Source organism: Magnolia sinica, chromosome 2 (genome assembly GCF_029962835.1).
Source record: "Magnolia sinica isolate HGM2019 chromosome 2, MsV1, whole genome shotgun sequence".
Lineage (NCBI taxonomy): Eukaryota > Viridiplantae > Streptophyta > Magnoliopsida > Magnoliales > Magnoliaceae > Magnolia > Magnolia sinica.
The window spans coordinates 126,649,190-126,721,278 of NC_080574.1; the positions used below are offsets into that span (position 1 = coordinate 126,649,190).

At 39.9% G+C, this 72,089-nt stretch overlaps 3 protein-coding genes across 5 annotated transcripts in view; all 3 read left to right on the top strand.

Annotated features, from left to right (window-relative positions):
- Window positions 1-20,675: 20,675 nt before the first annotated feature.
- Window positions 20,676-31,284, top strand: LOC131237576 (uncharacterized). Of its 2 annotated transcripts, XR_009167318.1 has the most exons (3): window positions 20,677-20,851; window positions 22,501-22,737; window positions 31,039-31,284. XR_009167318.1 is itself a non-coding variant. In XM_058235415.1 (2 exons), exons 1-2 carry the CDS (start codon window positions 20,747-20,749, stop codon window positions 22,603-22,605), a joined length of 210 nt encoding a protein of 69 aa, XP_058091398.1. In that variant the 5' UTR covers window positions 20,676-20,746; the 3' UTR covers window positions 22,606-22,916. The 2 variants fall into 2 exon arrangements, 1 of the variants encoding a protein (XP_058091398.1); XM_058235415.1 differs by lacking the exon at window positions 31,039-31,284 and having other exon boundaries at window positions 20,676-20,851; window positions 22,501-22,916.
- Window positions 31,285-41,882: 10,598 nt separating this feature from the next.
- Window positions 41,883-59,769, top strand: LOC131237577 (RHOMBOID-like protein 9, chloroplastic). 2 transcript variants are annotated; one of them, XM_058235416.1, is made up of 7 exons: window positions 41,885-42,036; window positions 47,302-47,921; window positions 53,016-53,256; window positions 54,505-54,670; window positions 57,116-57,286; window positions 58,181-58,335; window positions 59,014-59,769. In XM_058235416.1, coding segments are annotated over exons 1-7 (1,581 nt in total). In that variant the 5' UTR covers window positions 41,885-42,034; the 3' UTR covers window positions 59,240-59,769. The 2 variants fall into 2 exon arrangements, with proteins under 2 accessions (XP_058091400.1, XP_058091399.1); XM_058235417.1 differs by lacking the exon at window positions 59,014-59,769 and having other exon boundaries at window positions 41,883-42,036; window positions 57,116-57,291; window positions 58,181-58,320.
- An 11,886-nt stretch (window positions 59,770-71,655) lies between these two features.
- The window catches only part of LOC131237578 (transcription factor HHO3), a 6,881-nt gene continuing 6,447 nt past the window's right edge, over window positions 71,656-72,089 (top strand). Inside the window, exon 1 of the mRNA XM_058235418.1 lies at window positions 71,656-72,089. This exon is cut by the window's right edge and continues 280 nt beyond it. Within this exon, the coding sequence (XP_058091401.1) occupies window positions 72,021-72,089 (69 nt within the window). The 5' untranslated portion in view covers window positions 71,656-72,020.

Genomic DNA, 72,089 nt, shown 5'->3' on the forward strand with positions numbered 1-72,089 from the left:
AGATATTCGGATCTAAGCAATCATTTGGTTCTCCAAATTCGATTATAAGAGAACACAATTGGATAAGTTGGACCTAAATTTTATAATCAATAGAATCCATGAAAATAAGGATAAGAAAAATTTTAAAATTTTTAAAAAATTGGATTATACAATTAAACCTATCCAACTTTAGTCGATGTTCGATTGATTGAAGTTAGTGTTCGTTTGATCAAAAGAGGTCAATTATTATCCAGCGACCAAATTTTAAAGCTTATAGCTTGGTTCGACTAATCGGACTTGAGGTTCGATTGATCGAGGGTATCCTTGAGCAATCTCATTCGATAAAGGATGACCAAATTAGTCCAACGAGCAATTTGATTTAATTTGATCATGCTCTATCGATCAAAGAGCATGGTTCAATTAATCAAATGTGGCTAAAAGTATCCTAAGACTTTAAAATTTAATTCAAAATTTTCATCGATCGAGGGTCCTCAAGCAGGCTCGATTAATTAATTGCATCGATCGATAGTACTTGTTGTTTTCTAAATTTTAAGTTTAGCATTTATGTTGTGTCATCTTACTTAGATCAAAGGTGGACCCCACTTATTGAAATGTTATGATTGAATTTGAGTATGATAAATAATCTTAATAGAGATTTGAAGTACAATTTTTATGAACCATTCGATTGATTGAATGATTCAACCCTATCTTGAATAAGTGGGTGAATCCCAACATGTATCATATCTATATGAATAAGATGGATGATTTATGGTCAAGATCGTTCTAATTGATATGGTTGTCATGTTATATTTTTTATGCTATTCTTGCTCTATGATGCATAATTTGAGAGATTTATTATATTTATCATGCAAACATGCTTATAACTGATAATATGAAAATCTACTGTTCTTCTCAGAAAGATGTATCTGTTGACTATACATGTTGTTGCATTGACATTGAGCATGCATTACATGCATTCATTGAGAGTGCATGCATACCTTATGTCTTGAGTTTTTGTGGGATCTTCATAGATGGTTGTGCCTAGTATATTCATTGCTAGAAGTAATATAAGTGGAAGCCTACTCACGAAGTAGATGAATATATTACCCATGCCTACGTAGATGGATGTTTATATGGCACAAGTTACTCATGTCTACCTAGGTGGATGTCTGATGGGTATGATTATGAGTTGACGGATATCTAATCTAAGTAAGCAGACGATCATCCCACTTGACATACATATAATGCTTATACCGCATACCCTTTTGTTTGTACTATCTTATATTGTACTATCTCATAACATTATAAATGACATCATTCATTAAGCACAATTGGATAGAGGTTCTCACTTTCTTATCCATCTTATTCCATTCATCTTGAGTCATAGGTTTCAATCGCCTTTTAAGGATAGTATCGTCCAATCCTTGTTGAGCTATGATACCGTTCATCCTAACTTTTCATAGTTCAAAAGAAAATTTACCAGGATATTTTTCTACATCAAACTTTGGGTTAGATGCCATTGACACATTGCTTTCAGATTCAATCTACTTCTTAACATTAGCTCTGATATTACTTTGTGAAGAACCTCAGAAGCACACAGAGATGAATCAAGCAAAGTACACACAATCGCACAACCAATTCCAAACACAAACAATCTGAATTTTACGTGAAAAAATCCTTTCAGTAAAAAAACCATGGCACAAAGTGGCACGTATATACTATGAAAATAGAAATTACAAGAGATAGAGTATTACCAATTCGAACAAGCCTCCAATCCACTTCACATGCCCTAACTGTCACGCCCCGAACTCGGACAACCGTCTCACAAAGTTCCCGATTGCCGATTCCGGTGCCGACAGCCTCCGTAGTACCTCATTCTCGGCTCCTAGCGCCTATATGCCAGATTATGATCCTGGGATCCTACAAGGAGGATTTGTAAGTGATTTTTTTAAGCATAACCACAAGTGTACCCAATTCATAATAGGAACATCATCATCACATATCCACTATAATAAATCATTGATTACAATGTTGAAAGGCAATACATGCATATAATAAAATCTCTACAAAGCTTGGTCGCACACTCCTGCTCCTACTCAGCTACGACTGTTCAAGCGTCGTCTGCACGCATCTATCATGCATAAGCTTATAGAAAGCTTAGAGGGTGGTGTAAGTGTGTGCACAAGATAAGTGTCAAGCACACAAATATCAGAGTAAGCAAAAATACTAGTAAGTCTGTAGAAATATGATCAACCCTATCCAGGATATGCAATGTAAAGAGAAAATGAGCCAATGCCATAAACTGAGAAAGTAACATAGAAGAACTATGCAATGTGGAAATATAGTAAGCCAAATATCAATCGCTAAGAATACATTAAGATATACAATACCTGACGATCCACGAATACCATCGACCTCATCTAGGTCATGTAGAAACATAATAAACCAATTGATGTGTGCTGAAGATGAGTCATACGAGAGTTATATGACGCAACACATGAATGCTATAGGTCATACCAAGGCTATGATGCGATGCAAGGCCTATATAACCAAATGTCATATGCAATATGCAATGGGATCATGTCAGTTCCTATATCAAGTCCACACATCAGTACACTTATTCTCTGAAAAATCATCGGGGTCAAATGCACTACATGCTGGCTGCCGCCTTCCAGGCCGCGCAGCCCAGCAAGTGTAAGAGACCTCACTACCCGCCTGTGGACAACCAATCACTAACAAGGCTCAACGGTAGCAGACCCATTTACAAGCTGATCAAACTCAGCCTAGCATACACCCCCTTCACCCGAGTGGGTAAGGCCACACCCCATCTCAACTGACTATGCTACAGTGGGAGTCGCAGCCTAACGGTATAAGGCACTCGGGCGCTCATGTTTTCCACTCGATTTTGACGTTGAGGCATCTCCTGGTACCATGGAGGTTTAAGGGGTTTCACCCAAGGACATCCTAAGTGCCCTAAATGCTCAATAACATTTTCGGTGTCCCAACTGGTCATCCACGACATGTCTGTGGAGGCCACGACCCTAATGTCGCTAGGGCGTATGGTGGTCATATCACAAAGTGTTGAGATATATACGTCATATCATCCAGTCGTGCAATAATCCGCCTAATGGAATGTGCTATGATCACTCCTCATAACACACATACATATAATGCATATGACTTGTAACAGGAAGCTATATATGATTATCAAACTTAACAATGATCAATCACATAATCACAATGGGCTCTCACATCACAATGGGCCTCATCTAGTCACAATGGGCCTCACACAACCACTTCGAGTCTCGTGCCATAGGCCTCATACTATCACAATGAGTCTCATACAACCACAATGGGCCTCGTAAAATCCTGACGGGCCTCATACAAATATAATGCTATGTTAACACATACCCAATGCATATACTAACATAGTCAAAATCAATGATCGACCTATATACTGCGGGGTCCATAGAAGGACAGGAAATCTAATTCATAACATGAGGATCGATCCTCAACGGTGGATATACCAAATCTGATACCACCGATCCTACCATCTATAGTGATGATGTACTGGCCTCATAACAAGGGTAGATCTAGATGGTCTACTCATGGGCCTAATGATGGGCTTTCAGGTTTGGGTACTTCTAGTAGCATTAGTGGGGACCCAAAGAATTGGGATAGCCCAATAAGGTGGGATGGATCATAGTAATAATAGTGGGGACCCATCCGTTTGGGCTAGCCCACAAAGGAGGGAATGAGAACAGGCCTAATCAAGGGGCCCTAGGGAGGATCACAAGATGGACATTTAACCACCATTGCTCTTACAATCTAGACATTTAACCATCATTGCTCCCAAGGCTTGGCCCATAGAATCTATTTCATGATGGGGGGCCCAAGGCTTATACTAACCAAAAGAATGATTGGGCAAACATAATTATAGTAGATTTACACATTACAATGGCCTCATCATATGGGCCTTTCATATATCGCATTGGGCCCCAACAAGAGTCATAAATACATCATATCAGGCCTCTCTCAAGGGCCATAAATATATCATGTTGGGCCTCATACAAGGGCCATAAGCATACCATGTTGGGCCTCGCTCAAGGGCCTCATATGCATCACATTTGGGCCACATCCCATGGGCTTCATACAAGGTTTTCATGAAACAGCCCATGGCCCACACAAAAGCTGAAAAAAATAAATGGGCATTATCCACAATATTCTACACACCATGTTGGGCTCCAAGTAATGGCCCAAGGCCTAAATACATCAAATGGGCTTCATGAGGGGTAGCCCATGGCCCAAAACATCATGGCCATGGAGAACATCCTGCTCATGCATTATGTTGGACTTCATGGGCAATTCACATGCCCTAATTAAATAGCCAAGGTGTAACCAACATCCACCAATGTATGCTTTACAATTCAGCCCAAAACTAAGCAAGTTGGATGGGCGGCAAGGATTTAGTCACATATATCATATTGGGTCCTTATGGGGCGGCCCATAAAACCCAACAAAATAGATGGGCAGCATGCGCAACACATACATCATAATAGGCCCTCATGGGGCAGCCCGTGGCCAGGGAACTGATAAACAATGTGCTTCCAATATACACATCAAGGTGGACCTCACAACTGTACAATGGACAACCAACCATATAACAAATGGAGGCCCTACACATCATTAGTGGCCTCACCAAAGGTGGCCGGCATGAATCTCAACATGGTACAAGCCAATTGGAATATGAAATCTAACTCATAATGGGGTCCACCCATACACAAACTGGTAAATGGATGGATAGCATGAGATGTCTACCATTCAAATCGCAAGGTTTAGCAACAGTCATTTTAAGACATACACAAGGTGAGCCTTACTAGGTAAAGATACAACCCACAAGCAAAAAGGTCCACTCAAGATTTTGGGCACACCACAACCTGAGGGTTCACGTACAAGATTTAGATACTCTATTAAGTTCTTTGGGAAGGTGGACCCCATATAAAATTTTTATTAAACAGATTTAAAACTACGTGGGGTCTGCTTATGATGAAGGAAAATCTTTATATTATAGTTTTATGTATGAGTACCAAAACCCGTGAGCCAGACCTCCTTGATCATGTATGCATAAGTTTCTGTGAAGGCCCAAACAATGGTGCTTGGGAGAGGTGCAGAAAATCTGTGCAGAAATGACTTTTAGCCATTTTTAGGCGTGTCCCACGATTAGGTGGGGCCGTCTTTTGGAATGCCATCAGGTGCCCTAGGTAACCTATGTTTGTACTTCAAAACCCAAAAGGTCCAGTCTGCTGGATGTACACATATGATATTTGGCACGAAACTTTCTGCACGAAACTTCCTTCACCACTGCCTTGCACCATTTTGAGATCCACTCTCCAATCAGGTGGGGTCTTCTTTGACCCAATCAAAATATTATCTCTCTGTTCAATGGTATATTTTGAAAGTTTCAAGTGGTGTTCAACTTGTATCTTGAATGTGGGTCTAGTACATATGCCCAAAGTTGGTCTAAAACTTAGAAAATGAGACGTGCATTTTAGAAGTGGATTTGTCTCATCTTTACGTCCAGATTTCAAACACTTGGGGTCCATTCTAGACGAAGTCATAAGGCATACTAATAATCCGACATGTAAAAGAAACATCCCCCATAGTGGGCCTTGACGGATTCGCATACACGATTTTTGGCATAAGGCCGAACATGACCAGCTGAAATTCCTGCACAGAAATTTCTAGACAATCGTCCTTGGCCCTACTTTTAAACACCAATTTTCCTAGTATTAGGATGGGCCATAAACTCCAGGTGGTAACCAGCACATATCTGAATGTGGGGCCTGGGACTTAAAATCAAGTCAATCCGTGGCTTGTGTGGGCCTCACCGTGCACAACAGTGGAGTGGTTTACCCTCCATTCAAGCATTCATAATCATTTGTTGGGCCCATCAAGCAGCGGTCCATAAATCTAGCCCATCAATTATGTGTCCCACTAGATTAAGGGGTCAGACCGAGTTTAAGATGCATCCAAATTTCAGGTGGGCACTAGCGAGTGCTCTTATGTGTGTTAACATGTCATCACATGATTTTAGATGGTGTGGGCCACCTGAGTGCCATGTACAGCTGTTTCTTGGGATATCCCAATAATTAAAGGGGACCCATCAAATGGACAGTGTGGATGCTCGATATACATCATGGTGGGCCTGTGGCTGGGACCCACGGTCCCTGCCCATTGTTACATGCAACAGGACGCTGGCAGCAGCAACGTCAACATTTTTTATTTTTTTCTGTACTTACGGTTTTTTTTCATAGGTGGGGCCCACATCAGGAGGATCCACTCTGCTGGTTGGGTCCTCCGGCTTGTGACGGGTCTAACAAGTCCATATTCAACATTTTTGGTATACAGAAACATCACAGCGGGCTTAAAAATTTATTGCTATTAAAATAATCTACTTGATGATGTGGCTCACCAGAGGTTTGGATTGGCTTCATCCTTCGGCTCAACACCTAAAATAGGCTGGGGAGTAGGATGGACAGTGTGGATACAGCACATACATTGTGGTGGGTCCCACTATCCATGTGTGGGCAACATGGGAAAAACACATACATCGTGAAGTGCCACACCTAGGCTCCTGACAAACAGCCTATATGTAAAACACATCCCTGACCTGGGTCCCACCGTCTACACGTGGACGGTGGACTGTATGGATGAAACGCATACATCAGTGGTGGGTCCACACGTGTGGCCCACCTTAGCTTTAGATAAGCTGATATTTATTTTCCCTACATGCAGTCTGGCAGCCCTTGCTGTTGGACATCCCCTGGCTGAACGGTCTGGATGAAACACACCATGGAGCGTCCCATGCTATCGAATGGTGGATACTACACATATAACAAGGTGGGGTCCACGTGAGTGGGCCACCCTGTTGGAAATCAAGGTGATATTTGTGGTTTCCCTCCAAACAGAGCCTGCCCAGAACAGATAGCAGGATGCTCTGTTGGGCAGGCAGCATCGATAAAATACATACACATGGTGGGTCCCACTTGTAGACGGTCCACCAAGAGGGTGGGACCTGTCCAGAAGTGCCATAAAAAGGATGAACAGAGTGGATTAAACATAAACATCACCATGGGCCTGCGGCTAACAGATTTTTGCTGCAGATCCCGTCCCAAATAGGGACCCACGTCCTAAAATGATCTCCTTAGATGGACGGTAGGGGGTAGAAAGCATACATCAAGGTGGGGGCCACACGTTAGTGGGCCATCCCACTCCACCAAAGGACCAAGATGATCTGTCCCTACATCCACCCCTACATATCCAACTGGTCATGTAGACTATAAAAAGGGAACAACATGCTGTCCAGATTGCTGGACAGTTGGGAAGTGACGCATGCATCATGATGTGGTCCACCTGGATGGGCCATGCACTCCAAATCAAGCTCAAATTCATGCGTTCTCCCTTGCATTTGAACCATGTGAAATAGGGCGGCAAGGTAGCCAACTGATGTCCAGAAAATGGGATAGTCAAGCCGTTCCACTTGCTGGATGGTTTGGACCAACTAAGCACACACATCAGGTGGGCCACATCTACATGGAAAGAGAGAGAGAGAGGGAGAGAGGGAGAGAGAGAAAGAAGCACCCACCTAACCTTCTTCTTCCTCCCTAGCCTTCCAATGCTCCTATGAGGCTCTTACAACGGTGGAGATCATGATCCAAAGGCTGGATTGAAGGGGATCTATAGTAGAATGTGGCTGAATTTTTAATGAGTTTCTCTCTCTAGCTTGGGACGTTCATGGTTTCTCTTGCTAGGGAAGATGAAATTGAAGAGAGAGGGAGAGAGATAAAAAAGAGAGATGTGTAATGATGGCTTTGTAAGAGCCTAAGGAAGAGAAGAAAGCATCCTTGTACTTATTACATGTAAGGCATGCTCATAGGGATGATGTCATCAACCTAGTCTAGATGGGCTAGGCTATAGGTAGTTCTCACGGGAAACGATGAACCTAGGTTGGGTTCTCCTAGGAAAATGTGCACGAGCACAAGGTGGGCCCCACATCATGATCAATGGTCCCAATGATGCATGACCTACAACTTTTGATTTACAACTCAGATTGATGCATGAGACGCGGCGTTAGAACCGCAGCGACGACGTGGTTGCAATGGCATGGGTCTCGGGTCAAGCAGACTCGAATTTACAGGATGCAACTCAGGGTCGCGCACAAATGCTATCTACGCGTCGTAGGTTACCGAAATTCGACCGGGAGAACCGTGGGGCCTTAAGAAACGAAATAGCCACTAGGTCACAGGCCTGACACTAGCTATACCCTTAAAACCCTTCGGAGTGAATTAGAAAACCCTAGAACTCTTCTACTACTCTCAAATCCTGATTACACCCGATATATAAAGTATGTCAATTGAAATGTGAAACAAATCTCTGTTCACACCCTAAGTATAGGGTTGTGATGTAGTAATAATCTCGGTAAGACTGAGGTCGAATTCACAGGGGCTGAACCTTGTACGTAATTTGAAAGTAACTCGAATTAGAACTTGGCGAAGATGAAATCTAAATTAGGAGCATTGTAAGGGAATAATGGTTAAATCTTAAACTAAAAACTATGAATTTAAAGGTGGTAAACTAGGGTTTCCAAGGATCCACTTGTAGAGATTAGGGAGATCTATGCTTGGTTCATGAACACAACCGGAATTAGTCCCATCTTTATCCAATTTGAGGATATAATATTAAAACTTAATCTAAACTTCGTTTAATCTAGTTTTCAAGAGATGAGAGGTATGAGAATTAGAATTGATTCCATCACAAAACCATGCCCATGAGACAAAGTAAACAACAGAATTTAGCCAAACCACAACCAATCTGAGAGATGTATGAATGTTAGGAAGGATTCCATCATCCAATCATGTCCAAGGGGCAATGCTAAACAACAGGGCTTCTTAACTTCATAATCAAATTAATGAAAAGAAAATACTCAAAGCTATCACAGATCTATTGTAATTTAAGTTACAACAAACCATTAAAAACTATAGCATTCCTTATAATCAAACTAGAATCAAAATTCGTTCATAAACATGAATCAAAGATATAGAAAACTACCCATTACGCTACAAGCTTCACCTCTTAGCCCTAGCTAAGAGGTTTATCCGATCATAGTCATGATTAGCCAAAATCCATTAAACAAAAGCATAAACACAAGCAAACCAGCCGGTCCTTCTCTCTCTCTCTTGTGCTCCACTCTACACCAAGATCCCCAAGATGCCCTCTCACGTCCTCCTTGCCTTCTCTTTTATATACGTTGAAAGGTTAGGTCGACTAGAGTGGAGAACCGACTCCACTTTCGCAGCTCTCTCTTGCGCGACGAAACACAAGAAACAACCTACGTTTGGATGAGATTTCGGGACGGTGATCCTTATAAATTTGTAATCTGACTTCATGGTGGGGTTCAAGATCGCCCTCTACATCTTCTGGACAGTCCAGATCACAGATCCGACCGTAATTACGATCACACAATGGCCCACCGTGGCTGGGCGTCCGGACGTGCGTAAGATCAATGCAGGAGCTGCGCTGATGTGTTTGGTGGGCCCCACATTGATATTTTTGATTAAATCCACCCCATCCATTGAATTCCTGGAGAAAAACCAGTTTGGAATGAGTGACTTTGGTCGAGTTTTGGTGCAGTCCACTGATTTTTTACTTCCGCCGTCCATCCTGCGTTTGAACAGTGATCTGCCTGTCTGTACGTGTATGGCGGTGATCTACCTGTCTGTACGCGTATGGGACCAAAAGGAAAGCTTGGTGAGGGTTTTAGCTACTCTACTGAGTGAATGGACAGTTCAGATCATCCATTTGGATGATGTATGGCCCCACTACCCAAAAACGGATAGCGTGCGTCAAGACGTTGTTGTGTCTTTGAGTTTTTAAGGAAACCGTCGGTCAACGGGCCCTGACCGACCTTGTATGTATCGGTGCACGGCGGGTGCATCTACGTTGTACTCATGCAATGCACAGGTGGGGTCCGTTTTGATGTTAATTAGAAATTCATTCCAACCATCCGTTTTATAACCCTGTTTAAGGGGTTTAAACCGAATTTGAAGCATATCCATATACCATGAGGGCCCCAAATCAGAATTTTAGGGGCTGATCTTTCTTTTGGGATACTTCTACAAGGATCCAATTGCTAAACTTTGATGTGTACGATTAATTTATGGTCCTCAGGCCATATATAAAGTTTCGAGCCAAACGGATGGTAGGAACCTTGTGATCTTGCATTTTGGACAATTTTTAGGCCCGTTTAATGTGAGTGGCGTGATTTTCTCGGATCTCTGGCGTATAAATTCTTCGATCTCGGTCCCCTAAGGTCCATCCCTTGCCTTCATGATTCTTAAGCGTTAAATCAGTGCCTTTAGCATCCTTTTTAGTCCACGCTCGTAAATTCACCTTGTAACACAAACATGATTAAAATAGGATGTTAAACAGTATCATGTTCACAAAATCAAATAATAATTGAGGTCTAATATACAAGACCCTCAACAATCTCGCACTTACGTAACTCCGTGCGTGTGCTCGATGGGACTTCGATGGCATCAACAATCTTTCGATGGCATTGAAAACATTCGATGACATAGAGTAGAAACACCAAAACATTCTAGCAACCAACGTAGACTTTTTTTTCAGATTTTTCTAATAGCATCAAGCATCTATCGATGGCATCGACCTCTGCTCGATGTGGCATTGAGTGATCTGTCAATGACATAGACAAACCTTGTTGCTTACAGATTTAGGACACCAACAACATTATGAACCTCAATAATAGAATGAATATTGGTACAAATAATTGTGTGGTTGAGAGGTAATTCAGGACCCACTTATAGTAGGAGAACTATGAAAGATGGGGCCATTCGTTAAGTTGGGCTGTCCATGAACATGACCTAACCCAGAAATCATATTAGTTCACTCATCAAGTTCCTCATACAAGATTGTGAGAAATGGATGATTGGAATGAAAACCAATTAGTTTATATTCAATGCAAACATCTAGTCCGTTCGGTGAGTGGACCAACATGATGTTTGGGTTGGCCAAATTTAAAAAATGGTCCCCACTTGATGATAGGCATGTAACTTGCATGCACCTTCCATGACAGGTCAAAAGAGGAGAAGTCAATCAAACCTTCAAAAATTAGTGATCACTCACCTCTCTCTCATGGATTGATTTTACAACCATATATGCTGACTGTGTGAATTAAAAGTACTTTCAACAGTTTTTGACTAATATATATTATATAAAAACACACACAAGTGCCCACTTATCATCCATCACACTGTCCAGAGTATCAAAGCTTTTTATCCCTATTTTAGCATCTGTCAGCAAAAGCTGTATGGGAAGAGAAAAGTTGGCCTGGCGCCTGCAAGAATACGGAGTAACAAATGAGTTACAGCGCAGTGTCGGACGGGGGCTGCCACTTGTAGGGATCATGGATGATACACCCATGAAACGATGGAGACCAACCACATATATATCGCATGCATACATCTGAACCCAGTTCAGCTTCCTCATCTGTATCAAAGGGCCCCACCTCTGACCTCTGTACGGAATTAGTTTATGGGGTTGTACCAAATCTCACCCCTCGGAATTCACCTCGGAAGAATAAAGTGGATTGCCGGTCATACCGGTCACCCCATGTGGCAGGATATTCAACTAAACAACTTTCAAACGTGCGGCCGCGGTGGATTCCTGACTGTGGGGCCCACCGTAATGTATGTACTTTACATCCACGACGTCCATCCGTTTTTAAAGCTCATTTTAGAGCATGATCTGAAAAATAGATCAGATAAAAGTCTGAGGTGGACCACACCACAGGAAACAGTGATAATTGACCATTAAATACTTCCTGTGAGCATCGAAAGTTATAGATCAAGCTTATATTTTGTGGTCCCTTGGTCCAGGTCTTTGTGAGCTTATTAAAAGGTTGGATGGCAATTAAACATTCCTATGACCTTCGAGAAGTTTTTAACAATGATAATTCAATTTCCATTATTTCTTATGGTGTGGTCCATTTTAGATTTGAAACTACGCGCTTTATTTTTTGGATCATGTCCTAACATGAGTTTCAAAATGAATGGGCAGCCCAGATGCACGGCACAACAATCAAGGTGGTTTTTGTAGTCAAAGATTCACTGACTTTAGTGGACCAAAGTTTCTACTAAAATTGTGATCTTTCAGCAAGCAATTTACATGTAAATGAAAGGACACAAAATAGGTACTGTTTCTGCATGTGCTACATGATTACAAATATAATGAAGCAGGATTTGATTGAATGATAGACCACTGTAAAAAATAAATAAAAATTTTGCATTGAATGATAGACCACCGTAGAAATATAGGCCCATCACAGGAGGAATATTTGGAAAGATTTGAATTTGATTGAATGATAGACCACTGTAAAAAAAATAGGCCCATCACATAAGGATTATTGGGAAAGATTTGAATTTTTTACGTGAGCCATCTATAACATCCACGTGCATCCCATCAAAATCTGCCATGGAATGCATGTCTGGCTGTCGTTCTTTATCATAGAGAAATGATTTGATACTCTGGCAGTGGATGGTGCTTAATGTGCAAGCACCCAGAATTACACACCGGATGTACATTTTTTTTTTTTTAAACTGACGCACCCACAGCCCACACACTCACGTGCCAAGTCCTTGGTGTTGAAACGAGGTATCTTTCACTCAGTCTACCACTTGAGCTATGGATCTAGGTGTCACCGGATGTACATTAACTCACTAATAACCGATTAAATTGAGTTTTACAAAATACAGCCTACCTTATATAGAATTTACATTGGTACTATTTTCAAAAAGTTACCCTATTAATTTAAAGTAATTGTCATTAGAAAACCTTCCTTTACGTTTCCTTTTGGAACCCGGTGTCTCCGTGCCAGCAAAAGGGCAGGCAGCTTAAATTATTTCTCTTGGTGTGGCCTACCTTAATCATGTATGGGTAGGGGTGTACATCAGGGTAGGCAGCTTAAATTATTTCTCCTGGTGTGGCCTACCTTAATCATGCATGGGTAGGTTTGTACATCGAGTCGAATCGAGTCAAGCTGGCCTCAGCTCGAACAGTTGCTGACCTCAGCTCGAACTGTGCTCGGCTCAGTCCTCAAGCCTGACTGGCCAGCTCGGCTCAGTTCGGTCAGCAGATCGGGCTAGCTCGGGCAAAGTTCGAGCCGAGTTCGCCATGGAGGCATTTCCACAATCACTTGAACTGCAACTTCAAAATCCCATTGTTTTACAAATAGAGGAATTGATTATACAGGTATTTTCTCTAACACCTTCTAAGTAACATAAAAACCAAAAAAAAAAAAAAAAAAAACAGAGAAAAAATATATTTGTTTCATGTACATACCTTCCTTGCCACCAGCCAAACCTTCCTTGCCACCAGCCAAACCTTCATTGCCACCTTGCCACCAACCACATTTCGTCGTGTCATTTTATTAAACAGTTGGTGAGCATCATTAATAACAAAGTAACCAGGTCACCGAACTGGTTTGATTCGAGCTGGATTCGATTTGATTCAAGTTGAGCTAGGGCCTACTCAAACTCATTTTCGAGTTCAAAAAATCAGCTCGGCTCGGCTTGAACTCAGCTTCAAACCGAGTTGAATCGAACTTTTTCGAGTCGAGTCGAGCAAACTAACCGAGCTAACTCAGTTCGTGTACACCCCTGTATATGGGCTGAATTTTTCAACTTCCTTTTAAATTTTGGTGTGGCATCTAAAGGTTTGATTAGGTTTTACATAATCATTATAGTTGGCCTAAAACCATCAAGTGTAGAATCTCTCTCCCAATAGTTTTCTTTGGAGTGACCCACCTAAAGCATGTCTATATTGATTTTTTAGCCTAAGCCTAACGTGGAATTACCCATCTAATGATGGGAGTAAAATTCATGTATAGATTCTGGTGGATTTCCACTAAAGCCCACCCTTGAGTTTTTATGAGGCCCACAATGATGTGTATGTGTGATCGGCTCTGATGATTGGATATATAATCCCATGTTAGTAGCATGGCCAAAAATTCAGGCTGACATGTGATTCAAGTGGGCCACAGTAGAAGAAAAAAATTAGGAGAGAAATGTCTACTCTTTATTTTATAGAGCCAATGTGATGATTATATAAAATCCACTCAAACCATTAGATGCCACACCAAAATTTATGCCTGAAGTTAAAAACCTAAACCTATTCATAATTGAAATGGGCCCTACAAAGGAAAATGGTGAGTGTCATCCTATACACTGTTTCCAATATGTGGTCCACATAAATCATGAATGGGGCTGACTTTTGGTACCTAAATTTAATATTGAGTGACACACCTGATGGTCATAGTAGATTTCTAATAAACGTCATGAAAAGGGCCCACTCCTTTGCTTGCACAGCCCAACCCAACCTGATATTAATTGAAAGTATTATAGTAATAATTACTTAAATTAATTGGTAACAAACCTTTTTGAAAAAGTATTTTAATGTTAATCCTATACTGAGCAGCTAGTTTTTTGTAATATTTTTTTATTATTCTTAACCGCCCAAATAAATGTCCACCAATCATATGGTCAGACAAGCTTTGAGCCCACACAGCACAGCATCCGCCCCTACGCCATCGTAAGTGAACTATTAGTAGATTCCTGATCTCAAAGAGTCAAGTACATCCACTAGTTAGGTGGGCCACAATTAATTAAACGAATGTACGGTTACAAAAAAAAAATTTAAAAAAAAGCCTTATTTTCCACCCAATCAACTAATTTCTAATATCATGGTACACCAACTGAATGTACCGCCTTTACCTAAGGCCCACCTGATGGATGGCTTGATATTTCACCTATCTGTCATGACTGGTACATGTGGTGGCCTACCCATTAGCTGGATTGTACTTAGCAAAGCTCTAGAAAGGTAATAATTAAATAATAATAATATTTTTTCGTTCATGATGGATCTAGATTGGGACCCTCGTTTTGTCCGTTTAATTTGAATTACTTGAATGCCAGGTATGCAATTTCTGTATAATTTCTAAGTGCCCGTGTATCATCCATCACACTCTTCGAGAGTATCAAAGTATTATGGGTATCCATTCACACGCACACAGAAATTGTATACGTGGTACTTGTGTGTGTCAATCCAAACCATCTCAATCTTGGGCCCTTCTGTAGGTGGGGCATAGGCCCACAATCAATTTATCTGACCTACTCGACGGTTACCTATTGGATGGTTAGGATCGTACCTTAAATTTAAATGGGATGGATGGTGCCGAGGTTTTAATTTGTGCGATTTATTTGGCAATGCCTCATCCAAGAGGACAACCACTGATTGGACGGTCCAGATCCTTTACAGTACCAACCAATCAAAGATGGAACGAAAATCAAACGGCAGGTTGGCCAGCTGAGCTGAGCTGAGCCCCCACTTTTTTTTTCCTGTACAATTTTCCTTCCAGGCGTTTTTTCTGTACAATTTTCAGATATGGTCGATCAAACCGTTGATTTGATGAGCAACTATGTGGACGGCGATTCTTCAGAATCTCTCCCCACTCGAATGATCGTGATCTTTCGATCTTTGGCTTTTCCCATTGAATGTTGACGGTGTTTATAAAGAAGTATTTGTAGGCCACCAATCAAAGGGCTAGGATGTTTCAATCTAGAAGATGTTCATGGCATCCCCATCTACCTCGGCACCCACCAAATCAAAGGTCTAGATTAGTGAACCATGGGTCCTGTGATGGAGGGCTGACAATGGGCTGTCCTCACAGATGTCACAGGCCCAAATTCTGAAATATATGGGCTGGGCCTATTCAAAATTTTGTTATACTAGGCCCAAGTGGCCCACAAAGGTTATGACAATTTACACGTGTTAAATGGATCTAACCTTGTAGAAATGCCCCCCAAGTGGGTCCCACGGTTGATGGCCATTTCATAAATCAGACCGGTAAGACAATCAGGATGGGACCCATATGGGTTTATGAATAGAGAGGGTCAACTAAACTTGGCCTATTACAATGGTATTGTCCTGGGCTTTATAAAGCTCACATGATCATTTGATCGGTGGGCCCCAATCAACCTGTTATTTGACCATAGATGGCCCATGTAACATCGATGTGAATCACAGCTAGAGGTGTACATGAGTTGAACCGAGTCGAGCTTGGCACAGCTTGACTCGGCTCGACCACTAGCTGACCCCAGCTTGAACTCGGCTCGGCTAGGTTTGGTCAGTAGCTTGGGCCAGTTCGAGCCAAGATCAAGCCTGTGCGGCATTTTCACAAATACATGAAATACACTTTCAATTTCTTACTGTATGTAAAACAGTAGCAGCTGTTTATAAGTATTTCATCAAACACCTTGTAAGAAACATTAAAATAAATTTTAAAAAATGGTATTTGTTTCATATACATACCTTCCTTGCCCCCAGCCAACACTTCGTTGAGTCATTTCATCAAACACTTGGTGAACAACATCAATATCAAAGTAACCGAGTCACCAAACTGGTTCGATTCGAGTTGGGGTTCGATCCGAGTCGAGTCGAGTTCGGGCAAGCTCAAACTTGGTTCGAAATTTTTTCAAGCTCAAAAAATCAGCTTGACTCGGCTGGAACTCAATTTCGAATTGAGTCGAATCGAGCTTTTTCGAGTCAAGTCGAGCAAGCTAGCCGAGCTAACTCGGTTCATGTACAGCCCTAATCACGGCTACCATTGAGTTTACACGAACACTGAAAAAAGGATCTGAAAAGGGCTGTAACTGGGCTAGTACATATGAGCCCACGGGCTCAGTGCAATGCCCAGGTTTGGCGCCAGATGATGGAAATGGCCCAAGATCAGGCCCACTTAGTTTTGGGCCTCATCTAAGGGTCAGTCCGGGCCAAGGCCTCAATGGCCAGACCCAAACCCAGCCCATCGCCAGCCCTAACTAGATGCGGTCCACTCACCCAGTCGGCCTCAAAAATCATGCCCATAGCCATCCGATCTGTATGTGGGGATTCATGGTTCAATGATCCAGAAAATAGATGGTCAGTAAAGCTAATGGAGAAAGAGTCCACATTCAACCAAAACCAACCAAGGAATCAACGGAGAGGATCTTCCCATCCACATGATTTTTGGTGCATAGACCATCCACATATGCCAGACTCGGCCAGCCCGTTACACGAGCATGCGTTGGCCCAAAAAAAAATAAATCCAGCTGGTCTACCGATTGGCTGGCCACACATGCTCATTTATTAACATTCTCCCTGTTGGGTCAGGCCACAAGGTGATGAAAGAAGCCCAAAAGTCTACTGGGCCAGCCACCCAGAACTATTTAGATGTTGGGGTTGTACTATCAAAAACTAATTTGAATGTGATACTGATGATCTTGATCATTGGTCCTAGATGATTAGGTTATGGCCCATATTTAATATATAAGACCACCTTCAACATATATCAACAGGAGTTAAAGGACTCCGTAATGGCCATCAAGGCCAGCTAGAGGAGAGTTGGGATCCATGGATTTCAATACCTTTTTATTACATGACATCTCACAAGTCATAGAATACACGTGATTATTGTATAGTTATCTTGGACAAATGACAAGTCAGGATGATTGATCTCTGCCTTTGCCTGACGATGCATAGGTGTGTGAGTGCGCCATAAGAATAAGCTTTTGATTTAGATTTGTTAGGCACTTTTATCAGTAAAATGTGTTCAAGTCTTTAAACTATGAGTCATATCATGCCGGGACTATGATCGACTTGAATATGTAGCAGCTTCAATTATTACTTGGACCTAAAGAAATGAAGAGTCCAAAGTTTTAATTAAATATGCTTTAACTTTATAAGGTCATCGTATAATCAATAAAAGTAGATATAAACTGACACATACTATCAAATTTGGATTGAGCTCAGACTATTCAACAAAGGCTCCATTAGTTTCTTAAAAACTTATTATGGTTTAGATCTAAGGATTATATGTTTATAAAGTGATTTTTTCATTGGGTTCATTACTCAAAAGGTTTTTAAAATATTTTCAATCATTAAACTTTTTTTTGAATTGTTGTAAATGTTTTTATCACCTTTTATGATAATTTAGATCTGATGTGTCTACAACTTGATGATTTACATGGGTATTAGATTGATGCTGGATGGCCATAACAAAAATATTAATATAGGTACATGAGTTAAAGCAGGATAATGAGATTCTAATGTCACATGGCATATGGATCGTTTGGCCCTTGAAAATTTAGCCTTTGAGAAATGAATTTCTTTACGTGAGGGGTTGAATTTGTGTTTGGTCCTTGTAGAAGGGTGGAAATGAATTATTGCAGGAATACTACCATAAATATTTGTCCTTTCATGATTCTCATCTTTAAAATGCCTTGCAAAGTTTTAAAATATTACTTTCATTCAAAAGTTATGTTTTTAAAACTTATTTTCATTCAAAAGTTATGTTTTTAAAATTGAGAAGTCATATTTTTGAAAAGTAGAAAAATATATTTTCTCACAAGACAGCTTTTTCCAAACACCACTTGGGAAATTTCTTTTACTAGAAATCTGTTTTTGGAAACAAAACACCACACTTTTAAGATTCCAAGGAGCCAAGCAGGGTGGTCCACGTAAGTTATGGATAAGGCTGATTTTTATATCTTCCCTTTATCCTTGTGAGCCACAAATGATGAACATGTTTGATAAAATACACGCATTATAATAGCCTCACAAACAAACCTAAGATTAATGTTCCATCCTCATTATTCCCTATAGTATGGTGCACTTGAGCTGTCCATCTAGCTGTTTTTTGCCCCAGGGCCTAGCATTGAGCTCAGTTGTCTAATCCCAATTTTTTACACACACATGCGCTCACACCATAATGGATTTTCACCACAACTGGAACCCATGACCTCATGTTGAAACTCTTGTGAGTCTACCGCTAAGGAAATAGTAAGGACATTCCAATCCCTTAAATCCAATTAGATTAATAGTGAGAAGAGCATTTTTTTTTTTTTTTAATGGTTGAAGCATCCTGATTGTTCGGCTATGAATTGATGGCAAGTTGCCTAAGTCATGGCTATTTCAACCTGATTTGCCCAAGTGTGGGTAAGTTGGGGCTGGCAATGGATTGGGTTTGAGCCAGTCAAGATTAGCCCAAGATTAATCCATTTACTAAACAAGCTAGAAATTCCCTTGAATCAACCCATTTACTTAAAAATTCATCAAACCCTGCAGTTAACCTGACACAACCTGCCACTTGATCCAACTTAGGTTGGCCTATTTGATTTTTCAATTCCTTGGTTAATATCTTGTAAATGGGTAATGATTATTTGTACTTACGGCCTGGTTTTCCATATTTGATTGTACTGTCCTACTTTTTGAATACTAAAACTGAATAGGTGCGAAATATATATGAGGCCCACTGTGATGTATGTGACTTATCCACACCGTCCATACGTTATGCCAGCTTAATTTAGTGCATGATCCAAAAAATGAGGCTGGACCACACCATAGGAAAAAGAAAACTGAACGCATACCATTAAAAACTTCTCAGGGCTATTGTTTCTTTTAGCGTGGGCCAGTTGAGTGTTGGATCTACCTCATTTTTTAGCTCATGCCTCGAAATGTTTTAGTAAAAAGGACATATGGATCATATATGTCACATACACACATATGAATATTGGGCCCAAATTTAAACCAAGCCTTTTAGACTAGTTTTCAAAGCAAAAATATGTGTATATTTCAAACAGAATGGAATAATTACTCATTTATAGGCATATACCAAGGTAGAGCTGTGCACGAGTTGAGTTAGCTCGGTTAGCTCGCTCGACTCGCCTTAGCTCGAAATTGGATTCAAACCGAGTCGAGCTAATTGTTAGAGCTTGAAAAAATTTTGAGCTAAGTTTGAGCTTGACTTGACTTGAATTAACTTAGAACAAATCGGCTTGGTGACTCGGTTATTTTGTTATTGGTGCTGCTCGCCAAGTGTTTGATGGAATGGCTTAACAGAGTATTGTTTTGGGTACATACATTTTCTGCGGGATCAACTAATGGCAAGGAAGGATAAATATGAAACAAATCACAACAAAAAAAAAAAAAACTTTACATTATATAACTGCCCTCAAACTTTGATTTCGATGTTGGCCGTTGAATATTTGATGAAATACCTGTAAACTGATGTTATTATTTTGCATTATGTGAGAAATTGAAAATATATTATGTGTTTGAGAAAATGTAGCATAGGCTTGAACTTAGCTTAAACTGGCCCAAGCTATTGACTGAACCAAGCTGAGCTAACCAGTCAAGCTCGAGGACTGAGCCAAGCCAATTTTGAACGGGTTAGCTATTGGCTGAGCCAAGTCGAGCTATGCCAAGCCCAACTCGATTCAACTCGAGTTAGAAAATCTAACCGGGCGGGAATGAAATATGATAGTAAGGATATACACAACCCACTCCACCAAAAGGGATCTATACATAATACACACACTTTTCTTCTTTGTTTTGCTTCGGCGGGAAGCGCCCCCCTGTCATGGAATCACTTTCACTTTAACTTTAGTTAAGGCGGCCTGACTCGTATTACTGGCTTGACCCATTTACAACCCGAACCGAATCCATCTGGGCGAGTCGGATACGACTCGGACGAGTCAAAACGTTTAAAAGAGAAGCACCGCAGGGAAAAGAGTAGACCCGACCCGACTACACTAAAAGAGTTGGACTTGAGAAATTAGAATACGAGAGAGAGAGAGAGAGATAGAGAGAGAGAGAGATGGCAAGTTCGGCGAGATGGGGCTATATCAGGATCATAACAGGTACGATCCTGGGGGGCGTCCTCGGCTTCTACGTTATGCACCAGCTCGAAACCAGCTACAAGGTCCCAATCCACCCCCCGCCACTCTCTCTTTCTCTCTCTGTCCTGCTATTTACACCCTCTCTCATTGATAGACACGCCCATCTTTTCTGCTTTTGGTAATACAATGTTGCAAATCTATACTGTTATATATCCGAAAACACAGACAGGATGGGCGTATTTATCAATCATGATGGGCGCTGATAATTCACTCAGGATTTTTTCAACCCTATATGTGCTCCTGGTTTCTTTATATCAAGTGAACAGTCCGATCAATTGATCTGGACCGTTAATTTACTCCTGCTCAGACTTTCTGTGCCTCTGCGAAAGAATCGGGTTGATACAATGATCCTATATTCCCAAGAGTTCTGTTTTTCAATCCATGGGTCAGATGCTATGATCATGTGATCAGTGCGATTCCCTGGAATTAAAAGCGATCAATGATGAACCCACCAGGTGGATGGTTCAATTTGTTGATTTGGCCTTTTTTCGATTAACAATCGCAACTGTCCATCTTGTAGGCTATTGATCAGACGGTTGGAATCATCCAATCTGCCTTCTTTTTTCATGGTGGTAAATGAAGTTTGCTGGAACTGATGGACGTTTCATATGGATTAATTGGGCTGTCCATGTGGTTCTTCTTGTAGAGCCAAGACCAGTGTTCATAGTATCAGTATCATTACATGTATCGATGACCAGGGATACAAAAACATGTATTGGTATAACCGATATTATCGCTGATACTAAAAGAAATATCGTTGTTTGAGGGAAACATTGGGGAAACTCTAGGAAAAAGTTGGAAAATTTCAGTGAAACTTTAGGTGTTAAAAGACCATATTTACATATGTAGGGATCAAAATATTGGCCAAAGAAAAAATAATAATAATAACTACACATAATAAGTTTCCTTTTTATAAGGGCCTAAGTATGTCTTGTTTAAAAAATCAGTATAAAATAAAAGCATAAAATTTGTAGTTAATCAATAGATACACCAACACTTATTAATATATAAATCTTCATCATTAATTAACAGTAAAAAAACACATTTTCCAATTCAAAAATGAAAATTTATGATTTCACCAATTTTCCCCATTTTTGACTTAAATCATTTTTATTTTTATTTTTTGCCACAAATCCATGTGCATTGACATGAATTTCATTGCAATCATTGCTAACATTAAGAGAAAAAAAAAAAGCATTTATGGATTTTTCATCACCTTTGAGTTCTGGGCTGTCTTCATTTCAAGTCAAGATTTCTCTCCAAATCCAAACATTGATTCAATAAAAACCAGGAGTGATCAAAATCTCTTTTAAAAAAATCCCAAAAAAATGGAGATTTTTTGGGTTTGGAAAATTTTCTATTTTCCTATCAATTTTCTCCTATTTGCGAATGTTTCCCTAGTTTCGAGGATATTATCGATGGTATCGCCAATACTAGGGAACTTTATAAGGGTTTCTTGTCAAAATATCGCTAACATTGATAGTATCACCAAATATCGCCGATATTATTGAAAATATCAGCAATATTTGGAAAATTTTAAACTTCCAGCAGTTTCGGTATCGATGACTTGGCGAATACCAATAATATCGCTGATTTTTGGAACATTTGCCAAGATCACTGGATCATCCCTGTTTTTGCTTTGTTTCTAATCTCTTTAGTTATAATATTGCAGGAGAAGATGAAGGAGAGGCTACTCGAATATGAAATGGAAAAGAGGAAGAGAGAGCTTCTAGAAGATCCCTCTTCCCCTCCTCCACAATCTCTTCCCGATTCTTGAGTTGTTGTCATCTTTTTTGTCTTTTCTTTTCTTTTTCTTTTTCTTTTAAATTTTTTTTTTTTTCTCATGTTCTGAGGGAATAGTTTGATGATGCTGCAGTTCCACAGTCTAGTCAAATTGAAATCTGAGAAGGTAAGCATCTTTGTTTCCATTTATTTTGCTTCTTTAATTTCGTTACAATTGGATATCAGTTTTAAATTGTTATTAGACTTTGGATTCCTATTTACTGTTGAAAAAATGTAGTTTGTTAATCTAAAGTAGACACTCTTGGTTGGATTGCTAATGGGGAAGAGAAATGCAATTACTACTCATGCTCTCTGAGCACATGCCTTTGATCTGGAACATTCTAATGGGCCTGATAATGTACGTGCTGTCATTTGCATGTGTGGGGAGGTAGGATAGAGGTTAGGATTGGCTTTGTTGATGTATGAATACGATACATCCCCAATACGATATGTCACCATCTGTTATATCGAATTCCAACAAAATTATCTCAGGAGGAATGTATGCAGTTGTTTTGGAATGTATCAATGATGTAAGCAGACAGAAACATTATTTTTCAATACATACCCATATCGTGGCATGGACATTAGTATCATATCACCAGATGAATTTATTGCAATATATTCCCCATACAGTACAATAGGTGCTGATTTTTTGAACCCTGAGTGGGTTATGAAACCCTAATTGTCCTACTCTCACAAGAAACCATATCAGGGATCAATGGGAACTGAAACAGTTCACCCTCTTCTTTTTTTCATCAGTGTAGCAACGTTTCACTATTGGTGAACTGTATCATCATTCATGCAAGTGGGGCCCCTTTCTTTGACTTTTAGGAGGTGCTGGGACCAAATGGGGCCCACTTACCTGTCACCTTCATGTGGTTATAGATGCACCATAGCCAATTGCTTGGAACATTGGAAAAAAGGATGAAGGAGCAGTGACCGGTACTAATAGAAACATCACCAACGTGTGAAATCTGTGGAGGAGAGGTATGCTTGTTAACGAGGAGATGACCTTTGTGTTCTATGTATGATGAACATAAAGTTAGATGGTTAGACATACTTTGAGCCAATTAATAGGATGAAGATGGCCTAGATGTGGATGAATTGGGTACACTTTAGATGTTATGAGAGATATTGTCGAAAGTATCGAGATTTCTTCTTCTTCTTTGTTAATTTCATTCATTTATTTATCTTTTGATGTCTATGAAGACTTCTCATGTTATTTACCTTTAACTTATTGGGATTGGCACTTGAACAGTTCCTCTTGAAGTTTTTTCCATGTGTTTCAATGGGTCCCTGACTCCTTGATCTAAATATGAAAGTTATAGAAAAAAAAAAAAAAACCTCCATTGACTATCTAAGGTGGTGGATCTCCTCCATATAATTTGTCAATCTCCGGAAAAAGGATCATGCCTACTTGTCCAAGGGATAATGTTGAGCAAGTCACATTTAGCAGCCCACAAATCGCATAATGAATGATGAAACGGCATCAAACGCTTCAATAGAGCATGTAGCTCAGCTCCAGTTGACTCAACCCATTTACTTAATAGGCCTCTTTTCAGCTTCATTAATTATTGAAGAGGATTGGAGATTTATTAATTCTATCACTATTCATAAGTGGATCAGGTTGGTCAAATCGACATGGGCTGACCCCTTGTTGGGTATCATTTTCAAGGCTGAACCCCACCCATGAGCTGTAAAGTGCAACATGAAACCAACTACGAAGTGGGTTGGATTGGCCAACTTGTGGGCCCACCTGATCCATTACCAGCATAGTAAGATCTCTAGGAATGAAGGACCGAGATTACCCAAAGATATACTACCAAAATTCAAGTAGCAACCCCCTTTGTTCAGGCATTCCACCTATAAAACGAACTAATGCAATGACCATCTATTCATTGAGAAGATCGTCAACACTAATTGAAGAAAATCTTTTGAGCAAGAGTCTAAGCCTGTAAGCCATAAAAGATCGTTTAATCCTTTTGGAGAACCATCATAACATCTAACCCAATTTTTTGAAGGCTCCATTCTACTCTTCCATAGAGACCCCAAAGCACCATTAGGAAGCATGATAGCTAAAGAAGTTGAACCCTACTAGGAAGCCAATGCAAAAAACGACTTCCATGACATCATTGGTCACTACATCACATGCCACACAGAAAAAGAAGAAACCTCACACTCAAAAGTAAGGTATTCAAAATTGGTTACATAACGGTAACAGTCATAATCGTTACACGTTACAGGGCCTAAATGACTGTTACGGCCGTTACAAAAAAAAAAAGGGGCCTTAATGGCCCGTAACGGTCTAGAAAACATTTTAAAAATAAAAATAAAATAGGGGGTCATAATGGCTATTACGGCCTGCATCGTAACAATGACGACGGTGGCCACTATTATCGTTATGGAACAACTTGTTCAAAAGACAGGAGAAGATGGTTAGTTGTTTGCTTTTCCTACTTGCACATGACTTGCATATTGTGTTGCTAAATACCCCTATGTTGTAAATGCTTTGCACGTTAGAATATCATCAACAGGAGCCAACCAACAAAAAACTTGCATGATATGGGTGGTGTGGATGAACAAAATAGTATTATGGCAACCTATATCACTACTCACCAATTCTCCAATGAGGATACAATAAAATGTAGTATGATGGAATTGCCCAAACTCACTTCTAAATTCTTCTATCAAATCCCTGACCTAGGAATATTGATTAACTCTATGGAACCAAGAAGAAGTTGACTTTCTCGATCTCATGATTCCATGGATCCCTTTGAATCCTACCTTTCAAGGCATTCACAAATGAAACTCTATTGATCACAGGCCTCACTCATTGTCATTATCTAAGCCTTATCTGAACTAATTGGGGTTGACGACAAGCTTCACTTTTTGGAAATGCAATGTACTTAGTGTATTTATTTGGGTGTGTGAGTGCATAGTGTTGTGTGCTCTTTAGGAGCTTGTATGTATGTTTCTAGTGATTAATAAAGGTGTGTTAGGGCTTGTTCCCCTAACACCTAAGATAGAGCCTTTTTCTCAAACTCTCCTCCCTCCCAATACTTCTCTTTCTTTCGCCTCTCCTCTTCCCTTCTCATCCCAAATCTCTCAAATCAACTTGTATCAGAGAGGGTTCTTGGCTGGTGATATAGGAATATGATGATGTCAGCAACTGTACAACTGATGTCAACAACCATGCAGCTGACATCACTACGTCAGCAAGTGTATGAACCGTACAACTTTTTTTTATCGGGAAGAACATGGTTTAATAGATCTCGAATTTAGAAGCTTTATGGTGATTTTTATGTGATTTATGGAGAGCTCATCTTAGGTATGTTTGGACCACTTTTCTTTTCCAACAGAAAACCCCAAATTTTTTATTTTCTTTGAATTTTCCCAAATTGGTAACCGTTTCTTGGGATTCTCCTCATATGATGGATCAGATTCATTGTATTTAACTCCTCATGGAATTGTTTCTAGAAGAGGAAGTGTTTTGGGGGTGTCGTGGAGCCAAACGAAAGACTGACAATGACCTTTTTGGGTCCTGGGGGCTCTAAAAGTACACCAAAGCCCATCATATATGTCCTGGTGCTTGATCTTCTTGTGTAAGCATCGTTTATGCCTAGATTAAGCTTTCTATGATCCTTGTTGTGTGTTCTTTTTCTCTTCAACTGTTTTTGGACCCCTAGGCCATCATATGGAACTTAGTTTCTGTAAATATGTGGCTATTTCTGCCCTATGGTCCTTCATTTGAGTTGTTTTTGTGCGGACCCTTATGGAGGACAAGATTTCTCCGGATCTAGTGTGCGATCTTCAAAAGCTCACCCCTTGTTAATCACACCCGTTAAGTTGAATGATAACACCTATTTGTAGTGGGCTCAATTTGTGAAACTATTTTTAGGGGGAAGACAGAGACTTTCGTATATATTGGATGAAGCTTCAAATTTTACAGGTGAGAATTTTAAGACTTGGACCAAGGAAAACTACTAAGTCATGGCTTGGCTACTTAACAGTATGGAACCAATTGTGAGTAACTCCGTCATACTTCTAACCTCAGTAAAAAAGATATGGAATACTCTTCTTGATATGTATTCAGAAGCTCAAAATATTTTCAGAGTGTTCACGTTGATCTCAAGCATTGGGAGATTTCAACAAGCTTCATGATCCCTGAAGGAGTACTTTTCAGGTCTCCGAGGAATGTGGGATGAGCTAAACCTCTATCACCCTTTTCCTTCCAACTGTACAACGGACCATGAGCATGTCTGGAAGCAGAGTGAAAAAACTAGATTTTGCAATTCCTTTCTAGCCTCAACCTTGAGTATCATGGTGTTTGGAGACAAATTATTGACATAGATCCTCTTCCTTCTCTAACATCTATCTACGCCATATGTCAAAGGGTTACCATATCATTCACCTCTTGTTTCACCAGATCAGTCTGCATATATTGTTGGAAATCGATTTTCATTTAATCAATGACTCTGGAGCCCCAGTATGGGGTACTAAGGATGTGGATGAGATTTTGGATCAAGTACTTCAGGCATGGATCGTGATATCGATTGTGGAGGATGTGGTAGTCGTGGCTGTGGTGGACAAGAATGTGGATGTGACAGACCTCACATTTGTGCTCCTTGTGGGGGTTCCAACCACACTGTTAATCGTTGTTGGGATCTCCTTGGTCGCCCATTTGGACTTTGGATTTATTCGCAGTCAAGCTGATCATTCTTTTTTTATTTGTCATCGACCAACAAGGGTTATGGTTCTGATTGTTTATGTGGTTGATATTGTGCTATCTGGAGATGATACTGAAGAATGGTGACTGTTAAATTTTTCTTCCAAGCTCAATTTGAGATCAAAGACCTTGGGACTCTTTGGTACTTCCTGGGGATTGAAATTGCTCGATCGAAGTTAGGGGTAGTGCTCTCTCAAAGACAGATGCCCTTGATTTTATCTCAGAGACAAGGATGCTAGGATGCAAGTCTGCCACTACGCTTATGGATACTACTTTGAAACTCAGTCCTGATGATGGTACTCTCCTCTCTGATCCAATGATGTATCATTGATTGGTTGGCCGACTCATTTATCTCACTATTACCCGGCTAGATCTCTCTTATGTTGTGGGTGTTGTTAGTCAATTCACGCATACCCCTCATCCCACACATTTGACTGCAGTGTATTGTATACTTTGGTATTCAAGTCCTCACCGCTTTTTCAGTAGCATGGTCATCATCACCTTTCTGGCTACTCTGATGCTGACTATGCTGGAAGTTTACATGATTGATAGACTACCTTCGGGCATTGTTCATTTGTAGATTGTAGTCTTGTCACCTGGAAGATTAAGAAGCAATCAGTTGTTATGCGATCTTCTGCTGAAGCTGAATATAGGGCAATGGCTCATGTGACATGTAAACTTATGTGGCTTTGAACCCTCTTACAAGAACTTAGCTATAATCCTCTGAATCCCATTCCTTTGCACTGTGATAGTTAGGTTGCCATTCACATTGCCAGCAATCCTCTGTTTCATGAGCGCACGAAGCACATTAAGATTGATTGTCACTTCATTCGGGAGAAAGTTGCTAACAAGGAAGTTGCCACTCCCATTGTTCACTCCAGAGAACAGTTTGGCCAATGTCCTTACCAAGTCTCTTTGTTGGGATTCTCTTCTCCATATTACTAGCAAGTATGTACTTCATGTATTTATTTGGGTGTGTGAGTGCACAATGTCATGTGCTCTTGAGGAGCATATATGTATGTTTCTAGTGATATAATAAAAGTGTGTTAGGGCTTGTTGCCCTAACACACAAGATAGAACCTTTCTCTCAAAACTCTCACCTCTCTCCCAATACTTTTTCTTTCCTTCACCTCCTCTTCCCTTCACATCCCAAATCTCTCAAATCAACTTCACGAACCTTGGAAATCTATTCAGTTATGAACCGTCACCACACTAAGCATCATCCCAAAGAGAATCCTATTACCAACCCCAAAATAATGTTCCCCTCCAAGCAAACAGCCTTACTAAATGTATCCTATTGTCCTCACCACACCAAATGATCCTCTACTTAATACCATGCCTAAACTGAAGTCTCCCTCTTCTAGCTTGCACTCTCAACACTGACCTTCTTCCACTATTAGAGTGTCTTGCATCCTAACTATGGGTGCAACTTGGGTGGGTGGGTTGGGTCGAGGGTCAACCTGAACCTGACCCAACCTTAAAGGACCCAACCCAACTCAGATTCCAACTCAAGGTTCCCAGCCCAAATTCCTCTGTACTCACCCTAAACCAACCCAACATGGCCCAACTGGACCCAAATGCACGTGTGTATTCCCACCCCGACCTGAATTTGCTCAACCCAAACCCTACCTGATATCAAATTGGGTTGGACTTTTCCAACCCCAACCCAACCCAAACTTGGGTTCGGTCAATTGGGGTTTGGGTTGATCCAAACCCAAGTTGCTACCTTAATCCCATCTGCTCAGGAGCTACTACAGTTCTACCTTGCTCCTCCCCGAATCTCTAAAGCCATTTTGTCCTGGTGCCTTAATGACTAAACTGATGCTTTAGGGTCCCAGACGGCTCCTTAGAATTGGAGACCCATGCATAATTGTGTTGAATCATTTTGAGAAATCTCTAACAACCTCAGGATGGTAGGAGAGACATGAAACAAATCAACATACTAGCCATTTTCACTTCAATTAAAGTAATTCTTTCATTAAATTAGAGTTCTCTTCCAAGAATAGAGCCTTTTTCAAGTCCTTTCTGTGACTGGATCCCAAAACGCCCTCTTTTGAGGACCATTGCTCCATTAATGCAAAGAGGGAGACCAAGATATATGATGGTGGAAAACTTTGCTGTCACCCCAAATGGGCCACAAAGGCATCTAAAAGGCTTTCCTCAACATCAGAAGACTTTTACTGAGATCTATGGGGATGTAGTTATTTGTTTCCATTACGCAACCACTGGTCCAATGCAAAGCAGGAGACCAAGATAAATGATAGAGAGTCTTGTCGACACCCCAAATGGCCCAAAAAGGCATCTGAAATGTTTTCAAGAAGCCCCACCCCCATGGAAAGCTTTTATAAGATAAATGAGGCTCTAGAGATTTATTTCTATCATGTTCGGATGGAAACCAATGAGCTTCAGATGGATCACTACTGAGTTTCTAGACTCTGTCCAAGTTGGTTGCAATTCAAATACCTTTCTTGTAGTTTTCTTTGTTTCGTTCTTGATGTAAATTCTCTTCTTAGATTTTGTTATCAATGAAATGAAAAAAAGAAAAAAAAAAAAAAAAAAAAGGACTATTTAGGGTGACAAAAATTAGGCATTTTACATAGATTGAGTGTTTTATCAAAAAAGATTTTTTTTATTTTTTAAAAGGTACCTTCAGGCAACTATCCTTTCCTCTTTAATCAACACTGTCTATGAAACAATGTTTGTCCATACCACCTGTGAAGTTAGTAAATGCAAGTGTTTATCTTCCATGTTGTCACTTTGATGATAGTATCTGAAGAGGTTTTTTATTTTTATTTTTTTAAAGGTACCTTCAGTAGTCTTGCCAACTATCCTTTCCTCTTTAATCAACACTGTCTATGAAACAATGTTTGTCCATACCACCTGTGAAGTTAGTAAATGCAAGTGTTTATCTTCCATGTTGTCGCTTTGATGATAGTATCTGAAGAGGCTTATCTTTTGAGGGTTGCTAATCTGACATGGCACATTGGTGTGGGATCTAAGCTGTCCATCAGGTGGTCCACTGTATAGATGCCCCTGGTCCTAAACATCAGTGCAGTTCACTGATCAGGTGGGCCATGGTATCATCGTCGTCATCACCGCCACCGCCACCTTCTAAGCCTTATTCCAATTAATTGGGGTTGGCTACATGAATCCTGTTATGCCATTCCACTCTATCAAGGGGCATACTGACCATAGGTCAGTATTTTCTTACTACCTCCATCCATTGTCCTTTTGGGCCTTCCCCTTACCCTTTTAGAGTCCTCAACTTGTACAAACTCACTCCTAATGCAGTTCTTGGTCTCCATTGCACGTGACCAAACCATCTAGGTCTACCTTCCCCCATCTTATTACCTATTGGTGCTTCTGCTAAGTTCCCTTAAATGCATTCATTTCTTATCAGGTGGGCCACCGTATGACATCTGAAAACTTTTCCAAGTTTTTTTAGGTAGTCCATTTTTTAATGTCCAATTATTTATGACATTGTGACCCATGTGAGGAGTAGAGCAGCCTGATTTTTGGCCCAGGGCATCCAGAATGGGGAACCACTTGATGGATGGCTTGGATCTTGCACCCATGTGCCGAATGGTCACATGTGGTGACATATAGATGTGCTGCCTCATACATGTACATGTAGGTTAGCAAAACCTCTACTATAATATTGCATTTAAGTAGCATATTTATGAGTTTGAAATTCTTTATTAGGCTGTCACTATTGGGAAAAGGCAAGTGGATGAAGTCTTTTAGGCACTCAGTTTCTCCCATGTGTATTTTAAATTCAAGAGCAGTCTCCCATGTGTATTTTAACTTCAATAGCAGAGTATGGAATCATGTTTCCGGGCAGTTTATGGTATGCATTCCTTCTGTGTGAAGATTAATGGAGATTTTTTATTTTTTATTTTTGTTCTTCAGGGGACTTCTTTTTAATGCTCATGAGTCACTTTTCTGTTATATTTGATGTATTTGTGTTACTGGTTTGCTAAGCCTATATGCATGCATAAGGCAGCCCATATACACCCGACCACATGTCCAAGTGTGGCACATGGGCATAATATCCAAGCCGCTCATCAGGTGGTCCCACCATGTAGATGCCGTGGACCAAAAATGAGGTGGCCTACTCATCAGGTGGGCATGGCAGGTGGACTTGAAAGAAAAAAGTTGCCTGTTTTTCCACTCTGTTTATTTGTTAATCGAACTGTGGTCCACCTGATGGATGGACTGGGCATATACACAGTAAGAGCACCTGATGCACAGCTTCGATCTACCTGTATGCGAAACTTGCACATGGGGTTGCGTGTACATGGTCTATGTTATATGCATATGGGCTTAGCATTCTCTTTACTTTATTAGCATAGCAGGTATTTATCAATGATTTCCATGCTTATGGAACCCATTGTTGGTTTCAAGTTAATGACATCACGGAAATACAAGCAGGGCTCTCAATGTAGAGAAATGCTCCAGTGCTTCTAGTTGTATCTGTTCAGTTGGATGGTCCAATAGATCGATCTTAACTGTCCATTGAGTCCAGAACACCTTTCATGGGCTACCATGCTAAAATCGTACTAAATATGGTGATCAAACCTATCATACATATGGCCTTGGTTTCTGTAGCCATCCTTTTTCAATCCATGGAATTGTTATGATTGCCTAACACAAGTGACTCTTTAGAATCATAAGCAATCCATGATGGTCATGGATCAATTTGTTGATTGGAAGGGACCCATTTTTGTGTAAACAATCTTGAGCGTCCATATAAAAGGCCATTGATCAAATAGTCAATATTGTCAGAATAGTGTGATGATTGCATTTTAGCCGATGTAATGTGCATTGGATCTAATGAACAGTATAGATCAATGGATTGGATTAGGTGCCCCAAAGCAACTAGGAGCACTATAATTAATAGTGGTTTCAGAACACCGGAGCATTTCTCCTCAATGTGTTATCTTTCATTTTCCTGTCTTCAGAGTCTGATTTCTTGTAATGGAATCCTACCCCTTTTATGTAAAAGTTAGAAGCCTGCACAAATTCTTATGCAACTTTGACATTAGGGTGTGTTTGGATGCTCACTTGTACTGAATTGCAATTCATCAATTTGTTATAGAGGAAATTGCCAAAGTGGGGGTAGCACCATTTTAATTCACAATGATGGCCAAACCCTTGATTGCAGTTCCATGCATTTCATTTCAGAGTTGATACAATATTATCATGAATTGCGCACATCTGGTTATTAACTCTCCATACTGCTATTTTTGTTGATTGAAAATCCAAACACATTGCGATCTTTCTAGAAGGAACCATATGATCCTGGGATATGCACAACATACTTCAGTAAGTGTTCAATATGCTTGGACCCCACTATGGATGGACCATGCTTCATAAACCTCCCAGGTTGGAAGGATCCTAGCCACCAATCTTGAGCCTGTTTTTTGGGTGAATGTGGACCATTGCTGTATTTATCTTGTTAACCATCTATTTGGGTGCCATAAATCAGCAGGTTAGGATTGTCTTGTTTGAGGAAATTTATGGGGCATGGTCCATCCATGGTGGGGACCAATAGACCAATTGTCTGGATCAGTGAACCATGGACCCCACTTGTACATACGGAAAGCTTGAGTGTGTGCATCTCCTCAGGCTAAGGATCATATAATTCCTGTTTTAGTTGTATTGTACAGTTGGTTCTTGGACAATACTATTATGAAGTTTATTGCCACTGTTATTTTTTAAGTGGTGGACCGGTGGTGTCTCATCCACTGGACACTAAGGGCTTGTTTGGATACCCCCAAATAAGTTACTTTTTCTACTTACAGCAGTAGATAAGTAACTTATTTCAGATATGTGAGTTTGGTTTATGATTAGTTATAAGTAACTTTTTTTACTTAAAAGTATTTAATCACTTAAGTTAATTTTTTTAGTTTTCTACTTTTTCATAAGTTGCTGAAGAGAGGCGTGGGAGAGACAAAAGAGAGGAGATGTTGATAAGTATGCTGTTTACCAAAGATACTTGTCTTCTTAATAAGTAGAACTAAGATAAGTTACTTATGGCATAAATAACTTATCTTAAGCAACTTAAGATCCATTTGGATACCACCAAATAAGTTACTTTTTCTGCTTACAGCACTTATTTGAGATAAGTTTGGTTTATGATTAATTATAACTTTTTTATTTAATGTTACTTAATCACTTCAGTTTAATAAGTAGAAATCAAGATAAGCTACTCGGGGCATAAGTAGCTTATCTTAAGTAACTTAAGATCCAAACATCCCTTAATATGCATGCACATGAATCCAAACTGTCCAAATTATAAAGCTCCAATTTAGATGCAGCATATCTGAAACGTCACATTGTTGGATGATCCCAACCATCTAATTGGTAGCTATTCAGCAAATAGCTAAAAATCAAATGGTTAGATGTCCAAATTCAACAAGCGAAATACGTTAAGGGTCTGTTTTGTTTTCCAATTTACAATGTAAATACAGTGTAAATGGGTAATTATTATTTACACTTGTATTTACATGTAGCAGTAGCTTGTTTGGAATGCTACTACGCTGGAACCAAGGAAAGAAGATTTTTTTTTTTTTTCCACTAAAATCCGGGAGGCCTATTGTTATGTATGTGTCTGATCCACGCGGTCCACTCTGTATGATGCAATTGAGAGCCTTGAATAGCTTCAGATCTCAACAATCAAGTAAAAAACAGGACCAACCCCACCCATAAATAAAATAAAATAAAATAAAATAAAACAAAAATACAGAGTAGTTGAAAAGAGGGATGAGAGAGATGAACAACTATGTTACCTAGATAAATTCAGACCCATACAAGAATCCAAGTTGTACATAGATAAAATAACACAAAAGTAGTTGAACAGAGGGATGAATGAGATGAACAGCTATAGTACATAGATAAATTCAGACCTATACAATAACCCATGTTCTGAATATTCACATGTTTTAAGGTCTCTTAAGTAACTTGTAACCATCTCCAGGACTGCCTATTTTACTAAAACATAAAACTATTCTTCACCAATGTTTTGAAATCCCCACCAGGCCCAGACCCCTTTCTTCAGAGGTTTTGTCAAACTGGTTGAGCCCACTTCGGTTTGGTTAGGTCTGGTCTGGTAGTCTGGTTAATCTAAAATTATTAGTAATGGAGAGAACTAACAATAAATCTGCAGTTAACCTCTGATTTTTTTTAGTAGAGGTCATGGGTTTGAGCTTTGACTGATGTAGTTGATTTTTTTCTTTTCTTTTCTTTTCATGGAAAAGTTAGCCACTTGAGAGAGAGAGAGAGAGAGAGAGAGAGAGAGAGAGAGGTTTTTGAGGTGGCATGGCCCATTTTGGTGTGCTGTTCTGATCCAAACCAGTTCGACTGTCTTACTGGTTTGACTATCTCTTTCCTTATCCTAACCAACTTTAAGCAATCATCATCTTTCAAAATCAGACTAACTTGCTTGACCCATACTCCATATTTTACTGTGGGCTAACCAAAACGTACCTAACTTAAAAAACCATTCAAATTGTCTCCCTTATGGGCCCCACCAGATGACGGCAAGGGCCACTTTCCTTTATAACATCATACACTACTGGTAATTTTCTCATTACTTTCCTACTTGTTTGATTAGTGCAATGTTAGCCCCATTGATGAGTAAACTCTGTGGGGCCCACAATGGATGTATGCGTCTTATCCACACCATCCATCATTTTAGGGCATGAGCCCAAAATTGAAGCAAATCCAAAGCTCAAGTGGACCACGCCACAGGAAACAGTGGGAATAATGATCTCCACTGTTGAAACCTTCCTACGGTCGACAGTGATGTTTATTTGTCATCCAACCTGTTCATAAATATCAGCTTGATCCAAAACTTCTGTGGGCCCCAAGAAGTTTTCAAGGTAGCCATTCAATTCACACTATTTCATGTGGTGTGGTCCACTTGAGCGTTGGATTTGCTTCAATTTTGGGCTCATGCTTTAAAATGGTTGGACGGAGTGGAAAAGGACATAAAGCAGTGGGGTCCATAGAGTTCACTCAGTACGCAATCCACTTCCCATTTGTGATGGGACCTATAATTTCAACGGTCCGGATTGCCATGCATTATTCCATGTGTGATGACACTACCAACTCAAAGACTGGTGCTATCAAGCAAGATGTACATCAGCCGAGTGCAGGCTGTGATGCGACTTGCCCCACCAATACTTTTATATGTTTTAGGCATTTCTTAGCATCGTTGGTGTAGATGGGAAATGGAACTATAAGGTCGAGCTGTGTGGGTCCCACCGTGCATGTGTGTCCAACATCAACACCGTGTATTTGATGGGTCCCCTTTTAAGTTATGGGATATCCCAAAAATCAACCATATACGGACCTCAGGTGGGCCATACCATCTAAAACCATGTGAAGACATGCCTAAATCATATAAAAGCACCTGGTGAGGGTCACCTAGTTTTGGATGCCGCTGAAACTTGGTCTGATCCATCATCCAAGTGGGACACACGCAATGGATGAGTTGGATTTGTCAACCACATCTTGGTGGGCCCAATAAATGATTATGAATGTTTTAATGGGAGGGTAACCCCTCTCAACTGTTGTATGTGGTGTGGCCCACCCAAGTCATGGATTGACTTGATTTTTAAGCCCGTGGTCCATCATGGAATGGTGCATCTGACTGATGGGTTAGATCCGTAGATGTTTGACACATCACGGTGGGGCCCACACAGCTCGACCTCATAGTACCATTTCCATATATTATATATATATATATATATATATATATATATATATATATATATATATATATATATATATATAATGATCGAATATTAATTAAATGTAAATAGTTGTGTAACTTTTCTATTTATTTATTTTGCCTCATGGTGTTTTGCTATTATGGGGTGGCCCACAGACTGAAAAACAAATTTACTGGATGATCTTAACTGCTCTATTCCAGACCTTATATTTGGGTTACTGACCATTTGATGGCAAACCATTGGATGGCTAGATCATCCTGTCAGTGTTATTTTTGGGCCATGCTCCATCAACTGGGGCTTGCAATTTGGACGATGTGGATGGGCCTGATCTTTATCTCAGTGTTATTTATCGTGTGTGACAATGGACCCGAAAGATTTAAAGGCATCTGTGGATTGATGAATTGCTGACCAATGGTTCGACCAGATTAGTTGTGGGTTCATCTTTAAATGAAAGGACTTGAATTCTCGGAGGGAAAAAAAAGTTGGGTACATCTTGGGAGCACCTGAACTTATACTCCACAAGTGGACCGCATGGAAAGGGTAGCTTGTGGTTGGCTGAGAAATAGGAAGATCCTCTGCATTAGACTGGTGTACTTGGGTTTTCCAGTTCTGAAAAGTGGGGCCCATGATATTGATCTTTTCTGTACTGCTGTGGATGGATCATTACCCAATACTCTCCGAAATCCTATCCTCAAATGCAGGCTCTTTTTAAGTTGAATGTGACCCTTGATTTATTTATGTAAGAAACGGTCCCCCAATTGAGATGATTCTTAAGGTATATAGGTTATCCATGGGGGTTCGCAGCAGACCAATGGTCTGGATGATCCATGGGCCCCACTTATCATACTAAGAGCCCGAGTATACTGTGCAAAGCCCTGGTGCTCCCATCAGAGTAGAGCTGGGCATCGAGTCATGTCGGACCAAGTTAGGGCTGACCTGGCTCGATCAGGTTTTGAAATATGCTTGACCTGAACTTGACCCAACTCGGTACCGAGTCTAGCATGCCTGACCCAATCCAAGTCTGGTATGCCCTGCATTGATTTGGACCAAGTTCGAACCGGTCAACAGTACCAAGTCAAGTCGAGTTGGCACCGAGTTGGATTGGGAGATGAGGGAGGGAGAGAGGGAGTGGAGAGGAGAGGGGAGAGAGAGGAGGAGGAGGGCGGCTGCCGGACTTTGAAGAGGAGGATGAGGAAGGGAGAGAGGAAGAGGAGGAGGATGATGAGGGAGGGAGAGAAAGCGTTTGGGTTCGGATCGAGATTAAGTGTGGCGGGTAGGGCTAAAGATACTTAGAAACTCGGATACACACACACACACACACACACACACACACACAAAAATCCAAGTCGAGTCTAACTGGATCAAGTTTCAAGTCGAGTTACTGGGTAACTAACGCAAGGATGAACGTGATAAGGTTGATCACTGTCTTCCTCAAAGATAACTACTCTGAATCCATGGAGCTTCTCTGGACTCCTCATAGAGACTTCTTGAATCCACGGAGAAAGAAAGCAAGAATGATAGAAATAAATTCTAATAAATTCATAATTTGATAGATTGATCAAATAAATGAGTCTACAACCCTTTAAATAGGGATATCAGGACTTGGAATAAGTTTAGGAATTAAAACTAGAACTTAAACTCTCTAAAATTCATAACTTACTATTAATGGTAAATTTTTATTTATAGTAAGTGTCCTATGTGGCTTAACCCTGTTATTTTTCTAATTTTTTAACACACTTTTTATGTTAAACACAACTCCTAAAGCCCAATAGATGTAACCATACTAAAACTTAATAAAAATAGCAAAAATGAAAATAAACATGAAATTTGACCGATATGATAGAATCTCACACATTCAGTTGATTGGCTAAAGTAGCTCTTCCTGGTTTGGACTGACTCACTCGTTCTGTTTGGATCAAGTCGACAAGTCGAGCTACGTGAGTCAGTCGAGTCGTCCCATGCCCCGCTCCACGTAGAAGTGACCAATGAGGTTTAGGAATCTTTCCAGGCTGAGCCATCTCTTTCTCACGTGGGATTACGACACGCTTCCAATCCCCCAAAAACATTGATACTTTATGAGAGTACGAACATATATACAAATGCGCACATCCATTTTACATGTTCCAGCATAGACATTAGTCAAGCCATGTAGAATTTTATATCCGTCCAAAATGGGGTCCAGATCATGAAGATCACCTTATGTGAAAAGCAGGCTGATCCACTTATCAGGTGGGGCACTGTTGAAATCAATACACAACCGATGGTGTAACTTAAAGTACAGGTGCGGCCCACCCAATGAATGGATTGTGCTGATTTTCATGTTACATTATTATCTTCATGGGCAATCAACAATTTCATGGATTGGTTTCCCTGGGCGTGTGCAAACCACCCAAAAGGTGTCGCCTATTGAGGATCATTTGACTCAAGAAACAAAAAAAATGTGCGATCCCAGCCATCTGATCAGTGGCCATCAGATGGATGGTTAAAAAGAAAAGAATTCTATTGACCAAAATCAGAGATTAAAACTCATTTGAGATTGCTTTTAGCAATTGCATAATTGGAATTCTACAAAATTATTTATTGATAATTGCATATGTGAAAAAGTGCATGTCCGGGGTGGGTGTGTGTGTGTGTGTATAGGGAAAAGGTATTATGCGCTCAACCTCACGATAAGCTCCCGTGAGGTCGAGCTATGTGGGCCCCACAGTGCATGTTTGATAAGCTAATGGAAGAAACCTAACTTTCCCACAAAAGTTTCAACGAGAATTGATGCGTGAGAAGTTCATATTTTATAAATATGTATAAGAAAAATAAATTTTTCATGAAGATTTCAATGGTGAGATCTAAATCCTCAAGTGTCTTTTCTGATATGACCCTCTATAAGTCTTGGATCCACCTTTATTTTGTGTCATACTTTAACATGATACTACAAAACAAATGAAGAGAGTTATTGTCACAAAGTCCGCATGGTAAGACCTAAATAAGGTGATAGGAAAGCTTAGTACGCCAGCTTTGCCAACTTGAATTTGAGATTTGCTTTGTAATATGGTACACAGATATGGTTGAAAGTCAGGCAGGTTGGGCCGGGTTGGTGCTCAACCCTAGCCCAACTCAAGGTTCCTATACCTCAACCCAAACCCAATCCAACCCAACCTAACCTCGGGTTGGAAATTCTTGACCCAAGTGCCACCAAAGTGGGCTCGGCCAGGTTGATCAGGTTGGTTGGGTGGATACATGCTAATATTTTCATTATTACATTCGTCTATTATATTTCAATACACAACTTATTTTTTGTACTTATGATTTAATTAATTATATATGTAGTTATTTATCATAAAGAACTTCATTTATTATTATTATTTTTAAACAAACTAACTAAAATATAAGACAACTACTCCTTAAAAAGTCGTGTTGTGTAACATGTAATCCATTTGGGAGAGAGAAATTCGGCATATCTTGGTAGCTTGTGTCATCGCAAATGGTGTGGACCAATGAGATCCGACGAGACTGGAATTTCATGTGCCTTCAATATAGACAATCCACACTCAATTATAATTTATTAGTAATTTATATATGTTGATCGGGTTCAGGTTGGGTCGGGCAACCCGAGACCTCAACCCAAGCCCAACCCCAACCCAAGTTTTATCAAGTTGGTGTTTATATAGCCCAAGCTGGAGACCAAACCCTATACATCCTACCCGAGCCCAACCCAATGTCGGGTCGGTTGCGGGTCAGTCGGGTTGAACCCGCCCGACTTTCAGCCCTATACATAGATATGAGATCCAATCCATCTATTAGATAATCACCACTATATTAATGATGCCCTAGCCCAAGAATTAAGATCCACTGGTCAGGTGTTCCACGTCTTGCAAAAAAAAAAATGTATAGACCTCAGATACTTGGCCCAAAATTTCTAATCCTCCACCTATTTTCAGTTTTGAGACCCGTCTTCTGAGTTGACCAAATTAATTTTAGGAAAAAACATGGTTGGACCATGATTTTGATCTTAGATCTATGTGTCATGGTGATACATTTTGACGGTGCACCGCTTGACACCCATGTGCAGTTAGCAAATCTTCCAACTGGAGAGATCTTTCTTTCGATGAGTGCTTTTTGGCAAGTATGCAAAAGCTAAACAACTTTATGAAATGGGGTCTAATAAGTTTAGAAAATCAATTTTTAAAAAAATTGATCAATCAAATAAAAAAAAAATCTTTCAAAAATAAATTGATTAATCAAGTGACTAACCAAACATACAGAAATGGTAGACTAAGAGATGATACCCTCGTTCCAACACTTAGGTTTTGGTATTGATTCCCTAATAGCGTGTGGTGTGAGGCTAAAAACATTTAGATAACTCAGTATTATTATTTTTTTTTCTTGAATTTTGTCCATATATTCCCTAGTGGAGTGTGGTGTGGTGTATATGTTATATTTGTGCCATCCATCCATTTCCATATTATTATAGAGCTTGATCCCAAAATGGAGGGTTAAGCTCAAGTGGACCACAACACAGGGTCCTTGCTCTTACTCTAGTGGTAGGCTCTTAGGAGTTTCAACACCTGGTTGAGGGTTCAAGTACCCATAGGTGGTGAAATCCCACTACGTGTGAGTGTGTGGTGGTGTGTGCGCGTGTTTTAAATAATAATAATAATAATAAAGTAGACCACACCACAGAAAGTGGTGGGACAAAGATGCCCACTTTTGAAACCTTCCTAGAGTCCACCATGATATTTGTTTGCCATCTAACCCATAGGTGGGTTTTAGTAAATAAGTTAATAGTGGCGAGTTTTTTATCCAGAGCCGATGAGCAGGCGGGCATGTGGAAAATTTCCTTCAAAATATCCCTTTGTTCATCTATTTTGGAAAGAAAACATGCGTATTACTGTGGACATGCATGTCGGCGTACCACAAAAATGGACGGAACAGAAGTCCTGTATTTTGTCAGTATTTGTTTGTCTAATTAGAAATAATGTCATGTAATGTTTCTATTTTATGAGTAGATTTAGTGGTCATCAATCATGCAATTAGATATCATCAGTGCTAGTTATGATTTATTGGATATTTCAATTTGAACGGTTTGGATTAAGGTGCATACTTGGCAACCATACAGTGGCATGGGTATGGGAGGATACTCGGTATTACCCAGGTAACATCCACACCCTGGTTGGTGTACTATTACCCTTACTGTGGGCCCCACCTTAATGATGTGTTATATATCCACTCCGTCCATCCGTTTTTCCAGCCCATTTTAGGAGTTAGTTCTAAGAATTAAACAGATCCAAATCTCAGGTGGACTACACCATAGGAAACAGTGGTGATTGAACACCCATCATAAAAAAAAACTTCCTAAGGCCCAACGTATGAACATCCGTAAATTTTATTTTCCATCCAACCCGTTTATAAGGTCAATCAGACCTGTATGAAGGGAAAATAAAAATATCAACTTGGTCCAAAACTTTTATGACCTACAAAAGCTTTTAACGGTCATTAACCACTTTTTCCAGTGGTGTGTTCTACCGGAGATTTGGAACTGTTTAATTTTTGAGATAACGTCCTAAAATTATCTGAAAAAATGGACGGCCAGCGTGGATACACATCCACTCATCAATGTGGGCCCCACACGGTAAGGGCACCTAATCTGCTCCCCAGGGAAATGGGATACTCGTACTCAGCTGCTGCGTACGAATAACTGATTTCTTGTTTCTGGTAGACGGTAGTGGCGGGGAAAGCCCAACAAGGTCAGGGCGGGCCCACTCCTACCAGAAAGAAAGACGCTAGATGGGACCCAAACGTTCCTCGTGGCATTCATAGAATGGGGTAGCGTGGATAAGGCACGAGGCCCTGGGATTTCCTGTCTGGATTCTCTCATGACATGGCTCTCTCTTTCTCTTTCTCGGCCAGCGCACCACATTTATGGAAGTGCAACGTCGGATTGCATTGCCTGCCTCCAATAATCAATGTAAGTCTCCTTCTCCCTCCATCTCCCTCTCCCTCTCCATCTCCCTCTCTGTCTCTCTCTCTCTCACGCACACCATTTGTTTGCTTTTTTGTCGTTGTGACAGAGGCTCGGACATTGTCTTCCTGTTTAGCTCCATTTTTTTTCATGCTTTCAGTAGCTTGCAAGTTACTGAGCTTGCATGTGAGTACACACACACACACACACACACACACACACACACACACACACACGAGCATGATGGATCATACTCATTGGCACATCCACTATATACATATATGTACGTGATGTTAACCTCTTGTTCGAATTGTTGGGTCCCACCATGGAAGTTGCATGGTTGGTAAATTGATCTGGTAGGAAGATTTTAGCCATTGAATGGTGGCTATTGGATGCGCGGTTGGAAGAGAAGGTGCTTAATGGGCTAAATTCAACTTGTGAATTGAATGGTTAGGGTCCACTGATGAGTGTGATTTTCGAGCCATGCTGCATCATAGTACTAATTAGTTGTTAGGATGGGTTTGGCTTAGAGTGGAATGGGGCCAAACAAGATTTGTGTAGCCTGCCCCAATTAGTTGGGATAAGGCTTAGATGATGATGCTGATGATTATTTGGGTTAAGGTTTGGTCTGGATACTCCTGTGTAGAAGTGTTGAGGTCATTTCTAATCAATATTTTTCGTTGTACTTGAGAAAGTTAAAGGAGGTAACTACCTTTTAGCACTAAATTAGGAGATGATGTATGCTACTTTAGTGGGTTAGTGTTGTTTTCCACCAAAATTGGAGACTCCCCTTCTAAGAGAGGTGATAAATATGGGTGGTGCTGTGGTGTGTGGGTGTAGAATTGAATATGGTATATATCCCCATCATCATCACCATCATTATCTAAGCCTTAACCCAACTAATTAGGGTCAACTACATTAATCATGTTCCGCCATTCCCTAGATCAAAAGTATGGGATACATATGCATCAAGGGGATTTCAAAAATGCCATTGTCGGGGCTTCCATGAGGAGTTTGGCTCCTTGGAGTGAGGTATTATCATAAATGATATTATTAAGATATGCTACTCCTTTAAGAGTCTCCTTTAGCCATGTCTTGGCCAAAAAGCTAACTCCTTCGCCAAAATTCCAACAAAGGAAGGCATCTCCTAGAATATCATATCTAATATTGGGTCTTCTTAACCATTGCCTTATGGATTTTAGTATCTTTTGCTCCTCTTACGAAGATTTTTGTTATCTATAACCTTTCAAAAAATATTTTTTATTCATAAAAAATGCAATGTATACCATTCTTATCAGTAACAAAGTCTTTTCTTTTTTCTTTTTTTCTTTTTGTTTTTTGTTTTAAAAGGTTAACAATTACAAAAAGCTTAACAAGAGGAGTAAAAGATACAAAAATCGATTAAGGCAATTGCTAGGAAGACACGATATGACAGGCTATTCTAGGAGATGCCTTCCTTTGCTGGAATATTGGCAATGGAGTTAGCTTCTCTAGAATATGGCTAAAGAAAGAGCATAATTTAATAATATCATTTATAATAGAACCCCACCTCCAAGAGGCTGAACTCCTCCCAGAAATCCCTGCAATAACATTTTTTTTTTTTTTAATCCTTTTCAACTATGAGGGAGCCCAATAAACTTTCAAAGAAAAAGGGCACTCCCACTTTGCCATCAATTCTGCATCATGAGCATCACAGAAGGCTGAAGGCCCAAAAATACAATGTAATTTCACCTTAATGATTACATATTACACCTACAATTTTGGATAATACATGATTCCCCAAAGAACTCCCATTGGCGTTCAACTTCCACCAGCCCAAAGGAGGGGAAGCCTAGGGGACCAAATTTCTGGGGACAACCTCAATTAGGTTGTCCATGGGTTGGGTTCGGTTAAGATCCTAAAGTACACTTACCACAGCTGATTGGGTTTGTCTCCTTTTGGGTCTAGGTCTCGTTTTTGAAGTCCTGGATGTAACCTAGATCTGATCGTGTTCGGGTACCCATCAGGTCTTTGGACCTTGGTTTCGAGCTAGGTTTAGGTTGGGTCCCAGTTAAATAAGCGCATTTACATGGTCAAGTGCACACAATGGATGTTTTAGATTGCACAAGCTTATGCCACTTTGACATATCCGTGGTATATAAATGGGCTCTCTAACATGTGTATGGCTACACAAACCTTGTTTAGTTGGTGGAATAATTAATACATATTTAATATGTGTTATGTGTATATAAAAATTAACTGCACCTGATTTTAACCGGGTTCAAGATGTTGGATTCAACTCAAATCCAATTAGACCCGTTTTTAACAGGGTCCAAAATGGTGGACTTGTAACCGACCCCAATTCTTAAATGGACCCAAAATTGGACCTGAATCCATTAAAATCGGGTTTGAGTCCATCAGGTAAGTGCAGGTCCAAGTACCTGTTGACAGCCTTACCTCTGAACCCTGAATAACCGCGCCCTAGCATCTTTGCAAATTGGAGAATCTCATTTCTTTAACTCTTTAGTTGGAATAGCCGAACTTGACAGGAGAAATTTAACGTTCTCAGCTAACTTTAGAGAGGTCTTGGATATGACATTGAAAATTCTTCCATTTCTTTCTTTCAAAATGCTCCATAAAATTTTCCAAGGAAGCAACTCCATAACATTATACCTCGAAGCAGTATGGTATGCATTTACCTACATATGTCATCATCATCTTAGCCTTTCTTGCATCAAACACACTTATTGTTCGATAGAAAGATAAATGATAGAATTCTACTACTGCTTCCTTTCTAAATACCCACAAAAACTGTCAAATGAAGTGACCTCCATAATATTCTACCTCGAGACATGGAAATAGTATGGCGTGCATATACATATGCATATGATCATCATCATCGCCTGTTCCTTTTCACACATGCGTGCACATACTCACATTGATCAATCAATTGATAGGTGGGTGTAGGTAGATAGATAGGGATGCGCCGTGAATTGGTTAAGTGCCTGCAAAAGGACGGTTCATGGACCCACCTATGGTAGACCATCGGCTAAGGGACACACTGTAGATTACCTAAGGGTCTGCAAAATGGACGGACCATTTTGCATACTATTATTCAAATGGCTTTGATCATTTGATCATTGTTGATAGTCTCCTCAAAGAAATCCATGGTGCATCTCCTAGTAAATGGTTTGTGGGCCTTGCTGTGGATGCTAGTGCGGTCAATGGACCCTATTGCCGTAACGGATTTGTCCTATTGAACCTGCTAGTGATGGTGATGGTGTCTATCTTCCCTACTTTCATCATCCCAGTGGTCCTAGAGGACCAGTTGAAGCATATGATGGACTCTCAAGTCAAAACAAAGGAAAGTAAAAAATAATAATAATAATAATAATAAAGAAGAAGGGAAAAAGCTTCGCCCAAAAAGATCTAATACCACATTAACGCATGATATTAGCTAGAGAAATAGGAGGGGTGAAATGAAAGATAAAGAATGATGGATGCATTATCCCTCTTGCAATCATTTATTTATAATAGATGGTTACAAGAATGACCTAGGAGCGCAGCCCCCCCCCACCTTCTTCCCAACCCAAAAGGTGAAACCTTTTCCTATCATCCATCCTCTGCCACAAAAACGTTTCCTCTTAGATGTTCCAACCTAGCTAGAATTGACTTCATACATGTAAAGGAGACATGAAGTATGGAGGTAAATTTGATAGTGACGCCTTGATGAGGGTAAGACAACCTCCAAGAGGTGTTTGGCTGGCTTATAATGCATAAAGGAAGCCCATGGTAAGTAGAAGGGAGGGGATCCCACTCGACAACCAAAAATACCTGCCATCTTCTCAATTTCCTCCTTGGACAAATGCACACCAAACATCTTGCTCTTGGTAATGTTGACTTTCAAGCCCGGCGATGATTCAAAGCATAAGATGATCATTCTTAACTTATTCACCACATCCTAGCCTGCTTCACAAAAGAGAATTATAAGATGGAAGATTGGAAGGCTCACCTTGCAGACCTCGAAGCCGCGAATGAGCCCAAGCTCCTAGCCTTTCACTAATATCCTGCCCAAGGCCTTGGCCACCACCACAAATAGAAACAGTGAGAGAGGATCACCTTGCCGAATTTCTCTTGTTGGCTTAAAGAAGCCTTTAGGAGATCTGTTGATCAAGACTGAGAACCTAGCTGAGCTGGCACACTCCTTCATCCAACCTCTCCATTTTTTACCACAATCTAAATGCCCTAACAAATAATATAGGAAATTCCACTTAATGTGGTCAAAAGCCTTCTCGATGTCCAGCTTGCAACTTATGGGCAATTAGAGCGCTATCCTAGATTTGTCCTCCAATGATAAAACACACTCTGGCTTCTTAAGATGACACTAGCCAAGACAGACTGAAAACCGGTGGCTAAAGTTTTCGTGAGGATTTTGTGCAACCCCCCAATAAGATTGATCAGCTTGAAGTATTTTAAGCTATCCACCCCCGTCACCTTCGAGGTGGTGGCAATGAAGGAATCCCCTATTGTTGACGACAAACGGCCTCTCATGTGAAACTCAGTCATGAAACCCATAACGCCACTTTTCACTCCCTCCCAGAATTCGTTAAAAAATGTTGTGGGGAAGCAATCGGGATCTGGTGCCTTCTCTGTCTCCAAAGGCACCACTGCGGCCTTGACCTCCTCCTCCGAGAATAGACTCCCACTCCTCATCAAATAGGAGAGAGCTATAGAAGTTGACCACCGAGTCACAAATTTGTTTTTTTACTTTCCTTGATCCTCCTTCCCTCCACCACAATGCTACCAAACTTGTTGCTAATGGCCCGCGCACTCACGAGTCACGATACTATGAAAGAACTTTGTATTTGTCCCCCTCCTTAAGCCAAGTGGTCCTCAAACATTGCCTCCACTTAATATCTTCCTCATTAATGCGATTTTCATAGTCTTGGGGAGGAAGAAACTTGGGAACGGATTCCTACCTATTGTGGTTTCCATTTCTGTGCTGCCCCAAATCCCCTGAAATTGGGGAACTAGTCACAATGTCGCGCTATTTCCAAACAGGCCCTTAAATTATATGATCGGAAAGCTGATTCTGAACATATCACCATGTTCAGTTGTGCAGTTTTGGTTATGGGTTATAGGAGCTGGACTTCACTTTAGATGCCAAATGGTATGTTTAAGTATGGCTACAGCCTAAAAACACATAAAAAAACATCACGTTATTCAGAGATTGATTGCTTCAGATAGATGGTTAATAATTGCTGCAACCATTTTACTCGATTGTTCTTTCAGGTACATTATGTCTACAGTTCCTATGTGCTCAAACATCTTCTCTAAAGACCATGTTCTTACTATCACAAAATTGATTAGACATAATGAGAGAGGTATTGCAGATGGTAACGTCTCCACTGGAGATGTGTTTAGGTGCTTTTCTTCATCTATTGCTGGAGATGTAGGAAGGAGATGGCATGTCATGCGTCACACTGGTGAATTATGTGCGAAAGCAAAGATGGGTGAAGGAGCCGATGTTTTTTGCACAGTCCAGAACAGAAGGCCTATAACATTTCATGCCGGTATCGAAGAACCTGTTGCACACAGGGTTTATAGTAGAGAGGGCCCAGAAAAATCTTATTCGAAAAATGTTTTACAAAGAGATAAATCTTGCGGGGAATCCTATGGATCAAATACAAGTACTAACGAGAGGCAACTGAAGGCATTGGATTCTTACTTTAGCAAGCTTCATAATGAAATGAGTGGGCCACCAAGTATGCCAAAAAATGAAGAGTATCAGATGGACCCCTCGTCTACACAGTTGCTGGATAAAATGATAAAATCAGTTGACGGAAGTAATCAATTGAAAACAAAGAAGGGAATTGGCTCCCTAGATGATTATTTTGACAAGCTTAACATGGGTAAGCACTTTACTACAGTGGAATTCGCGCCTAATTTTTAGCACTTTATTGTAGCAATTTTAAAGTCTTTGGCTATGACTACTGAAACATATGGTTTACGACCATTGAAGTTTCCTATACATGCGGATGTGATTAATGTTTTCGTGTTCTGTTGTAAAAGTTATTGGTCTTTGAGTCTTTGTTCTGTTATATAAGTATTTGGTCTTTGAGTCTCCGACAGAATTGAATGACTGCTCAAAAAGAAAAAGAAAAAGAAATAGTAAGGTTTATGTCAGCTTGGTTAGTGTATGCAACATGATGCTGGTAAGAATTTCAGTACCGATTATATTGCACCCCAGCTTCAACAGAGGGTTTCTTTTCACCTTTCCTGCACTCTCATGCACACATGAGTCCATGGGTATGTATGTATGCATCATACGATGAAGATATGTGTATGTGTATGTGTACATGCAAAGCAATGTTGTCAAAATCATTACCATGTTGCAAATTCTAATTGGGGTTGACTCGTATCAAATCATGAATTGTATCATAAATCACAACATTTTCTTATTTTCTTAAAAAGTAATTAAAAAAATCAGAAAAATATAAATAAATCAGAAAAAAACAAAAACTCATTAATAATCCATTTTCCATCAATATGCACCAAGAAAAGTAATATATTTATCACAAATTGGCATATGGTAACATATCGTGATAATGATGAAGGATTCTTGTCATTCCTTCTTTCTTTCTCTCTCTCTTTTTTTTTTTTTTCAAGAAATTTACCTTAAGAACATGCAAGAACCTTTAATATTTTATGTTCTACCTTTCTTGAGTGTAGAATCACATTGGAAAAGTGGCATTCGATTATGTTGAGTGATGAAAAAAAAATTTGATTCTTTATTTTGAGTTTTTGAATATCACAATCCCCAACTCTCCTCTCTCCACCTCTCAAAAGAAAAAAGAAAGAAAGAAGTTAATTTTTAGTGGGGGAGGGGTAGAGAGCCTTTGCATGTTTTAAAAGCAAACAAGTAGAAGACAAGAAAAATGCATCATCATCATCACCATCATCTAAGCCTTATACCAATTAATTGGTGGAGAAGAAAAGAAAATGTATACAAATGTAACAAAGAAAACCAAAAAGGAAAAAGTGATTTTTATGTATTTGGGCCCCATATATGCAGTCTACAATTATCGTACGATTATTGCAGATTTGCAATTTGGGGCTGCGATTTATATCGGTATGTATATAATAAGATTCAAATCATAAATCATATGATTTTACAACTGTAATGCAGAGTAAGTGAATGGGAGGTATTATTGGTAGTTGGCATGTGCTTTGGAAAGGCTGGAGACATCAAAGTCCTGCTTATTCTAGCCAAGAGGCTGTTGAGCAGAAGATCCTGCACCATTGTTTAGCTGGTCCCAGTAGTATTGGATATGTCACTGCTAAGGGCAGCATGTGGGTGACTTGACGAGAGGATGTAAGGGATGGCGCTCAAACAAGACAATAATCCATAGTGGTAAGGTCCATGTACTCCAGTAGTTTGACATGTATTGTATGGGCATTGACATTCAGAAGAAACTTGCATCAGTGGATCGAGGAGCTATTTAGAATGTTTACATTGCTAGTAGGGATTTATATAAGACTGTCTATTAAAGAAAAGCATTACTGGATAGTACAATCAAATGGGAGGTTCTCTGTGTCCTTGTTCATGGATGCTTTCAGGGAGAGGGAGCTGAAAAGTCTGGGGTGGTGCTCGGTGGCGTGGAAGGGCAAAGTCCCTCTTAAGGTTTAAATGTTTTTTCCTGCTTGGCCTGTTGTAACAGGATTCGTATGCTGGATAATCTTGAGAGGAGAGGCTTCCATTGCCAAACAGATGTATAACATACTGTGAAGATGAGGAAAGCATAACATATTTGTTTATTTTCTGTCCTGTGGTTTGCAGCCTATGGGGATGGTTTTAGCCAAGTTTGGAGTTCATTGGGTTTAGCCACAGTGGACACACGAGTTGCTTCCTGTGTGGAGATCGACAGCATAGGGTCAGACGAGGAGGATCATGGAAGTCACCGGCCAAAGCTCTGATTTTGAGTCCTTGGATGGAATGGAATTCGCATATCTTTGTAGGGCCTTCTAGACCTGTACGTGCTATTTTCGTTGCTATTTTGGCCTGGGCTTAGGCATAAGTCTTTCTTTGGCTTCTAGGATTCATGGAGAGTGGACAATTTGGAAGGCGTGATGTTGCTGGGTTGGCGTCCTCTGAAGTTTGTCAAGGTGTGGGAATCGCTGACAGTGTTCATATTCAAGCTCAATTTTGACGGATCATCTCTTGGCAATCCCATGTGTCTAGATATGGCAGCATCATTGGCTACCATAGAGGCAAGGTGCACCTATGTTTCTCAAGACTAGCAAGGGTTAGAATGTCGAATTTTTCCAAAGAAGTTATTCCCGCTTTATTTGTGGCCTTATGTGAATATGCTAGACAAAGCTATACTCCTCTGCTTTAGTAATGCAGGGGCATTTCACACCGGGCTCGAGTGGGGTAGCCCGTAGGATGTGGGGACACACTCGGGGTGGGCGGCCCATGTGATTTGGGATCCACGAGCCCACGAGGGGGGTTCGGCCGAGGTCCTAACCTATGAGATGTGGGGTCTGGGCTATGAGATAAAGGGATTAATTCATCATACTCTAACAGTTCGAGCTTTTAGAGCAAGTGGTTAATTGTCCTGCATCAAATTGGTATTAGAGCGGGAGGTCTCGTGTTCGAGACTCCTCACCGGGGGTGATTAATGCAGGGGCATTTCACACCGGGCTCGAGTGGGGTAACCCATGGGATACGGGGACACACTCGGGGTGGGTGACCTATGTGATTTGGGGCCCACGGGAGAGGTCTTGTGTTTGAGACTCCTCACCGGGGGTGATTAATATAGGGGCATTTCACACCGGGCTCGAGTGGGGTAGCCCGTGGGATGCAGGGACACACTCGGGGTGGGCGACCCATGTGATTTGGGGTCCACGAGCCCACGAGGGGAGTTCAGCCTAGGTCCTAACCCATGAGATGTTGGGCCTGAACTATGAGATAAAGGGATTAATTCGTCATACTCTAGTAGTTTGAGATTTTAGAGCAAATGGTTAATTGTCTTGCATCATTCAGTCTCGTTTAATCTTGTTAAGCAGGAAGCAAATGGTGTTGTGGATAAGTTTGCAAAAGAGGGAGTTTTCAAGTTGAGTTAGCAATCGTGAATGTTATGCTATGGTTGCCTATCTTTTGCCATTTGGATGTTTCTGTAAATTTGTTCTTTTCTTTGTTTAATAAAGGAGATCCATCCATCAAAGAAAAAAAATAAAAAAAGAGTGCAAGCATTAGCTTAGCACTTTGCTTCACACTCACACTCTGGATTATACATATTACAAGCAAGGTTTTGAATAATGGTATTGGCGGGTGTACCAACTTGGCCCCAAAACAATATGATATGGGGTGTATTGGGTCCATCTTAGATTAATTTCTTTTGGCATAAAAACTCTTGAAAAAATATTGGGAAAATAGGAAAAATTTTAAAACATCAGAATGTCTCTTTTTGTGTGTTTGCCGCAGGCATACATGTGTTTATCATGTATTCAATGTGTATCAAACCATTCTTTGATAAGAATGTTGTCTGTTAACTTGACGGTTGAAAGTCAACCAAATAGGTCCTAATCAAACACAAATCAAGCATGCTTTAGTGGATTAGCGCCCATTAGATATGAATACAACAAAAGGAAGATGAAAAGCAAGAACAAGGTGATGGTTCACCCTTCTTCTGATATTTCCCAAAATGTTTCATTCTGCTTTGATTTGTCAAATCCAACTTAAATGTTGTGTTTTGATCCTCAAAATAGGCCCAGATCTAGTCTAAAATGAGTTTTTACTCTTCCTTTGTGGTTTAAAATGAAGAAAGTGAAAAAAAAGAGAGAGAGAAAATTGAAAATAAAATTTTCAAACTGAGGCCTTTATGGTTATATATTGGTCGTAGCAGTTTCGTATCACTTCCAATATCATAACTGATATTTAAGAGCAAGATTACAAGATACTAGTTATTAAGGTCGTGTGTGGATTGGGTGTAAACCATGGAAAACTAATAAAAGCAAAATGAATTACTTTAATGTGACATTTCCTCTATTCAAGAAACATAAAAAGAGAAGGAAATTTAATTACTTTCCTTAAAAAGTGATTAGAACCTTTTCTTCAAAAGTCAATTGGTGAGGAAAGAGGTTCCCTTTGATATGACGTTTTAAATGATAAAATTAGTAGGAAAAAAAAAAAGGTTTTCCTTTCAAAATTGCAACCCAAACACTGAAAAATGTAAAAGAAGAGCATTTTCCGAGACAGATCCTGTAGCAAAACAAACAGGTGTAAAGGGTTTCGTTCCCTAGCAATTATGTCACTTTTTGTATTGCTCATGTCATGTCTTCCTTTCCCTTCTTTTGTTTTCCCCCAATCCAAACACGACCTAAAAGAACTCTGAATTGAAGGAATGAGTAGAAGCATAAGAGAAGCATTGGCCTTTTCAAATTAAGTGGATAGGAAACTGATCTCCTCAGCAATCACCTTAACCAGGGCAATTGCAAAACTAGGAAGAGAGATGAGATGAAGAATGGCCATTCTCTCATCTTAAACTCAATTAAGATGGTCATGTCATAATGCATGGTAAACACAGAACACATAATGAATCAATGATACCATGCATTTTTCGTAATATGAATTTATAATCATTATTTAAATGACTTAAAAGGTTCAGTACAAAATGCAAGTGTAGTAAAAATGGAAGTAATCCATCCCCAAATTAACAAGGGAAACTAACCTGTGCTAGTATCAAATAAAAAATAATATTTTTAGTACTTGGGAACCAGATTAATTGCTACAAAACTTGTAATGTCTGTGCTGAACTTTGTTTTCTATGTTTTCATTTCTGAATCGGATTATGCAAACCATATCGAATTGGATGAGACATTTTTGCAGCCATTAAAAACAGCATTTGCTAAATCAATTGTTTATTTCCTTGAGTTAGAAATTCTTTTGGAAGTTATTCCTTGTAAAAATGTTGTACCTTCTAGTGTTTTCTTCTCCATTTCAGGAGTACACCCACCAAAGAAAAAGCTATCTAGTTTTGATGAAAAAACCACAGACAGTAATGAAAAAAGTGCACCACCCTCCATAAGCGGAGAACGTCATAAGAGAAGTGAAGAAAGGATCAATGAATTGAACAGTTACATGCTGTTAGAAAGCAAGAATGATGAGAATGGTCTATCGGCATATGGTGATGAGAATTTTCAAGACCTTCAACATGATGATGAAGCCTCTGATCTTTATATGATGTAAGTGTTTCTATTGTTCCCTGTGTTGCTACTGCTCATTTAATGGTTTTACAATGTTTGCTTGATGTTCAGTCCTGCGGTAAGAGCACCAGATTGAAGTATTGAAAAATTAGTATCATATCTTTTTCTGGAGATTTTGGTGCATTTGTGTTGCATTCTGCTTAGAGGACATAGATGCACATATTCAGTTGCTAAACCCAGATACCCCCACGCATGCGAATGTGGGACGTGTGTGAGATTCAAGCTGTTCATCAGGTTTGTCATCTCCAAAATTGTTCCCTGGCTTCAAAACCAGGCTAATCTGCTCATCATGTTGGTTCTGGATCACTGGTTATCCTCCTTGGCCATCCATTTTTCAAAGAAAAATGTGCTCCCACCTGATAAGCAGATCGGCGTGATTCTGGGGCTGGGAAACATGAGCGATAGGGCCTACCTGATGAGCAGATTAGATCTAGTACACCTTTGCCTTGTTGGCATGTGTAGGATGAGTTTGGGGGACTGACAATGGACATCTGCTGGATTAGTTCCTCTTGATTATTCTATCGAGAAGAAAATCCTAGACATTAATTTTGAACTTCAACATCATCATCATTATCATCATCTAAGCCTTATCTGAACTAATTGGGTTGAACTACACAAATCCTGTTCCACCATTCCACTCTATCAGACCATATCCTCAGTTAAACCATAGGCCATCAAATCGCTTCTTACTACTTCCACCACATCTTTTTGGGGCTATCCTCTTGCTGTTTCAGAGCCTTCAACTTGAACCAACTCCTAAGCAGTGCAGTTCCTGATCTCCATTGCACATGGCCAAACCATCTAAGCCTTCTTTCCCTCACGTCATTAGCTATTGGTGCTACTTTTAATTTCCCTTGAATGCATTCACATGATCATATCTAATTTCTATCATTTCAAAACAAATCCTAATTTGAACTTCAACTCAATAAAAAGTCAGCTGAGCTGTTCCTCATCACAATATTTTGTTCTGAATTAGACTATTATACTGCTTGATCACTTTTTAAATCTTACAAAATTATCAGCTGGCATTCTTCCAATATGATTATGTGCATTTCCTTTCATGCAGCATCAATTTCACGCAGTGCTCTTTCTTTTAGCTTTCTTAGTTGCATTCTGCTATTGATCAACACCCACCCCCCCCCCCCCCCAAATAATTAAAAAAAAAAAGTTGTATTCTGCTACTCAGTGGCTAACACTTGCCCTTTTTTCTTTTAATCTGGAATGCAGAAGCATTCTTGCTTCCATAAACATTGCTGTCTTCTTATTTGAGATAGCAAGTCCAATAGGGAACTCTGATGTGGAGCGCTTGTCCCTTCCTTTAATGTATGGCGCAAAGATAAATGAATTGATTCTGGGTGGTGAGTGGTGGAGGCTAGTAACACCAATGTTCCTGGTATGATATTGATATTTGGTTTATATTCGTGTTTCAATAGTTGTTTCTGAGATTTTATATCATATCATTTCAAATGGCGGGATCAATCATGAGAACTATGTTTTTTCCCAGTCCATAGAAATTACCTTGAGTCTTTATAGGTTTATGATGCATCTGATTATTTTGAGATTGCATTTATGTTTTATGCATGGTAGGTATGTTCTAATTGTGGCCTCTGCCTAATTGTATGATGAGTTGGGAGAACTTTTCAGTCATCTTGTTTGAAAGTTGAAAAGGCTGAACCCAATTGTCACCATCGTCATCATGGTAGCCTTGTCATAGCTATCAGGGTCAGCTTTTTGCATCGTCTTTCAATAAACATTCCTATCTAAAGCCATACCTTTTGTAAGTGCAAATTCATACCTTCTGTAAGTGAAAAACAATTATATTTCATTGCTCGGTGTGAACTCGGGTCACCTAGATGAAAGCTAGGTATCCTAACCTGACTAGAAGAAAGCTGGTTGAAATCAATGGGAAACAATAGTTGTAACAAAAAAGAAAAGAAAAAGGGGAAATTACAGTCAAAACACATATTTATTGCATAACTACAGTTATCCACCCGTATATCATCTAATTACAGTTATAACCTAAAAATGTTATGATACTTTCTTTTATACGCTTGGTGAAAGAGTCAATAAAGAAAATACATTAGATCTAACGACAAAATTGCCGTAACTTATTATAGGTGAATCTAACGTGCAAATCAGTGGTATCCAGATGGGTCATTCATTGGTGGGCCCACCTTTAACACATTCTAGCCAGCTTGGTCCATTCATTACGTGGACCACATCTGTACAATAAAAACCAGTTAAAAAGAAAAGCACCTAGAGTATATATTCAAAATACACGCAATGCGTTTGATGAGTGGATCATCCTGATTTTAGGCCAGCACACATTCGCAGCAGGCGGACATACCTGATGAATTCCCAAATCTCACACACAAGTTAGAGAATTCTTCCCAGCAGTCCTACTATAGATGTGCCATAGTCCAAACAATCATACTCATTTATTGGGGTTTTCTCATTGTGTATGCACCAATGGCCATGTTCTAGGGCTTGTAGCTGATTATTGTATGTTTGCAAGATACCAATCAAATGGAGATTCTAATGCAGGGGCACACTCAGGGTAGGCAGCCCATGTGATGCTGGTGGCTCGTGTGAGGTGGAACCCATGTGATTTGGGGCCCACAAGGGAGTTCGTCCGAGTAGGCGGTTCGTGTGAGGCGGAACCCATGTGATTTGAGGCCCACAAGAGGGATTCGTCCAAGTACCTAACCCATGGGATGTGGGGCCTAGGCAATGAGATAAAGGGATTGATTCGCCACACTCTATTAGTTTGAGCTTTTAGAACAAGTGGTTAGTTGGCCTGCATCAAAGTAGTATCAGAGTAGGAGGTCTTGTGTTCGAGACTCCTCACCGGGGGTGATTAATGCAGGGGGCATTTTCACACTAGACTCGAGTGGGGTGGCCAATGGAATTCAAGGGCACACTCCCGTGTGAGGCAGGTGGCTTGTGTGAGGTGGAACCCGTGTGATTTGGGGCCATAGTTTGAATGGTCTATGTAGATGTAATCATAGATAACCAGGTGTACGGTGGATATGCAGACAGTTTTTTATCCTCCAACGTCCAAAGATAAATGGAGATATTATTGGATGCACCATATGATTTAGGTTTGGTAAACATGCCTGTGTGTATGGCCCAACCCACTAGCCCATGTAGTGGCAAGCTGGCATCCATGTGCAAGGTCAGCCTGCCCATCAGATGCAGATCAGGTTCCCCGGCCCAAAACACAGGCCATTTGCTAATCAAATTGGTCACAGTGTCTGAAACATATGCAGCCAAAATAAATTTGTTTAGCCATCCATTGGCCACATTAGCTGTGCTTGTTTTAGCTGTCCATTTGTTTCATACATCACAGCCACATGATTGAGGGGACAGTAGGTGATCACCTCAGGAAACCATGCAAAAATTGCATTGAAACAACATACTTATCAGCTTCTCCTCTCTTTCATCTCTCCTGATACCTCTCTTCAGCAACTTATGAAATGTAGAAAAGCTAAAAAAAAACTAACTGAAGTGATAATGTACTTTTAAGTAAAAAAATTACTTTATAACTAATCATAAAGCCTCGAAGCCTTTCTCATTCCTCTTCATTATGGACTCTAAAGTTCCTCGACATCATTTTCTGCCTATGAATTGACTAGGGTGGAATGCCTGTTTCACGAATCATGACCAAAAGCACATCTTTTCTGTGGAATGTGTTTCACAAGTCATGGTTACATCTAGAAATTTTCAATTCCAGACTCAATGAAACTGCCCAGTTTTATTTATTTGTTATTTTTTTTTTCTCAACTGGCTATATCATAGTTTATCTTGTACTTCCCCTGAAAAGACTTAGTTTGTGCAGCACTCCGGATTTCTACATGTTGCTCTAGGTTGCTGGGTGCTTCTTACATTTGGGCCTCAAGTTTGCAGAGGATACGGTTCATTCACCTTTTTCTTGATATATATATTGGGAGGGATTTCGGGCAACTTGTCAAGCTTTGTTCACACTCCAGAGGCAACTGTTGGTGGGACAGTAAGGCACATTGCTCGAACATTTATTGACACACTATGGTGTTACTGTATTAATGTCACAAGCAGAGGTGATCATGACCCTGCTAGGGCTACCCGCTGGAGTAGGATTCTGAATCTTACCATCCCCATATGTACCAATATAGGACACACATGTGAAACCTGGGTTGTTCATCAGGTGGTCCACACATGATATGTACGATTGGCCCCAAAACCAGGTTGGTCTGATTGTCAGGTGGGCAGTATCTCTGGCATTTGACATTGTTCATTTTTCTAACGATCCATTTTTCTTGGTACATGGCCCACCTGATGGCCAAATTAGCCTGATTATCAGTCCCCAGTGCATACAGAGTGAGGCCTGCTTCATGAATGACCCAGCTCTTGTACACACCGCATTGCCATGTGCGAGCAGAGTAGGATTCAAAATCAGGCGGGTCACACATGTATCTATAGTGCGGAATGTCAGTCATTTTAATACCAATCCATTTTCCTCTGTACATGGACCACCTGATCACAATATTGGCCTAATTATCAGGTCCCTGCACATCCATGGTGAATCCTGCCTCACGAACAAGACAGATATTGCACAGACTCCACATTGGCATGTGTAGGGTAGGATTCAAAATCCTACTATTGCAAGTAGTTGTTCCGTTTCTCGGTGATCATATACGCATGGGGAACATCCATATTTTTATCCTTAAACTAGTAAAATGTACACATGCTGCACATGGAAGCGTTTTCATTTGTAAATCTTTTTCAGTATAATCAATATTAGATTGTTCCATTTTCTTGGCCAATGGTTGGATGGTAACAGTCATCCAATCAAAGTGATTCGTAAATCTTTCATTTTACTGTTTTATGCCTTTATTGAGTTCAGCTAATTCAGATGCATATGCAGGGTCCAGTCTTTGCCATACTCGGAGCTTGGTTCATCTACCAAATTCAAAACAAAGAGATGATTCCGAAAGAGGAGATGGAGAGTATGTTTCAGAAGGCAGTGATCATCACTGTTTTGACCTTTATATTGAGTAATTTCGAGCGAATAGATGACTGGTGAGTCCTCCATTTGTTACATATTAATTTTCTGCATGTATTTTACCAGAGAAAGGGGGGGTTCAAAGACATACACTTATCTTGCAAACTCTGGCCCACCTGACCAGTGGATCAACCTGATTCTTAAGCTAGGGCATCAATATGGTGGTGCCGTTCTTGGACCTATCATGCTATGCTAGCACGTATGTCATGTACATAAGCTTTACTGTACATGCCTGTGGGCTTAACAAAGCTCATTGGTTAATATGAAGGGTAATATTATATGATGCTTGATGAAGAAAAGCAGCTTCTTTTTGCTCGACCCAGCAATGGTAGAGATCTGCCCTACCTTTGTGTAATAGAAGACACTCATCCGATGGGCTTCATTACTTGATGGAACATGCTCCAATATCTCCTTTCTGGGCTATCCTAGCCATCTGATTGGTGACTCAAAAATGGACGATTACAGCTGATTGTCATGTTTGAAGACGCTCCATCTAGCGGTTGGCCAGATCCAACAGGGGAGGTTTATGGATATCTTCAATCAACGGGGCACACCATCCAAATGATTTGGATCCACCAAAAAGTGGTCTCCGGCATGTGCAATTTGTTTGGCTGAGCAAGTGCTCAATTGAACATTGTATGCTTCCTCTAATGCTAAAATGGTTTCTTCTCTCAAACTCATCACCCATGTTGCAGGACCCATCTGGGGGCAGCTTGTGCAGGTCTTGTTTATGGATTCCTCACATGCCCAGCACTGCAACTGGATGATGCATCTTCGAAGAATGGTCAGGAAGATGGAATCGCACTCATAAGACGACAGGCCGATCCTTGTAAGTCACTTTTTACATTTGTCATCTTCATTCTCATTTTGAGTTCCTTATTTTTCTTTTTTGGAACATTGGAGGTGAACAGCTTTGTATAGGGAAGAGGAGTGTATAGATAATAGGAGGTATGATCCGGGACGAATTCTTCATTCCTTACTACAGTATGAATTTTGGTGGGGCTGAAGGTCTATCTTTGATCGAAAAGACCATTGGGTTGTAGGAATCAGCCATAGACTGCACAAGACCCAAAAGTAGCTAAGATTAGATAAACAACATACAATTAAGGGCATGCAAAATGGATGGCTAGAGTAAACGTAATCTTACTGTCCATTTTGCTGGCCCTTACTTGGATGGCTGCAATCATCCGATCAGAGTGATGTTGGGGTCATGTTGAATCCATGATGGCCCACTCCTATCCAATGGTTCAACCTGATCATAGCTAGACCGCACATGAAAATTTGTGCATCAATAGGGTATAAACAATTCGTACTGGATCAGGCTCTAGATTGTATATCAGAGTTTAACTTAGTTTTGTTTATAAAAGTACGGTGAATACTGAATTGGAATTGTAAATATTCTCCTTCCAGTACTAATCGCCTTCAAGAAGTGAGCCATCATTGTTGGATCATTCCAGTGCTCGTTTCCCATTATTCTCATAGCAATATCTGTTGAGCATAGAGCATCGGTCATCGTTTTTGCTAACCATCCATTTTTTTCTCACATACGCGTGGCCACCTGATGAGTGAACCATCCTGAACTTTTCGGGGCAGGTCACATCAACAGTAGGTCCCACCTGACAAATGGCCCAGATCTGTGAAACATGTGCCAACCCATATACGTGAATCGCCTGTTCAATCTCTCTTGCAAAATGACCTTGTTCTCTTTGGTTTTCATGAGAGCCATGAATTCTCAAACATGATTTTATAACAGACTACCAAAGAGGAAGTTCACATTTTGAAGTAGATGAAAGAAAGGATGCTGTTATATCCTATTAATAGCTGTAGAACAGAAAGAGTTGGACAATCTCAATCTTGATGAAGAAGAGATTGAGATGGTCAGTCATTTTTCTTTGACCCAGCAAGTGTACAAATGCGAGCCTTCCTTTGGGTGGCAGTTCATCTTGTGGGCCCTATTGTGGAAGGGCCATTTTCCAAAGATTTCCTCACAGGATGACAGGATGGATTTTAATACTTCGCAATGGATGGTACTGCTTAGTGAACTTTGGGTCTTTTGCAAGTGTTTACTAACCATCCATTTGAAAGTCAGTCAGACTTTTAGGATCATCTTATCGGGGGGCATTCAATGTATAGCCCATCCTGTGATGAAGCCTGCTATATGAACCGTCTGGATCATCAGTTGGGCTCATTTTTATGTTTTCCGGGCCAAGAAGATAATGCCATTTTAATCGGTGAGCATCATGCAGTACCTCATTTGTCCACCACATAGAGAGCGAAGATCTGTTGGAAGAAGGAAGAAAGTTTCATAGCTAGACTTTATCTTTATTCAAAATGTTAAGGTGATTGCCGCTGAGGAGAGATTTAAGGGGTGATTTGCAGCACGTGTACTAGATCTGGCCATTCACCAAGTGGGTCCATCATGAACAAACCCCAGTAACAAAAAATAAAAATAAAAAATCAAGCCAGTGCACTAATCAGGTGGACCACATTAGGTCAGAAATGGAAGGTTAGAAACACCGACTGACCTGTCTGGTTTTTAGACATGTGCATGCTCGCAATGGGCCCCACATACTGAATGGACCTGATCTCTGGCCCGCATGTATATCACATTGTCAATGTGCCATCAACTCTCATCATGTGAATTTGCTTAACATCTCAGCAATTGAGTGTTCCATTGAGTTTGAATGTTTCAAGAATGGCTCATTTCAAAAGTGTCCCTAGTAGAAGTTTACAAAAGCAAAGACATTTGAAGAAGTCAAAATCAATAATCTGAAGATTCCAAATCTAGAAGCGACCATTTTCCATGAAGAAGATTCATGCTCATCAGCAAACGTACAGATAGTGATTCAGGCCAACGTGCAGGTTGGTCTGAAAGGTTGCGAATGGGATGATGGGTCAGCCCGCCGGCATGGACTCGGTCCACTCAGACCAACTTGACGGTCTGGAGTCAATCATGACATGCCCAATTCAGGGGTGGATCAGCCCAACTCGGCTAAGTCAGGGGTGATTCGTCCAGGTGACTCATGGTGTTGAACCTGATCAGGTCCAACCGAGTCTGAGTCAGTCTAGAAGATGACTCATTCGAGTCTTAAAACCATTTACAAGGCAGGTTTTGGGTCAAGCTAAAATGGATGGTGAGTCAGGCTTTGGCTACAAAATGTTGGCCCAGTTGAGTAAATGGATTGGGTTTGGGTCAAACCTGACCTGAGCCATCCCATTCAGTGTTCAAAATATCGGTGGATTGGGTTTGGGTCAAACCTCACCTGAGCCATCCCATTCAGTGTTCAAAATATCGGTATTGCGTTACGATATCTCACCCTTGGGATATAAAAACGTCTTGGTTATCACATGAGATATATCGGTTATATCACGTAATGTATTGTTGTTGTTGGAAACATCAGGAAACATTGGAAATTGCTCGAATTTTTCAATAAAACTTCAATGATTCTAAAAAAAAATATCAATATGAACTTATAAATCAAAACATTACCAGGAAAAAAAAATGCACATAATAGGTTTTCTTTGTATGAGGTCCTAATCTATGCGCTATCCAACTAAATTGATGCAAGTATATTCAAAGTTTATTCATATAATTTATAAATGCAAGAAGGCATGTGAAACACAAGCAATACATTTAAAAGTAAAAGAAGAATTACTAAATCAGGTTACATAATGTTTAATTTTATGTTTGGACACAAATTGCAATCGATTTGTGAAAAATTGAAAAAAAAATAATAATAATTTTTCAATGTTCTACAACTCTGCCCCTTGACTCGAAATCTTGAAATCAAAGCTCCCAAAAAATGAAAAATCATGAATTTATAACAATTTAACACTAATTTAGCATGATTTATAGGGGGGAAAAAAAGATCGAAAATAAAAAATGCTCACCGGATCAAACATGTGAGATATATCCCATTATTTGTAACAGATGACATACAAGATATATCATGAGATATATTGGCTGATACCATCGATAATTAAAACACTGGTTCGAGGTCCGACCCAAAGAGGTTATGATAGGCTGGGCCTGGTACCCCAACCTGGCCCAACCCAAAATCTGAAAACAAGATGATAGAACTCACTGGGTTGAGTCAGTTTACGCTTGAGTGGATTAGTTCGGAGCAAAGGATGATGGTTTCTTGGTTGTGCTTGAGCCAGAGTTCTAGGCCTGTTTAGTAGTAAACTGGTTGGGCTTAACCCGAGCCATTGCTATGCTATTGGTATGCATGGGACCATGGTTCGGTCGATCCAACCGTTGATATTAATGCCCCTGGTATGGATGGATGATGTCTCAAAAATCTTCCCGATTGGAGGATTCTAATGCTTATATAAATGTTCTGAAGTGAAGATGAAAATATAGCAATGGTCCACATTCGATGGAGAATAGTCCAAAGACCAGAGGGCTAGGATCTTCTAATCATGGAAATTCTGGGGGAATCCACTCTCCATTATGGACCAACGGTTTAGATAACAAAACCATGGTCCCGGATGCATGGGTCCCACGGATCAGCAAACTGTACCGTTTTGATGAGCAGGACCTGAAATTATGAAAAGAAACTGAAGGTAAGACCGTGTTAGGAGGACCCCAATTTCTTGAAGGGATCCCGTTCAACAAAAGGCCCGATGGCCCACCATGATGTTCGTGTCACATCCTCTCCGTTCATCATTTGTGCCTCCTCATGTTTGTGCGTGAGACTGAAACTCAGGCCGATCTAAAACTCAAGTGACACAACAGGGGAAAGTTGGGATGGGGACTATGCCCGCCATTGAAACGTTCTTGAGGCCCACTAAAGTCTTGGACAAGTCTGATAGTGGGAACCACCTTATGAACGGGTTGAATAGTGGCCAAGAAGATTTCAATGGTAGCATCTCCATCCCCACTATTATCTGTGATATGGCCCACTTGAGTTTTGGATCAACCTGATTTTTGGGCTCCTGTCCTAAGATGGGTTGACATAAACAATAGAGTTGGAGTAGATGGCACACACATATCAAGATGGGTTCCACAACTCTTTTTGGTTAGCACATTATCTTATACTATAGATGTAAGTTCCATGGTGGGTCCCATCTTTTGATGGTCCTGCTCACCTGACCAAGGGTCAGGGTACCCTTTGTGCCAAGTGGACACACATTATTTATTATCTGAATTGCCAGGACCTTAAGGGCTTGTATGAAATGTTATTTTAATTTTAAAAAAATTTGCATTTCCTTAGTTTGTTTTTATAAATTTTGAAAATGTGAATTTTGTTTTCTTCGTTTTTTTTTCTTTTTAAGTTTATTTTTCTTTTTCTTTTTTTCTTTTTTTTTTTTGCTTACACTTAAAATGTGATTTTCAAGAAATTGAGAAAAATAAGAAGAAATGAACTCTTTTTTTATAGAGTGCCCCACATGTAAATCATAAGGATCCTTATTATATTATGTGTCCATCAAAATACATCCGTGCTACAAACTTGCATACTATATTGCAATGCGAATGTTCTTATTGTAACATGGTATAAGAATTCACAACATTTTTTTCACAAACATTCTGATATTATAAAACCTTGATGCTTGGAAAGACCATACTCCTCTCATCTCATTCTTTTTCACTGAAAGAAATTGAGATTGTTAGGAGGTTTCTGCCAAGCCCTGTATGTATGCAAACTCTACCCATGGACATGCAAGAGCGTATACCTAGTTCATGGATTTTACTGCTATGCAAGAAATGATAGGGCCATTTAGTTCCTCGGGTTGACCACAATATATAAAACAAATGGATGTCCAAAAGAAATTAATTTGAAATCCTTTTGTTTGTGCACCATGACCCACTAAGGTAAAACAACCAGATTTTCAAATCAGAAGATCTAATCATCGTGGTCCTAATGTAGGGATGAACATGATGAGGTCGATTACCGTCTTCTTCAAGGATAACTACTCCGTATCCACGAAACTTCTCTAGACTCCTCACAGAGACTTCTCGAATCCACGAGGAAAAAGCAAGAAAAATATAAATAAATTCTATAAAATTCGTAATTTGGTTGATCAATGAAATAAACGAGTCTACAACCCGAATTCCAAGCCTTGGAAGAAATTTCGGACTTAAACTACAACTAAAACTCCATAAAATTCGTAACTTACTATAAATAGTAAATTTACTTTTTATAGTAAGTGTCTTATGTAGCTTAACCATGTTATTTTCCTAATTATTCGAAGCACTTTTCATGTTGGACACAATTCCTAAAGCCCGACGGATGAAGAGTTATTATCAAACTAAAACTTAATAAAAATAGTAAAAACAGAAATAAACATGAAATTTGACCGTCGATATGATAGAATCTCGCAAATTCGGTGTGGGCAACCCAACATACCGGGTTGGTTAGCTAAAGTAGCTTGTCCTACCCCAAAATAATATATGGTACATTGAGTAACTTAGTACAGTTTGCGAGATATGTCTATTTTAAGGTTCTGACAATCTTGATGACTTCTGCCTCAGATCGGGCCTTCTCTGGTCCATCTTTGACATGAAAATGTCTGCAACCCACTCTACATCAGGCCCACATGATGAAAAGCTATTATCTCACACTCATCTATATATAGGCTCACGTGAACTTGACTAATTCTTTCTGTAGACCAAAGGCCTATTTTGTAGATGCATAAAAATGAGTTTATATCATTTTTGTTAATCATAATTATGTATTAGAAATTATAATTGTCAATCATCAAGATCATTTTTTATTTCCCACATCCGAAACAGAAATATGATCTCTAATACATAATTGCGAATATCTAAAATAAGATTAAACAATTTTTAGGCATCTACTAAACAGGCTGAGGAAGTACATTGAAGCCTCTCATTATTTGTAATCTTATGTAAATAACCCGTGAAGAAAAAATAGCCGAAGCAACCATGTTCTAGTGTAGTATGGTAAAATTGGCATGTGATGCATGTGGAGACGGGGTGATTTAGAAAGTTGGATTGTTTTGCAAGTTAGCTACACTAGGTCCCCACATTCGGATCCAAGGTTATGTTTGGAAGATCCAATCCATTTATATGATGAGCCTCACTTAAGATGGGATATTAAAATAAAATAATAATAATAATAATAATAATAAAAACCACTTATACAAGAATGATTCAACTTTCCTATGGTTTTAGCCTTTTGTTTTGTGTTAGAAACATATCAATGAAAAAACACAAACACACACACAAAACACAATAGATTCACATGGTTGGATGTTGTACCTACCTTACCTATGAATTCTCGTCAAAATCACAATCTTCTTAGAAAAAAAGCTTAATAACTAAAAATAGTTTTCCTTGCATGACTCTAATTCAACTACCATAGAAATATTTATACTTCATACATAAAATACTCAAAATATGTTATTCAGTTAGGTTGGGTCTTCTTCAAATCATGTCACATACAATTCAGCCCCCACATGATGTAGAGTGGGCCGCAGATGCATTCTTGTCATAGCTGGACCGAAAGAAGTTTGAACAGAAGTGGAAGTAGTATGTCTGATTTGGGCCTAATCCTACATGGGGCACGACTTAATTGGGCCACAAGCATATTCAAATCGAAAAAATTCATTCTGAATGAGGAGATATTGCTGTTCGAAGTTTATACCATAAATTAACTATAACTTTTGATACGGGCATCATCGCAAGACCCACAACCTATTGATCTTTATTTAACCATGCTTCTGAGGTCAACCAGTTAGCCATGTTGGTTAAATTCATCCATTTCTCCATAAAACACACCCCTCCAGTCCAGCACTGCAATATATATATATATATATATATATATATATATATATTTATATATAATTTTCAAAATTTTCTATTTTCGTCATTTTTTTTTGGAGTTTTAGGAATTTATATCTTTTCTAGAAGTGGCTTGTAATTAGGTAAATAATATTCTAGTATTGTTTATCTTAGACTTTTAATTTTTAGCAAATTAGGTTTTAAAAGAGTTTTGTTATTTCCAATAACTAAATTTTTTTTTATTTCAGATAAGTTCTAAATGAAATAGAGTTTTACTTTATCTTTATAAGTGATGAAAACTGGAAGTTTTAGGATCATCTCTCAATACAATTTTGAATTTCCTTCTTGTGGGTTCAAGAATTATGTAATTGGTTCAAGGTTTTGCTTACCTAAGGAAGATGATGATCTTCTTCTCATTCCCTAAATCACCACAACTTGCCCATCAGATGCATCCCCTCAAGTTACCCTCTGTGCCTAAAAATCAAATGGATTAAAAATTCTGGTGGGCCACAACATGGAAAAATGGATGCCAACCCTTTTTTCTTACTTGGGGCCCACCTAACTTGTAGAACAACCTAGTTTTTGTTATGACCATTCATCCATTGCAATAAAGGGTCCAAACAACAGGAATTTCATATATACAAGATGGCCCCCCACACAAATCAAGGGTAGGTGTCACTTCTCGACTTGTCCCATTTGCCTTGGCACACTTGAGTTTCTGTTCGGGCTTATTTTTTAAGTATGTAACTAGTGACATCCAGATCCATAGCTCAATTGGCAGACTGTGTGGAGATACCGCGTTTAAACACTTGAGGTCTTGGTATTGATCCCTTGTGGGGGTGGCTAACATGGAGTGTGTGTACTGACATCACATGGGTGTGTACTAACAAGCTAACCCAAAAAAATTTTAAAAAAAAAAAGAAGGCTAGTGACTAGTGTGATGTGTCACATCTGATGGATTGGCTTATGATGGTACGAGTGCCACCGGAGCACACCCTGTAACAAATGTATTGGACATTGAATAATCATCATTTGAGCCTTATTCCAATTAATTAGAGTTGACTACATGAATTATATTGCACCATTCCATCCATCAAGGATCAGAACTTTAATTGGACCATATATCACCAAATCTTTTCATACTACTTCCATCCACATCCTTTTAAGCCTTTTTTGTTGTCCTCTTAAAACTCTCCGCTTGAAACAATTCACTCTCAACATTACCAAACCAAAGGCTTGTTTGGTAGAACCCATTTACACCACTTACAACTGAAATAGGCAATTTTCAATGATTTTCGCTCATTCAAACCATTTGGCAAATCCAAAAAATTAAGTCTTAATTTAAATTTTCACTAAAAATTTTGATTTTTTTTCTAAGCTTCCTTCTCTTGACTTAACACGGAATGTCGTAAGTGGTTTTGTTTAAAATCTTTAGTTACTTTTGACCAAAATATCCTCATTGGTTTATAAATAACAACTTTATTCTTTTGTAAGTGATTTCCAGAAGCTTTCTATGACACTACTTGCAAACTACTTGGCAAAGTTTCGTGAGGCCCATCATAATGTATGTGTTATATCCACATCATCCATCCATTTTACGAGATCATGTCAGGGCATAAGCCAAAAAATGAGGAAAATCCAAAGCTCAAGTTGACCACACGACAAAAAGTAGTGGGGACAATGACATCCACGGTTGAGACCTTCTTAGGAGCCACCATGATGTTTATTTTCCATCCAAGCTATTCATAAGGTCACAAAGACCTAGATGAAGGGAAAACACAAATATCAACTTGATCCAAAACTTATGTGGCTTCAAAAAGTTTTCAATTGTACACATCCATTCTCCATTTCTTTCTATGGTGTGGTCCACTTGAGCTTTGGATTTATCTCATTTTTTGGCTCATGCCCTAAAAAGATCTGACCAAATAGATTGACAGTATGGATATAATATATACATAATGGTTGGGCACACATAACTTTGTCCCGTCAAGACAATTGTTAAGTGCCATGTTCTATGGGCTTGGGTTATAAATCCAATAATATGAGCAAATATGACAAATTGTTAATTTTCACATGTTTATAATTTATGTTTATTAAACAAATTTAAATTTTAAAAAATATTTATTTTTAAATATTATAATTTTTTTTCAAACAAATTATTAAACAAATTTTCTACGTATAAATATTAAAATTCAACACTTTAAGCTTTCAATATTTAAATTAATTTTCAAATCTTATTTTCAATTTACCAAATGGCACTCAAGTCTACTTTTCTTCGTCTTATTATTTATTCACAGGCGTTGAATGTGATACACAATTCACATGGCTATCCTTGTCAATTTCTCAAATATGTACAACCAAAAAAGATCCCCACCCCATAGGAGACATGCCCCAAAAGTAATCTGAAACCGTGGTCCAACTGTTATATAATTAGATAATTTTTCTCACACATTCATGGTCCATGGGGATGTCAACGGTCAGGGCTGAGGTTGGTCAAGGTCCTTAGTCCTGACCCAAACCAAAATTAGGTAAGATCTTTAAATCTATGCACGGACCAGCTAAAAGCAAGTCAAGCCAAAGCCAGGCCTAAAAATCAACCTGATCTATAACTCAGGTGGGCCACACCAGAGGAAACAATGAAGAAGGGATTCCCACCATGCTGTGTGTATACCATCCAACTTTTTCATCGTGTCCGTAGATCAAGGGATGGCCCACAACTGGGGCCATTACTCACGTGGACCACACATCCCAGGTCTGTGTGGGGCCCATCATGTACGAATATGGCATCCAAGCAGCTAGACCGTTCATCAGTTGCATCCTACGTACCTGGATGAAGGGACAGCCCCACATGATTTTAGAAGTTTTAGCCAGGAACCCTTATGAGTGCATCAACAAGCCTAGGAACATGAGCCCACGGCCAGGATACGACCATCGGCCTAACCATTAACACGCTTGAGTGGCCCACCTGCTGACTGGCCTGTGGGATGGAAATTTCATACGACGCTGTTACAAGAGCCTCGGTAACCAAAAGCTCTGTGGGACCCATCAAGATATCTGCACTATATCCAGACCGTTCAACTGTTGCACCATTCATGCTAGGAAGTGAGCTCAAAAATTAGTGGGATTGGACGTCCACCATTCAAACCTTCTTAAACAACGCCATAAGAAATATTGGGGATTGAAGGTCCACCAATGAACCTTCTTGGTGCCCACTAGTATTGGATCTGGCTCATATGTCAGCTTATGAATTGGTTGGATGGGCCTCATGAAGATTTCAATGGCAGGCGTTTCCATCCCCACCGTTTGGGCGGCAGGGATTGGGTACTCCCCCAATAGGACCTGGCTAGAGATGGACGGTGGCCCACTGTGATGTATGTGTTTTATCCACGCCGTCCATCCATTTTTAAAAACTATTTCAGGTGATTTGCCCAAAACTGAGGCAGATTGAATTCTCAAGTGGACCACACCACAAGAAACAGTGAGGATTGAATGCTTACTGCTGAAATTTTGTGTAAGTGAAATTTTAGATCAAGCTGATATTCATGTTTTCCCTTCATCCAGGCCCATGTGACCTCGTGAACACGTTGAATGGAAAATGAACATCACGGTGACCTCATTATCACCACTGTTTCCCTGTGGTGTGGTTCACTGGAGCTTTGAATCTGCCTTTCCCTTTTTTTTTTTCATCCTTTATATCCTTTATATGTATGTTTTAAAAATGGATTAACGGCTTAGATAAAACACACGTATCATGATGGGCCCACATATCCCCGACAGTACTGTCCGTCTCTAGCCAGGTCCTCATGAGGTAGTATTCAATCCGCGACCCCCGCTGTTTTCAGGACGCGGTTTGCGTACTACCTCCGCCCGGTCCCTTGCTATGAATGGGCAGTTATGTGGGTGAGTCCAATGTGATGGATCTGTATCCAAACTGTGTATTCTTTTTATCAGATTATTTTAAGGCATCGAAACAAAAATGGGGCACATCCAAGAATCAAGCAGACCACACCAAATAATAAGCTTGTTTGCATTAACATGCACATATCATTAAATGTCAGTTGCATTAAATACAAGAGTCATCTGTGGTGTGGTCCATTTGATCGTTGGATCTGCCTCATTTTTGTTTTAACGCCTTAAAATAATATGAGAAAAGGGATAGGCGGTTTGGATTTACAGATACATCACGGTGGGGTCTTATTATTTTAAAAATATCTCAGAAAACGGATGGCCGGGGTGGATTTCTCAAAAACATCAAGTTGAGCCCCACCCAGGTTTCCAACGCAGGAACTTCCTGCGAAAGGCTTTCGCAGGAAATCCGCGTCCCCTGTTTTCAGTGGTGTGGACCAATCTCGTTTTCGGTCTGCCTCGTTTTCTGACTTACGTCTTGACATGAGCTGGCGAGGACGCAATACACGGCAGGAAATTCACGCGCGCCCGGCCCGGCCCGGCCCGTGTTCTCGTGAGCCATCCACGGATCCGAACTTGACACGTAACCTTGTCTTATCGGCCCCACTGTGATGTGAATTTTACATCCGATCCATCCACCAGTTTCACCAGCTAATTTTAAAACATGATTCAAAATATGAAGGAGATCCAAAAGTCAAATAGACCACACCACAAGAAACAATGGAGATGGAAAAGCCCCACCATTAAAACCTTTTTAGCCCCGCCCTGATGTTTATATACCCTCCATTCTTTTCATAAGCTTACTCCCACCTAAATGAAGGCAAAACATACATATCACCCTTATCCAAAACCTCTATTGCCACTAAGAAATTTTCAACGGTGGTTTCCTATTGTGTGGCCCACTTTTATATTTGCATTTCCCTTACGTTTCATCCCATGTCCGAGAATAAGCCGGCGAAACGAATGGACGGAGTGGATATCATGATGGGCCTTCCACACGTGTGCCACGCATGTACGTGTGCGACAAGAATCCCCATAGCGGTTGGGAGGGTGCCCCTTGGAATCATGAAAAGGCAGGCAGGGACACCCACTCGTCCACCTAACGAGAGATTCTCTCTGTCCTTGTATTTTCTTCCCTTTGATATTCGCTTTGGAGCTTTGCTACCGCACACGCGTCTGCAATAATGCACGTGTACACACTACACAAGTGCCAGAATGCACATAAATATAGATCTAATCCATCCATCAGGTTGGGTCCAACCTTCTACCTGTTCTAAAAAAAATAAAATCTTTTTAATCAGCATGTGAGCCCTAATATTGGAAAAATCTGATGGGTTAGAATAGTTCAAGTATTCCAGAACCGTACATCATTTTCTATAATGTGGCCCGCATGACTATTAGATAAAAATGATTCAATGATATGGAATAAATACGGTTTTTCTAATCTGATGAATGGATTGGATCTTGCACATGTTCTGTCATGATGTACACGTGTGGCGTGTACATGAGCTCTATTGCACACGCGTCTAGCCTTTGCAGCACTCTTCCGGTGTTAGGGTCTTCGATCTTATCCCCCCACCAACGCTGACGTCATTGCCAACTCAGACACGAGAGAATCGCCCCTCTCCGAATATTCAAACCCACACTTCTAAGATTCGTTTTCTACGCGACGCCCCGACCTCGATCCCTCCCCCTTCCATCGCCCCTTCTCATCTCTCTTCCGGTACTCTTCCCCACCGATTTCTTTCCTACTCCCTCCTCGTTTCACCACAACTCTTAACTAATAAACTCGTAATCCACACCGTTGATCTAATACATCCCTCCAAGGATAAAATACCCATTTAAAATTTCCTAAATTAAAAATAAAACATCAAACTCTCCAATCAATGGTCCACACTAGAATGCCCCACTTTGTTTTTTTTCCATTGTAATAAATTTGTAGGTTATGTACATGCTTGTAAGTTACATCAGATCAACGGTCTGGATCACTCTGACTTATGGAATTTTTATATAGATGCCGAAACATATAACTGGGCCAAGGGTCATGAAATGCCACCCATTTTTTATTCAATCCTGTCTTTGTTGTTTCTTTTCTTCTATCGAAAGTATATTCTCTCT

What these genes read in the sequence shown, in the direction of transcription:
- LOC131237576 (XM_058235415.1), top strand. Translation starts at nt 20,747, where the DNA reads ATGGCAAGTTCGGCGAGATGGGGCTATATCAGGATCATAACAGGTACG. An exon ending in AGCTCGAAACCAGCTACAAG is followed by an intron (nt 20,852 to 22,500) that starts GTCCCAATCCAC and finishes ATAATATTGCAG; the next exon opens with GAGAAGATGAAGGAGAGGCT.
- LOC131237577 (XM_058235416.1), top strand. An exon ending in TTTTGACAAGCTTAACATGG is followed by an intron (nt 47,922 to 53,015) that starts GTAAGCACTTTA and finishes TCTCCATTTCAG; the next exon opens with GAGTACACCCACCAAAGAAA. An exon ending in AGGCAACTGTTGGTGGGACA is followed by an intron (nt 57,287 to 58,180) that starts GTAAGGCACATT and finishes ATGCATATGCAG; the next exon opens with GGTCCAGTCTTTGCCATACT.